The sequence below is a fragment of the Plecotus auritus genome (assembly GCF_963455305.1).
Source record: "Plecotus auritus genome assembly, chromosome: X".
Classification (NCBI taxonomy): domain Eukaryota; kingdom Metazoa; phylum Chordata; class Mammalia; order Chiroptera; family Vespertilionidae; genus Plecotus; species Plecotus auritus.
This window is the reverse complement of record NC_137784.1, coordinates 138,831,677-138,888,136: the sequence shown is the minus strand read 5'-3', so window position 1 is coordinate 138,888,136 and position 56,460 is coordinate 138,831,677. Positions and strand designations below refer to the sequence as shown.

At 49.8% G+C, this 56,460-nt stretch overlaps 5 protein-coding genes across 13 annotated transcripts in view; 4 read left to right on the top strand and 1 right to left on the bottom strand.

Moving 5' to 3' along the window:
* GLOD5 (glyoxalase domain containing 5) overlaps nt 1-867 on the top strand; it is a gene marked incomplete at both ends in the record, with an annotated part of 7,543 nt that extends 6,676 nt beyond the window's left edge. The window contains one exon of the mRNA XM_080653218.1: nt 742-867. Within this exon, the coding sequence (XP_080509344.1) occupies nt 742-867 (126 nt within the window). The remainder of the gene's footprint in view (nt 1-741) is intronic.
* A 9,946-nt stretch (nt 868-10,813) lies between these two features.
* Nucleotides 10,814-18,275, top strand: GATA1 (GATA binding protein 1). Its single transcript, XM_080652544.1, has 6 exons — nt 10,814-10,919; nt 15,314-15,552; nt 16,041-16,412; nt 16,520-16,665; nt 17,164-17,289; nt 17,755-18,275. Exons 2-6 carry the CDS (start codon nt 15,333-15,335, stop codon nt 18,124-18,126), a joined length of 1,236 nt encoding a protein of 411 aa, XP_080508670.1. The 5' UTR covers nt 10,814-10,919; nt 15,314-15,332; the 3' UTR covers nt 18,127-18,275.
* Nucleotides 18,276-24,625: 6,350 nt separating this feature from the next.
* Nucleotides 24,626-43,269, top strand: HDAC6 (histone deacetylase 6; the record flags this gene model as incomplete). 8 transcript variants are annotated; one of them, XM_080652479.1, is made up of 29 exons in its annotated part: nt 24,626-24,749; nt 25,810-25,932; nt 26,018-26,146; nt 26,281-26,369; nt 28,158-28,242; nt 28,339-28,379; nt 28,789-28,885; nt 29,031-29,128; nt 30,118-30,222; nt 30,346-30,414; nt 34,554-34,680; nt 34,792-34,857; nt 34,948-35,007; nt 35,086-35,175; nt 35,479-35,585; nt 35,675-35,742; nt 35,986-36,151; nt 36,245-36,373; nt 36,531-36,699; nt 36,991-37,124; nt 37,818-37,886; nt 37,998-38,190; nt 39,611-39,760; nt 41,132-41,306; nt 41,416-41,891; nt 41,992-42,099; nt 42,248-42,394; nt 42,490-42,618; nt 42,831-43,269. In XM_080652479.1, exons 2-29 carry the CDS (start codon nt 25,840-25,842, stop codon nt 42,897-42,899), a joined length of 3,438 nt encoding a protein of 1,145 aa, XP_080508605.1. In that variant the 5' UTR covers nt 24,626-24,749; nt 25,810-25,839. The 8 variants fall into 8 exon arrangements, 7 of the variants coding, with proteins under 7 accessions (XP_080508605.1, XP_080508606.1, XP_080508603.1 ...); XM_080652480.1 differs by lacking the exon at nt 24,626-24,749 and adding an exon at nt 25,217-25,307 and having other exon boundaries at nt 26,021-26,146; XM_080652477.1 differs by lacking the exon at nt 24,626-24,749 and adding an exon at nt 25,217-25,307.
* A 3,982-nt stretch (nt 43,270-47,251) lies between these two features.
* On the top strand, nt 47,252-47,932 carry ERAS (ES cell expressed Ras; the record flags this gene model as incomplete). Its single annotated transcript, XM_080652948.1, has 1 exon — nt 47,252-47,932. One exon carries the CDS (start codon nt 47,252-47,254, stop codon nt 47,930-47,932), a length of 681 nt encoding a protein of 226 aa, XP_080509074.1.
* Nucleotides 47,933-48,970: 1,038 nt separating this feature from the next.
* On the bottom strand, nt 48,971-55,626 carry PCSK1N (proprotein convertase subtilisin/kexin type 1 inhibitor). 2 transcript variants are annotated; one of them, XM_080653913.1, is made up of 3 exons: nt 55,239-55,626; nt 49,746-50,218; nt 48,971-49,486 (listed from the first exon to the last, which is right to left on the bottom strand). In XM_080653913.1, the coding sequence occupies exons 1-3, from the start codon at nt 55,518-55,520 to the stop codon at nt 49,291-49,293; spliced, it is 951 nt and encodes a 316-aa protein (XP_080510039.1). In that variant the 5' UTR covers nt 55,521-55,626; the 3' UTR covers nt 48,971-49,290. The 2 variants fall into 2 exon arrangements, with proteins under 2 accessions (XP_080510039.1, XP_080510040.1); XM_080653914.1 differs by having other exon boundaries at nt 55,245-55,454.
* Between the last annotated feature and the right edge of the window lie 834 nt (nt 55,627-56,460).

Genomic DNA, 56,460 nt, shown 5'->3' with positions numbered 1-56,460 from the left:
AAAATGTTTGACCAAATAAATGAAAAACTCATTATATCTTGGCACAAAAGGAAGGTAACTGTAAAAACAAATAGTTATAAAAGCATCACAATGTCATTCGATTCTATCTATTTCCATACCCTGAACGCTCCAGGCCTGACATTCCAAATGGAGATTTGGCAAGTGGCTAAGGAGGTGCTAAGGACTTGTTAGCATCCAGCAGAGTCTTTCTTCTTGCTATAATCAAAAGGATTGAAGAAGGAATAATTTATAATTTGCTATTATTTAATGTTGGTGTCCCTGTAACACTTCAAATTATTTCATGTAAAGGGGGGCATTGGTTCTGCTGTTGGGGAAAACATATCAAGGTCTTAAATGTATTCTGTGCAAATATACTGGACTCTTTTTTGGAAAATATCAGTGAAAAAGTTTTGTTTGAAAGTAAAGTAGAGAAAGCATAGGGGTAAAGAGTATGAACTTTGGCCTAGACTGCCTGGGTTTAAATTCTGACTCTACCACTTACTAAATAATACCAGACATTATTATCATCATCCCCGTTTCACAGATGAGGAAACTGAGGTACAGAGCATTTATCTGCCCAAGGCCATAGAGCTGGAAGGTGGCTGGAGCAGAGGGAGGCAGGGGAGAATGGTAGATGAGGTCAGAAAGATACAGGGGTCTTCTAGGCCACTATAAAGAATTAAATTTTGGTCTCACACATGGAATGGAATGAATGACTTTTGTCTTTTCTTCCTACTTCAGGCTTGTGATGTCCCTATTGAGGAGGGTCCAGTCCCCAGAACTGGGGCAAAAGGGCCCATTATGTCCATCTACTTCCGAGACCCTGACGGAAACCTGATTGAGGTGTCCAACTATATTTCCCCATGATTGAAGCTCGCCCTCCTCCATTTTTTTCCCTGAAGTGTTGCCCGTTTTCTTCCCCAAGACCATCACCAGACCCAGAGGCCTCCAAGAACTGATGACTTAGGCCAGTGGTAGGCAAACTGTGGCTCGCGAGCCGCGGTTTGCCGCTCTGTTGACTAATGAGTTTGCCGACCACTGGGATAGGGGCTTAATCACAAGGAACAACAACAGCCTGTAATTATTGAAATCGAGAGCCTAGGTCAGTGGTCGGCAAACTCATTAGTCAACAGAATGGCAAACCGCGAGCTGCAGTTTGCCGACCACTGACTTAGGCACTTCACACATCCTGCTGGGGGAACCTGAGATGGGTTTGGGACCAAACCTACATGACTGAATGTTCTCCTTCCAAGCTGCCCCAATAAATTAATAACCTCTCAATTAATATAAGCTCTTTGTTATTATTGTCTCGGCCTTACATATGGGTGTTTGTCTAGCGCATAAGGTCTCTGAGCTGTATGGGGATCAGAGACTAGGGTAGGACATCTCTGACAACCAAATCCAGGGTCAGGCCCTTGGGATTCAAGGTCTCCGACAGATTTCTCCTTGCCCATGGACCCATCTTTTTTCATCCTTTTAGACTCATCTCACTCCTTCCAGGTGATGCCTGATGTTTCCACCTCAGAAGTCTCACTGAACCCCAAGATCTCTATGATGGGACCTTCAAGGAGCATCCCAGATACCACCTCCTCTTGGTGTGCCTTATCTGATCTCACCCCCAGGGGATGTGGAACTTTCTTTCTTTGGATCTAGCAAGTCCGAACTCATCTCAGCTGAGGCTCAGCTCCTGACATATATTGAGCACCTGTGTGTGCTTGGCCCTGTTCCAGGCTTTGGAGAGACAGCACTGAACAGAAGAGATAAGCAAACCTTTGTTTGTAGATCTACCATTCTAGTGGGAGAGATACAAAATAAATAAAATTAAGCAAGGAAAATACTAAGTATGTTATAGGATGACAAATACTTTGGAGGAAAAGAAAACATGGAAAAAAGGGACCTTAGATAAAAATCACTGTAGCAGTTTCCAATGTGTAATAGCAGCCGACTCGTCCCGGGCCCACAGTGCGCATAGGAATTTGTTCATAGTTTTTTGTTTTTTTTTAAACTATAGTTCCGCCCTCCAACGGTCTGAGGGACAGTGAACTGGCCCCCTGTTTAAAAAGTTTGAGGACCGCCGAAACCGGTTTGGCTCAGTGGATAGAGCGTTGGCTTGCGGACTGAAAGGTCCCAGGTTCGATTCCGGTCAAGGGCACGTACCTTGGTTGCGGGCACATCCCCAGTAAGGGGTGTGCAGGAGGCAGCTGATCGATGTTTCTCTCTCATCGATGTTTCTAACTCTCTATCCCTCTCCCTTCCTCTCTGTATAAAATCAATTAAATATATTTAAAAAAAAAAAAGTTTGAGGACCCCTGCGGCCTAAAGCATGAAGGTACCCGGTGTGTTTGAGGGTAACAGCAGGAGACTAGTAAGGAGGAAGAGGGAGCAACGTGTGACAGACTGGATGAGTTCCCCAAGAGAGAAAATGTCAACTAGAGAAGAGGTCCAGAGACATTTAGAGTTCAGAAACAAGGGGAAGAACCAGCACATGAGGCAGGCATAGAGGGAAGGGAAGAGTATGGCTTCTTGAATGAACGAGTGATGGATGAAGGAGCATGTATGAGAGTCTATTTGAGGTTAGGGAGTCCCTAGTCTTGTGGACTCTGGTCTCTAAACAGTCCCCACCCAGATGAGTGAACCCTCAGGGAGCCCCAAAAATGCTGGGAAGAGAGGATGTGTAAGGATGTGTGCTTCTGCACATGAAAGACTTTGCCAAAAGCTGTAGCAGGTTTTCTGCCTTTTTTTAAAAGACAGCTTACTTTGAATCCAGATGTTATTATGCCTGGAGATAGATGATTTATGGAAGGAAGGAAGGAAGGAAGGAAGGAAGGAAGGAAGGAAGGAAGGGAGGGAGGGAAAGTGGGAAGGAGGGAGGGAGGGAAAGAAAGGAGGCAGGGAGGGAGGGAAAGGAGGGAGGGGTGGGCAGCAGATGATGGATGAATGAATGTTTAGCTGGGTGGGTGGGTGGATAGTTGGGTGGGTGGGTAGATGGATGGATAGATGGACTGATATCCCCCGCCCCTGGAGAAATTTTTTCACATGTTTGTGCTTAGAAAGAACATGATTTTGTAAATTCCAGATTTGCTGTAATAGGGAAAAAACAAGAAACAATCCAAATGTCCATTAGCAGATGAATTGTTAAACAAGCCATGGTATATCCATTCCATGAACTACTCCTCAGTAATAAAAGGGAATAATCTCATGAGGCCAGCACTGACCAGATATTAAAACCAGACAAAGACATAACAAGAAAAGAAAACTACAGACCAATATCTCATGAATATAAATGCAAAAATATACACTAATAAAAGAGAAATATGCAAATTGAACATCGCTTCACAACGCCCACCAGCCAATCAGGACTGTGTATGCAAATTAACCTCATCACCTCCGTGGAGACTAACAGCAGGGAGGAGGCAGCTCCCAGCACGGCCTGCTTGCCCATCGCCACAGCGACCCGGGAGCAGGCAAGCGCGGCCCACAGGCAGCTCCCAGCACGGCCTACTTGGCAGTCGCCATGGTGTGCAGCAGGCAGGCCCCAGAGAGAGCAGAGAACCACAGGGAGCGGGCCCAAGCCATCAGTAGAACATCCCCTGAGGGCTCCCAGGCTGGAGAGGGTGCAGGTCAGGCTGAGGGACACCCCCCGCCCCGTGCATGAATTTCGTGCACCGGGCCTCCAGTCTTCAATAAAATACTAGTAATAGAATTCAGTAACATATAAAAGGATTATACAACATAACCAGGAATGCAAGATTGGTTTAACATATAAAAATCAATCAAGGTAAATACACCAGATTAATAGATTAAGGTACAAAAACTACATAATCTTAATAGATGCAGAAAAAAATTTTGATAAAATTCAACACCCTTTCATGATAAAAACACTCAACAAACTAGAAATATAAGATAACTTCCTCAACCTGATAAAGGGCATCTACAAAAAGCCTACAGCTAACCTCATACTTAATGGTGAAAGACAGAAAGCTTTCTCCCAAAGATCAGGAACAAGTTCAGGATGCTTCCTCTCACCTGATAAATGCTCTGGGCAGATAAATGCTCTGTACCTCAGTTTCCTCATCTGTGAAATGGGGATGATGATAATAATGTCTAGTATTATTTAGTAAGTGGCAGAGTCAGAATTTAAACCCAGGCAGTCTAGGCCAAAGTTCATACTCTTTACCCCTATGCTTTCTCTCCTTTCTTTCAAACAAAACTTTTTCACTGATATTTTCCAAAAAAGAGTCCAGGATATTTGCACGGAATACATTTAAGACCTTGATCTGTTTTCCCTAACAGGAGAACCAATGCCCCCTTTACATGAAATAATTTTAAGTGTTACAGGGACACCAACGTTAAATAATAGCAAATTATAAAGGGAATCTACAAAAAGCCTAAAGCTAACCTCATACTTAATGGTGAAAGACAGAAAGCTTTCTCCCAAAGATCAGGAACAAGTCCAGGATGCTTCCTCTCACCTGATAAATGCTCTGGGCAGATAAATGCTCTGTACCTCAGTTTCCTCATCTGTGAAATGTATTTACCTGGATTGATTTTTATATGTTAAACCAATCTTGCATTCCTGGTTATGTTGTATAACCCTTTTATATGTTACTGAATTCTATTTACTAGTATTTTATTGAAGACTAGAGGGTTTTCTTATTCAATGTTGTACTGGAGGTTCTAGTCAAGGCCATTAGGTAAGAAAAAGAGAAAAGTCATTCATATTGGAAAAAAGAAGTAAAACTATCTCTATTTGCAGATGACATTTTTGTACACAGAAAATCTTAAGGAACCTACAATAAAACCATGATATATACCACATGCATATACACGTACATGTACATACATACTGTATATATACATATGAACTCAGCAAGGTTACAGGATTTAAGATCACATAAAACTTAATCATATTTCTATACATTAGCAATGAATAATCCAGAAGTGAAATTGAGAAAACAATTCCATTTACAATAGCATCAAAAACAACAGAACAATTAGTAATAAATTTAACAAAAGGTGGGCAAGAGTTATACACTGAAAACTACAAAACATTGCTGAAAGAAATTAAAGACCTAAATAAATGGAAAGACATCACGTTTACAGATAAAAGAGTTTATAAAGATGGCAATACTCCCCCAATTGATCTACAGATTTCATGCAATCCCTATCAGAATCCCATCTTGCTTCTTTGCAGAAATTGCAAAACTAATCCTAAAATTCATGTGGAAATGCTAGGGACCCAGAATAGTTACCACAATCTTATTTTTTAAAATATATTTTATTGATTTTTACAGAGAGGAAGGGAGAGGGATAGAGAGCTAGAAACATCAATGAGAGAGAAACATCGATCAGCTGCCTCATGCACACCTCCCACTGGGGATGTGCCCGCAACCAAGGTACATGCCCCTGACCGGAATCGGACCGGAGACCCTTCAGTCCGCAGGCCGACGCTCTATCCACTGAGCCAAACCGGTTTCGGCACAATCTTATTTTTTTAAATGTTTTTATTGATTTCAGAGAGAGGAAGGGAGAGAAAGAAATAGGAACATTGATGAGAAACATCAATTGGCTGCCTCCTACATGCCTCCTACTGGGGATCAAGCCCACAACCGGGGCAGGTGCCCTGATGAAATCTAACCAGCAACCTCCTGGTGCATGGGACTAAGCCCAGCCAAAGGAGCCACTGACGGGCTACAACAGTCTTGAAAAACAAAAACACAGTTGGAGGATTCACACATCCCAATTTAAAAGCTTACTACATATCTATAGTCATCAAGAGTGTGTGGTACTGGCATAAAAAAAGATATACAGATCAATAAAATAGAATCGAGAGTCAGAAATAATATATATGGGCAATTGATTTTTGACAAGTATGTCAAGACAAGCCAATGGAGAAAAAAATAGTCTTTTCAACAAATGGTGCTGAGACAGCTTATCCATAAATGAAAGAATGAATTTGGATCCCCTACTCACACCAGATACAAAAATTAACTCAAAATTAATCAAAGGCCTAGCCAGTCTGGCTCAGTGGTGAGGAGGTCATAGTTTGATTCAGGGCACAGGCCCCTCTTGTGGGCTCAGTCCCCAGCAGGAGGCATGCAGTCGATCAATGATTCTTTCTCATCATTGATGTTTCTATCTCTTTCCTCTCCCTTCCTCTCTGAGATCAATAAAAATATATTTTAAAAATTTTCAAGAAAATAAACTTATATAAAAAATAAAAATTTTAAAAATGAATCAAAGACCTAAATATAAGACCTAAAACTATATAACTTTTATAAGAAAACTTAGGCATAAATCTTTGTGACCTTGCATTAGGCAAAGGTTTCTTAAATATGACACCTGAAACATAAGCAATCAAAGAAAATGTAAATAAATTGAGGTTTGTTAAAATGAAAAACTTTTGTGCTTCAAATGTAACTCTCAAGAAAATTAAAAGGCAACCCACAAATAAGAAAAAAATACTTGCAAATCACATATCTATAGGAGTCTGGCATCCAGAATATACAAAGAACTCTTAGAACTCAACAACAGAAAAACAAATACCCCAATTAAAAATGGGCAAAGAATTTGAACAGACATTTCTCTAAAGAAGATGTGCAAATGGTGAACAACCACATGAAAAAAGAGCTCAACATCCTAAGTCATGAGGAAAATGCAAATCAAAACTATATTGAGCCCCGTTGGTGTGGCTCAGTGGTTGAGTGGTGAGCAAGTGCAGGTTGCCGACTCAATTCCCAGTAGGGGGTGTGCAGGAGGCAGCCAATTGCTGATTCTCTTTCATCATTGATGTTTCTCTCTCTCTCTCTCTCCCTTCCTCTCTGAAATCAATAAAAATATATTTTTAAAAAAGCAGGATAATATCAAGTGTTGGAAAGGATGTGGATAAATTGGAGCCCTTCCTACAGCTTCGGTGGAGAACACTTTTGTAGTTCCTCAAAAAGTTAAACAGAATTACTTGCCATTCTGTTCCTCATATTGTATGATTCCATTTATATGGAATGTCCAGAACAGGCAAACCCATGACAGAAATTAGATTAGTATTGCCAGGGACTTGGGGGAAGCAGACATGGAATGGAAAATAACTGCTAATGGGTACAGGGCTTCTTTTGGGGGTGATGAAAGTGTTCTAGAATTGATAGTGTTGATAATTGCACAACTCTATGTGAACAGACTAATCACTGATATGTATACTTTAAAAGGGTGAATTTGATGGTATATGAATTACATCTTAATAAGAAAGAATGAACTATGGATACACACAACAATCTGGATGAATGTCACAGCCATTATGCTGAGCAAAAGAAGCACATATGTATGATTCCATTTATATGAAGTTCAAAAACAAGCCCCCAGGCCCAGTATCCCATATTGTTTATACATATGTACTAATGGAATAAAAAGCATCATGAGGAAGAGAAATACCGAACTCGAGGCAGTGGAAGGAGAAAGGGAGATGGAATTGGTGCAAGGACTTCAACTGTATCTGTAATATTGTTTCTTTTTAAAGGATCTGAAGTAAATAAGGCGGGGTTCTGTCCCCAACCTGGTGGACTCCACAATCTGCAAGAGGCATGAAGAGTCCAAATGCCCTGGGCTGGCACCAAGCTCTAGAACCCCGAAAGATGCTAGGAGAGAAGGAACCAGTCACGGAAGACTTCAAGGAAGAGAGGACGTTGGGGCTGGTCTCAAATGACAAAGTGGATGCTTGGCTGGGACACTCCACCCCCACCCTCACCCCCACCTCCCGCCCTCGTGGGTCTCCCCCAAAGCCTGGCCTGGCCCCACTGATTCCCTTATCTGCCCACTCCCAGCTGCCTCCCTGCTGGCTGAACTGTAGCCGCAGACTTCTGGGCCTGTGCCCCCTCCACAGGGATGGGGGAGGGAATAGGGTGAGGCTTGGCCTCAGAGCCTTAGAGTTTCTAGCTCTTGAGGAAGGCAGGGCTCTGAGGCCCCCATTCCCCACCCTTCCCTTCCCTTCCTGAGCCCTTTCTCCCTCCAGGTGTGAATGGGCCATGAGTCTAGCGGCCAAATCCTTGTGTGAGATGTGCCTCCAGCCTGCCCTTCCCCTGGAGGACAGATTTCCCTACCTCTCCCCCTACCCTGCAACTGCTGTTTCTAATACTAACACTGAGGAGAGTTACCTTTACAGAGCTCACCGCTTATGGTGTGCCAGGCAGGCCCTCTGTTGATTGGCATCTCAACAATATTTGATGGGGATTCTATGATTGTGCCCATTTTCCAGGTGAAGGAACTGGGTTCTGAGTGTGGCTTGCCCAGGAATCATGAGCAAATCAGTGTCAGAACTGAGACAAGAACCTAGGGCTTGGAGGAACATCTTCATTTCTCTGTGCCTACTCCAGTCTGGAAGACGGGGGCAATTATATGCCCTTACACACAAGGACCTGGTGAGAATGGGATAGATAATATGATGCAGGGAAGGCACTTAGCACAGTGCCTGGGGTGGCTTGGCAAGCATTGTTGCTGTTGTTATTATTATATTAGTGCTAAGGAAAGTATCCAAGTCAGTATTATTATCATTATTGTTGTTGGTAGAATTAGGATGAATAATAATTATTAGTTTTAGAAATAGTATTAACAATAGTATTATTGCTAAATTGGAATTAGCATTAGTATTATTATATTATTAAAATTAGTATCAGTGCTAGTATCAATATTAGAATTAGTATTAGTAATTAGAATTGGTATTGGCATCAGCATATTATTAGCATCAATATTAGAATTAGTAGTAATTCTAGTAAAAAAGGTCCAAGTACTATCCCTCATATACAGTAGGTACTCGATAAATAAGAATACTTAACAGTTATTGAGATTTCAGATTCAAGTGAGTTAAAATCACTTAATGGATTCAATCTTGTTTAGTGGCCCCGTCACCCTATGGAGTAGCCACTATTATTACTCCATCTTTACAGATGAGGAACTGAGGTCCAGAGCAGATAGCAAGTCACCCAAGGCCGCACGACCAGTCGGTGGCAGGGCGGTCTATAAATGAGGGTGGGCTGGCTCCAGAGTGGATGTCCTAAAACCATCTTCACTTAGGTCATTGGGTCTTCATTCTTACCAATGAGGGCTCAACATGGGCGTGGCACATAGCAGTAGCTCAATAAATTCGAAGTTGTGGCCTTGCTCTCTTTCCTCCTTAAAACTCCCATTTTGCGTAGGAGAACACTGAGGCCAGAGGGACAAGATGAGGATGGGAAACTCCCTCTGGGGTGGGTCCATGGGTGAGCAGACCCCACTGACCCAGGGCTCCATCCTTGCCCTCTGCCCTCAGTGGGTCTCGGTCTCTCCATCTGTAGAATGAGTGGTCAGGAGAGCTCCCTGTCCCATGGAGTTCTGGGGCCATGACTGGGTAGTCTTACCCCCTTCCCTATGGGGACCCAAGTTGGACACCTACTTTGTGAACTGTGCACATGTGTCCAATGTTTTCATACAGAGAAAGTGCTCAGAACAGGCCAGGCAGGAGTCTATGATAGCATGAGACACTGGTTGCTGTCACTGCTGTTACCATTCGGGGGAAAGTAGGACAGGGCAAGAAGGTGGGGATTGAGGTGCAGAGGCCCAGCAATTCTCTGAGGGTCCCTGTCAGCAAGTGGAGGGCAGAGCCAGAGGCCACACGGGACCACATCAGTCCACATTCCCCTGTCCCACCACCTGCCCAGGGTATACCAGGCTGCCACGTGGGGTCTCATGGGCTTCTTCCCAGGCTCTGTCTGAATCTCTCTCTGTCTCTGTCCCCCTCTCTATAGCATCGACCTTGTCTCCCTTCTGTTTCTCCACCTGTTGTTGGCCTCTGTCATTTCCAGGCTTTATCTTTCCCTTCTGTCCATCTGTCTCTCGTTCTCTTTGTCTATGTTTTGAACTGTCTCTGGCTCTCTCTGTGCGTCTCTCTCCCTCTCTGTCTCTCCTTTCTTTCTGTGCCTCCTTCCAGCTCTGTTTCTTTCTTTATTTCTGAGTCTCCCAATTTCCATCTGTCTCTATCTGTGTCTCACTCTTCTTTATCCCTCCAATTTCTCCTTTCCTTCCCCCACCCCATCCCACTCCTCAAAGACCAGCAGAGGCACTAACCCCTGGTTCCACCTGTTTCCCGCCACCAGAGCAGCATGGCGGGCAAGAAGTTGAGGCCGCTGTCCCTGGGTGCCCCCCAGCTCCGCCCCCCATCCCAAGTCAGCCTGTTACCGCGGAGCCAACAGCCACCGTGGCCTCCATCTGATAAGACTTATCTGCTGCCCCAAGACAGGCCAGAGCTGGCGTAAGCCCCAGTGGGGTGCTGAGTGAGTGTGCCCCTGCCTCCCACCAGCCCTGGCCTGGCCCCTGGGCTGGGCCTGGGTCGTCAAGATGTCCCATGGGCTCTGGTTTAAATCCTACTTAACCTTTCTGAATCTCATTCTTCTTGCCTGCAAAATGGGTACAGTCACTCCCCTCCTATTCCTATGGCCAGTAGGACTCACATACATAAGTGCCCAGCCCACAACTGGCCCAGCACATAGTAGGGGCTTTACAAACACTCACTGAAAAGCCGAGCAGAGTCATGAAACCACATCTCCTATTTTCATTTTATCTTGGCTTCAGCCCATGTTGTTTGGTTGGACACTGAAGTCCATGGGAGCCCGAGTCAAACAGGATCCAAGAATCCATGGGGTGGGCAGGTGGGATGGAGGAGGGTCCCCACTGCCCAGGAGGTACCCCACCAGCAGGAGGCCCGCCCCCTCCCCTGGTTTGCCCCACCCACTGCTGCACCAGCCACTCCCTGGGGAGGAGGGAGGAGGGAGAGGGGAGGGAGGGAGAGAAGGAGGAAGGGAGCCTCAAAGGCCAAGGCCAGGCAGGACACCCCCTGGGATCACACTGAGCTCGCCACATCCCCAAAGCAGCTGAACCCTCTGCACCAACCAGCCCAGGTCAGTCTCAGCCCCCCGAGAGTCCCCAGCAAGGCAAACTCTGGGCCTGCTGCCTCTTACCTCAAGGCTATCCCCCTAGCCTGCTTCAGGTTCCCCAACCTACCCCTGGCCCCGAAAGTGTCTACCACCCCTGAATCCCTTGGTAGACCCTCCAGACCACCTCTGCCTTTCCAACCCCCATTCCTATCCCAAACCTACCCCCCGACCCCACTCTCTGCCCTGACTCCCATCTACACCTTCCAAAATATCTACGTTCCTCTGATCCCTTAATGCTCCCCATACCTCATCTCTGCCCCTAATGTTTTTATCCCCCAAATCCTACTTCTGCCCCAGATCTGATTTTCCCTCACCTGAACTTGTCTCTGTCTACAAATTCCCCCCAAAAACTCACTCTCCCACCTCAACTATTTCTGCTCCCCAAGCCCTATGTGCTCTACAATATCCTTGCCTCTGCCCTAATTTCTCCCTTTGACCCCCATACCTATCTCTGGCCTGCCAAACCCTAGCTCCATCCTCTTACTCCCATCTCTGACTCTCAAACCTTGTATTTATTCCTAGTGACTTCTCTCTGATCCCCCAAAACCATTTGTCTCCCCCCAAATCCTTGCCTGCTCATCAAAATGCCTTCGCCACCCCAAACACCAAATCTGCTTCTCCAAGTCTGCACTGTCACATTAATTCTTGTGTCTGCCTTCCCTAAACCCCATCTCAGCCCCCAAATATCTGTCCGCCAGGTCTCTCTGGCTCCAAATCTTTCTCTACTCCAATTCTATCTCAGTTCTGAAACTCCTCCTATGCTCCCATAACCCATCTCTAATCATCAGACACATTTCTGCCTGTCCAAACCCATCTTTGACCCCCTAAACTTCATCTCTGCTCCATTAAAACTCTTGGATCCCCAAACTTTTCCGTGACACTCAGAATCCATCTCTGACCCCCAAACTACATCTCTAACTTCTCAACTTTATCTCTGACTCTCAAACCTGATCCTCAACCTTCTCTCCGCTTCCCAACCTATTTATGATCCCAAAATGTAACCTTTCAAGGTTGTCTCTTCTCAAACCCCGTACCTGCTTTCCAAGGCCCCATAGCTATACCCCAAACCTCTCTGACTCCTCAACCCCTATCTGACCCTCAACCCCTCCCAAGACTCCATCTTCCCTCAGACCCCATCTCTATTCCCTTTAGTCCTGAGGGACCCTCCCTTAAGGGCTGGAATAGGGACGTTACCTGGGGTGAGGGACTGGGCGAGGGGCTGGGCCGAGGGAGAGTTGAGGGTGCCGGCCTGCTGCCTGCTGCCCGTTGGGGCAGCACTTACTCTAGTGGGGCAGCTGATAAGGAGCTTTCATATCCCCCAGCCTTGAGATAAACTTTATCTCTGTCTGGAGAGTGATAACTGGGCAGGGGGGGGGGGGGCTGGGCCCCTGCCATGAGAGGGGTGGGCAGCCCTAGACCCACCAAGGTGTCAGATGCAAGGGGGTCAGAGGGGGCTGGAGGGAGGTTATGGGAGAATAAGGTGAGGATGAGGGGATAAGGGAACAGTGGTGACAGAGGCAAAAAGCAAGACACACAGGGAGACAAAGAGAGAAGGGAGGAAGAAACAGAGAGAGATGAGAAAAATAGAGAAAAAAAGAGCAAGAGACAGATATGCAGAGAGAGAAAGGAGAAACAGAGACTCAGAAAGAATGAGATAGACAGCAGGAGAGCAGGAGACCCGGAAACAGAAATGAGAGTGAGACAAGAACGGGGTTTGGGGGATAAAGACTCACAACTAGAATCGTGGAGGGACAGAGATGAAAGAGATGGAGGATGAGATGAGGAGACAAGACCCCTTCCCTGGGGAGAGACCCTGGAGTCTAGGTTGGTTGTGGGCACATCCACAGGGCCATCTCTTTACCAGCAAAACCCCCAACCCCGGGCCCAACCCTTCACATAAGCAGGGAGGTTGAAGGGGCCTTCCATTCTATCTCCATCACTCTATCCTACAGACAGGGACACTGAGGCCTTTAGGTTCACAGGATAAGTCAGGGTCAGGGGTACGTTTCCTGGGTCTTCATCTGGAGCTGTGTGCAGTGCGGTCTGGTCCAGGATATGGGGATAATAAAACAGATATGGAAATAAGGCCAGAGGACCCAGAGAGAGAGAAGGCAGGCAGAGACAAACAAACAGAATGAGACAGAATGTGAAAGATGTAGATATGAGTAGAGAGGGAGAGAGAAGAGAAAAAGATATAAAGAAAACTAAGAAAAGGAGAAACAAAAAGAGATAAAAAGACAGAGAGATAGCCCTGGCTGGTGTGGCGCAGTTGGTAGAGTGTTGTCCCATGTACTAAGGGGTTGCCGGTTCAATTCCCTGGTCGATGGGTGTTTTTTTTCTTCACTTCTCTCTCTCTCTCTCTCTCTCTCTCTCTCTCTCTCTCTCTCTCTCTCTCTCATCAATAAAAACATACTTTTTAAAAAGACAGAGAGATACGTCAAACCTCAGAGGGAAGGCAGGGGAGGGGGCAGTAAGAGATCAACCAAAGGACTTGCATCCATGCGTATGAGCATGACCAATGGACACAGACAGTAGGGGGATGAGAGCATGTGCTGGGGGCTGGAGCGGGCGGGGAGGTCAATGGGGGGAAAAGGAGACATATGTAAAACTTTCAACAATAAAGAATTTTTTAAAAAGACAGAGATAAAGATGGAGAGAAACAATCATAGAGATAGAGACATGGAAAGACAGACAAAGCGAGGGAAAACCACTAGACATTTATAAAAGTAGAGAAAGAGAGAGCGCAATATATATCATGGTAGCATAGAAATGATATGAAATACAGAGAGCAAAGGAACAGTGTTAGAGAAAAAGACCCAGGGAGACAGCGATACACACAGAGTAGTGGCAAAGGGGCATAGACCAAGTTGCCATCTCACAGGTCTTAGCTTGGCCCTGTCACCACCTCCTATCTGGCAAATGGGGAAACTGAGGCCTGGGGATGGTGGGGGCTGAAGGAAGCAGAAAGCAGAACTATGGCCAGCCTCCCCAGGGAAGTGGGTATGGGTAAAGGGAACACCTCCCACCTGTCCCCCTTCTCAGAGGAAGCCAGTGGCCTTGGGGTGATTTCAAAAGTTGGGCGGGGATGGCAGAGATAAGCAGTGGGGGGTACTGACCCCCCCACCATGGATCAGGGAGGAACTCTGTCTGCAGACCCAACTGAGGTGGGGGAGGGGGAGTCAAGCCGGAAACCTTGGGGTTTCTGAGAAAGTCAGAAGGCAAGATGCAGCAGATAGGGATGAAACTGGGGAACATATGAGGGTGAACCCCCAGGTCCAAGGGGGTGACCAAGGGGTTCATGGGACTCTAATTCTACACTCCATCCCACCCAACCCAGACTCCTCTAGAGGGGGAGGGAAGGGAAGAAGGGGGCAGGGGAAGAAGAGGAAGAAGAGGACAGGAGGAAAAAATGAGCAGAGAGAAAGAGATGAGCAGAAAGAGAGGGAGAGAAGGATGAAGAAAAAGGAGGAGAGGAGAGAGGAGTGGAGGAGATGTAGAAAGGGGGAAAGGGATAGAAGGTAGCTTAAGGGGAGGAGAGGAGAGAAGAAGGAAGAGATAGAAGAAGAGAAGAGAGCCCTAGCTGGTTTGGCTCAGTGGATAGAGCGTTGGCCTGTGGACTGAAGGGTCCCAGGTTCGATTCCGGTCAAGGGCATGTACCTTGGTTGCGGGCACATCCCCAGTAGGGGGTGTGCAGGAGGCAGCTGATCGATGTTTCTCTCTCATCGATGTTTCTAACTCTCTCTCCCTCTCCCTTCCTCTCTGTAAAAAAATCAATAACATATATTTAAAAAAAAGAAGAAGAGAAGAGAAAGGGGACCAGGGAGAGAGGATGAGGGGGGTAAGGGAGAGGAAGAGGAGAAGGGGAAGGGTGGGGGGAGAGTGAGGAGGAAGAAGGAGGAGTGGAAAGAGAAGGAAGAGGGGAGAAAGGAGAGAAGAAAAAAGGGAAGTTGAGTGAGAGGAGGAAAAAGAAGAGATGGAGGGAGGGAGGAAGGAGAGGAAAGAGAAGAAAGGGAGGAGGAGGAGGAAGAAGAGGAGGAAGAGAGGAAGGAAGAGAAGGTGGGTGTAGGAGGGAGAGGAAGAGGGAAGAAGAAAAAACAGATGAGGCAAGAAGGGGAGGAGAATGGGAAAGGAGAGGAGGATGGGGAGTTAGAGGATAGAGTAGAAGACTAGGGAGAGATGAGGTAGGAGTGGTAAGGGAAGAAAGAGAGGAGGGGAGGGGGAGAAGGGACCTACAGAGATGGAAAAGAGGGATATAAAAATTGAGTGGATGGAGTGGAGGAGAAAGGAGGAAAGAGGGTGTGGAGAAGAGAGGGGAGGGGAATGATTTCAGTGTCTGAGGACCCGTCCTGTCCTCACAGGTCAAACCTCAGAGGACCCATGGAGTTCCCTGGCCTGGGGGCCCTGGGGACCTCTGAGCCCCTGCCTCAGTTTGTGGATCCTGCCCTGGTGTCCTCACTACCAGAGTCAGGGGTCTTCTTCCCCTCTGGGCCTGAAGGCTTGGATGCAGCAGCTTCCTCCACTGCCCCAAACACCGCCTCGGCTGCTGCTGCTGCACTGGCCTACTACAGGGATGCTGAGGCCTACAGACACTCCCCAGGTAACTCCTTTGGGTGTTTTCTCTGGCATGGGTCCCATGCTGTTGGGGTTGCCATGGAGACCCTTAGCTAGGGTAGAACCCCTCCAAGAGGCAATCTTGGAAATGGCCGGAAGCCTTCATGAGGCTATGTGGACCACATTCCCTATGTATGTGCAGGCCTGGGAATGTACATCCCCAGACTGTCTCATCGGCCATGAATGTTGTAAGTAGGTGGGGGTGGCCCTAGTTGTTGAGTGGCCCGTGGGGCTCCACAGTTATGCTCAAAGCCCATTGGGAAATGGCTGCAGGTGACTGCAGCTGCCAGGGTGACCAGTGGGGCTCAGATCCAGGAGTCCCTCAGGGCCAGCAGCTGTTCTGGCAACCTATGGGAAGGTGGGAAGGTTGGCCACCATGCTGGGGCTGTTGGGCACCACTGCACCTTGAAAGCAGGATGGCTTCAGATCGTTCTGTCCCCTTCTTTCTTCCTTCCCATACCCACCCCCTAACAGTCTTCCAGGTGTACCCATTGCTCAACTGTATGGAGGGGATCCCAGGGGGCTCACCATACACCAGCTGGGCCTATGGCAAGACTGGGCTCTACCCTCCCTCCACTGTGTGCCCCACCCGCGAGGACTCCCCACCCCAGGCCTCAGAAGATCCGGATGGAAAAGGCAGTTTCCTAGAAACGTTAAAGACAGAGCGACTGAGTCCGGACCTGTTGACACTGGGACCTGCAGTGCCTTCCTCCATCCCTGTCCCCAGCAGTGTCTACGGGGGCCCTGACTTTCCCAATAACTTCTTTTCTCCCACCGGAAGCCCCCTCAATCCAGCAGCCTATTCCTCCCCCAAGCTTCGTGGAACACTGCCCCTGGCCACCTGTGGTGAGGTTCCCCAAAGGGGACAGGGAGGTTGAGGAGGGGGATGGGGGGGGTCCAAGGCAAAGTTGGGCTGAGCCTGGCTCCCTCTTCCCCTCTCTCCACCACACCAGAGGCCAGGGAGTGTGTGAACTGTGGAGCGACAGCCACTCCGCTGTGGCGGCGAGACAGGACAGGCCACTACCTGTGCAATGCCTGTGGCCTCTATCACAAGATGAACGGGCAAAACAGGCCCCTCATCCGGCCCAAAAAGCGCCTGGTAAGACCCCAGGCCTGCTGTTCCCACTCCGTGCAGGATCTCTGTCCTCACACTCTACGAGAACCCCGATCCCCCTCCCTGCCCCATCCACTCAGGGACCCAGCTCTGCACAGGAGTGTCTACCCTCAGCCCACCCTCAGGCTGCAAGCAGGCACGCCGTCCACTCCCTGCACAGCTGTTTTCATACTTGGCTACACACTGGGATCACCGTGGGGCCCTCCCAAGATGTGTTGATTTACTTGGTCTGGGGCGCTGCCTGGGCATCAGGATTGTTTTTGACTCCCCAAGTGATTCCAATGCCCACCAATGTTGAGAACCACTGATGCAGTCCCACACCATCTGGAAAGCCCCGGGACAGGAGGCCATGTCCTCACCCCTTAGAGAACCCTCAGTCTACGCCTTGTCCAGGAAGCCCTCCTTCACCCTGACCCTCACCTCCTGTGTCCTCCACCCACCCACCCCCCAGTGCACTGACCCTCACATTCTTGCTGCCCCCAGATCGTCAGCAAGCGGGCAGGTACCCAGTGCACCAACTGCCAAACAACTACCACAACACTGTGGCGGAGGAATGCCAGTGGGGACCCTGTGTGCAATGCCTGCGGACTCTATTACAAATTACACCAGGTGTGCTCTGCCTCTTGGAGCCTCCCCCCTCCCTCATCCCACCAATCCTCCCTTTCCTTCTCCTTCTTTGCCTTTCCTGTATTCTTCCTATCCCCCTTCCTCTCTTCTCCCTGTTATTCTCCTCCCTCCTCCTTCCCCCTCATCCCTCTCTTCTCTGTACCTCCATCTTCTCCCTGACTTCCTTTTCCCTCCTGCTCCCTTCTCTCTCCTCCATTTCTCATCTCCTTCCTCCTCCCCTCCAGCCATCAGTTAGTCCTATGGCTAGAGGCTCCCCAGGCTTTCCCCAGCTTAGGGCCTCACAAGCTCATGATTCCTTAGGGCATTATCTGTGCCACAGCTGGGGCCTGCTCCCCTAGTCCTTGACCCAGTTCCCTACTCTTAAGGAGTGGAGTGGAAAGGGTGTCCCTGGTGGAGACACAGGCAAAAGTCTGAGGTTGGGACCACTCATGGCCTCTCTTTCATCAGGTGAACCGACCACTGACCATGCGGAAGGATGGTATCCAGACTAGAAACCGCAAGGCATCAGGAAAAGGAAAAAAGAAACGAGGGTCGAGTCTGGGAGGCACAGGACCAGCTGATGCACCAGCCGGTGGCTTCATGGTGGTGGCTGGGGGCAGCGATGGTGGGAATTTTGGGGAAGTGGCCTCAGGCTTGACATTGGGCCCACCTGGCACTGCCCATCTCTACCAAGGCCTGGGCCCCGTGGTGCTGTCAGGGCCTGTCAGCCACCTCATGCCTTTCCCCGGGCCCCTGTTGGGCTCACCCACAGGCTCCTTCCCCACAGGCCCCATGCCTCCCACCAGCAGCAGCACTGTGGTGGCGCCACTCAGCTCATGAGGACACAGAGCATGGCCTCAGAGCAGGGGTGGGGTCGCTCTCCGCGTGGAGCCAGCAGTCCCTCTACAACCCAACCTCTGGGCCCCCCATACCCCTTGGTCTGGACCGTCAAAGATTTATAAAATAAAGCACCAAAGTCCTGAAGTTGGAGGTGTGGCTCTGAGTGGGATGAATAAAGAGCCGTGGTAGGTGGGTGTGCAATGGTGCCTGTGGTTCTCTGGTGATGGCGTGAGGCTGTGAGAGAGAACACTTGTGACCCTTCATGATAGTGGGTTACGATGTGCAAGTATAACATGATGTGTATGTGAAACCACATGTGACAGCAACCAGGGTGTATGAAATGGCGTGTACATGCACACGTCATGGGCAGAGACCGTGTGTGGTGGCTGATTGCTCTGTGAGGTGGTGACCATGGGGGTGAGGTTGTGAGAGATGGTGTGCCTGACACCAGGCGACTGTGAGGAATGAGCACAAGTGACTGTACGAGAGGACGTGGGGGTATGTGTGTAACGGGGTGTGCTGAGGCAACATGTGAGGTTGCGCTCATGTGATTGCACACCACGCAGGGTGGTTCTGAGACGGTGTACCAGGCACAGCGTGTGTACCAGGCTCAGCATCTGATAAACAAACATTTCTGGAATGCTGACCAAGGACTGTGTAGGACGGTATGTGGAGACCTAGCAGTGTGACCTGAGGTACTGCGTGTCAGGTCTTTGTGGGTCTGGTAAGGGCGGCGCTTGTGTGTCAGCATCTGTATGTGAGCGTATCCCATATCATGTGCCCTGTCACAGTGCCTCTGAGCGGCTGACAGCGTGAGCAGCTCTGTACACGTGTTTGTGGAGGCATCAATATATATAGTTTCAGTCTGTAAGCTAGGCACCCACCTCCAAGGGACAGAAGACATGTTCAGGACAGGAATGGGAGGAAAGAGTGGGGCTGGAATGGCGGCCAGCAAGAAGGGCAGAAGGCCAGTCTTAGACCCTGGGGTTGTCCAGGGGCCCTCCAGTCACTCATCTCTTATCTCTCTCAGCCCAGCTCGGCCTGCAGCCCTGTGGGAAATGGTAGAGAAGGAGGGGGGAGATTAGGAGACAAAATAATCTCTAGGGGGGATATTTAGACCCCACAGGTGGGGAGCTCCCCAGTGCCAACTCCCTCCCCCAACATACTCACTGACCTGGGTGAACTGCTCCCCCTGAAGTGGAATCTGTTCTTCCATGGAACAGACCCTCACATGGGTGCATGCATGGAGTCAGGTGACATCCTAACCCAGACAGGTTAAGTGGCTCTCCCAAGGCCACACAGCTGGTGGCACAGGGCTGAGCCAGGCTCCGTGGCTTAGCCTCCACGCTGCCCAGAGGCTCCTAACCGCAAGCAGCACCGTTTCCTGAGTGCTCACTGTGCTCGACAGCAGCCGGGAGGCTCAGGTGCTTTCATTCATGAACACCTGAAAAAATACTCCAGTCCGGCCAGTGTGGCTCAGTGGTTGAGCGTCCACCTACGAACCAGGAGGTCACAGTTTGATTCCTGGTCAGGGCACATGCCCAAGTTGCAGGCTCAATCCTCAGTGTGGGGCATGCAGGAGGCAGATGATCAATGATTCTCATCATTGATGTTTCTATCTCTCTCTCCCTCTCCCTTCCTCTCTGAAATCAATAAAAATATGTTTGTTTGTTTTTTAAAAAAAGCAATTCCCATCTGTAAACTCTTTGGGAATCCCGATTGAGTTCAGGAGCCTTGCTTTCATTGTTGACAATGACCCCTGACATCACTCTGCACAACAATCCCTACCTCACGCCCTACCCAACAGAGTCCACAGGAACCCGTGATCCAACTCTCAACATGAGCCTCAGTCTTGAACTTACATGGAAAATCCTTCCCTGAACCTGACCCCAACCCCCTGCATTAAGTCCAGACCTCAGCCTACACAGGCACCTACAGCCTTACCTGGCACAGGAAACCCTGCCCAGATACTGTACAGCAAGCGTGTCAAACTCACAGGCCATGGGCCACATGCATCCCACAACAAGTATTTTTGCAGCCCCACCAATATAACGGTATGTAAGAAACGTTTTAATAAAAATTTCATAACTTAATTTTTAGAATATCCTGTTATGCATAACTAGAGGCCCAGTGCATGGGATTTGTGCACTGGTGGGGGGCATGGCCTGTGGGGATCAGCCCGCTCCTCCCAGTCTGCTAGTGGCTGTGGACCCGCCCTCTGAGCAGCTGCTCCCTGGTCTGGCATATTCTATGGAGCCGGAGCACTTGCCTCTCCAGGGGACCCGGTTAGGGCCGGGCTCAGGGACAACAGCACTGAGAGGCGGCAGAGTAAGCCTCAGTCCCACGGCGGCCATGAACCCACCGCCCAGCCTCCGGTCAGCCAAGCAGCACTCCCACTGTGGTAGCGCACTGACCCCCCAGGGGACAGCTCCTGCGTTGAATGTCTGCCCCCTAGGGGTTAGTGTGCATCATAGCGGCTGGTCGACCAGTCATTCTGGTCATTCCACCGTTCGGTCTCTGGGCTTTTATTATATAGGATTATTAGTAAGGAACTACAACATTCACTAATGACTGATTACTAAAATTGTGTTGCATTCATTTCCCTTACGCGCGTGCCTTCTGCTTAGGTGCACCATTTCTCTCCACTAATACTAGCAGCAAATATTTTAGCAGCCGGTTGCCACATCATTAGTCTTGTACTAACTTGTTTGGTGTGTGCAACAGGAAATATTTCGCTTTTGGAGAACAAGAAAAATAGGTTTATTTGCATTACATTTATTAATTTGTGCAGTTATTCACTGTCTGGTAAGTTAATGTTCAAGAAAAAAATATTAATTTTTATTAAAATTATTAAAATATTAATTTTTACGAAATTCTATTATTTTATAACTATGACTCATTTATTTCAGCCCTTTGTATTCAGCATGTCTCTAATGAAATAAACCTATGTTTCTATGAAAATTGAAGCTTTTGTATTTTTGCGGCCCACATAAACTTAAACCTTGTTTATTTGGCCCATGTTAGCCTTTGAGTTTGACATGCTTGCTGTACAGGGCTTGCTGACCTAACCCTGTCCTGGCTCCATGGCCCTGGCCTTCTACAGGAAGCCTTGCCTATAACAGTGCTGGAGCCTATAACCAGATTCTGCAGAAAACCTTTCTCTGACTTCCAACAGAAATCCATAACTTGACCCGTTTCAGGAATCTCTGACCTGATCTTTTATAGGAACCCCGAAACTTGGCCTCTGGAAACACTCCCCTGACCCTGTATAGGAAACCCTGATATGACTCTCTGACAGCCTTGTTCTGGAAGCCTTGTCCTCACCTTGTACAGGAGTCACTGTCCTGACTGTGGCTAGTGGCTACCACATGAAACAGCGTAGCTCTGGGGAGTCCAGAATCCTGAAGCAGACACTGCTATAGGGTTTTCAACCCTGTTCCCCTTTCTTCCTGACTCACTCACTTTCCCAGCCTCCCTTACAATGACAGGTGGACATGTGACAGTTCTGATCAATGGAGTGAGCAGAGTGACATACACAACTTCCAGGTCTGGCCCATAGGAACCTCTCATGGGCCCTGGGTGGTAGCTCAGTGGTTAGAGCATGGGCCTGTGCACCAAAGGGTCTCGGGTTCAATTCCCAGTCAAGGGCACATACCTGGGTTACAGGATTGACCCCCGGCCCCAGTTACAGGAGGCAAGGGATTGATGTGTATCTTTCACATTGATATGTATCTTTCACATTGATGTGTATCTTTCACATTGATGTGTATTTTTCACATCGATGTTTCTCTCACACACACATTGATCTTTCTCTCTCTCTCTCTCTCTCTCCCTCTCCCTCTCTCCCTCCCTTCCACTCTCTCTAAGAATCAATGGGAAAATATCCTCTGGTGAGAATTAACAAAAACAAAAAACCTCTCATGGAATCCTCCCTTTCTCATCTGAATAGCTGAAGCGCGTAACTCCAAGGACTCAAAGGAGAGCAGAGCCACAAAATGGAAGTTGCCTGGGTCCATGAATAACCAGTAGTAAATATTCACATTGGATTTTGTATGAGCAAGAAACAAACATTTACCTGTTAAGCCCCTGAGATTCTGGGTTTGTTACAACAGGTAGCCTAATTTAGCTCAATTATAATAATCTTTTTACTGAATCTGGACATGAATACCTGATCGTACGTTCTATATACGAACACAGCTCTGAAGCTGTACAGAAACACCTGTACTGAGCCTGACCTGCACCAACCAGTCACATGAACCTGTCATAATGGAGTCTAAGAAGCCCCATCCTGAATGTTTATGGGAACCCATAGTCTGGAGCTTTCTAAAAACATCCGTCTTGTCCTGTATAGAAACCCCTGCTTGGTTCAGTGGAAGAACAACATTACAGAAACTGTTGGAATCCCTAGCCTCACTCTGTACAGGGACATTTACTTGACCCAGTAGAAAAACACCAGAAGTGACGGGACCCTGTCCATGAATCTGTCCTCACACCTCACACAAAAGGAACAGCTCTCCTCAGGAAGCATGGAACTTCTGCCCTTAGTCCCTAGAAGGAAACCAAAGATGGACACTCTATTGCAGGCATCAGCAAACTAGAGCCTTCAGGCCAAAGCCAGACGGCAGCCGCTTTTTGTATTTTTAAAGGGAAAGAACGAAGAAGATACCAGAGGCTATATGTGGCCTACGAAGCCTAAAATATTTACTATCTGGTCCTTCGTAGAAAAAGTTTGCCGACCTCTGCTCTCTTTTGACTATACAGAAAAACGGGCCTTGACCCTTACAAGACTCCCTACTCTATTATTACTTTGCGGGCATCACAACCTCAGAGTGTTCTTCAGTGTGTGTTGTATCATTGTGTTTTCTTTGGTGTATGTGGGGGTTTAAAGGTCTTAGGGCTGTGGCTCTCTTCCACTGGGACAAAAGACTTGTTCAGGCAGTAAGAGAGTGGAAGGGGAAAGAAGGCTGAAACTAGGGTTTTCAAGAGGGTTAGAGGGCCCGGCTAGTGGGTGGTGGGGCTGTCAATCTGTTTGTTAGTCAGCGAAGCTGAACCCCAGACCGCTTATCTTTCCGGCCCCAGCCTACAGCCCGGTAGGAAATGGTGAAGAATGAGAAAGGGAGATTAGGAGGACAAACCCACCTCCTGTGGGGCTATTTAGACCCAGGGTGGGAGGGAATTGTCCCTCTCCCCCGCCCCCGCCCCCATCCCGCAAAGGGGCAACTAACTCCCCCTTCCCCTAGGCACACACTTGGAAGCAAGAGGTTACTGGGTGGAGGCTGACCAGGAGAGCTTCTGTTCAAGAACACGCCCCTCCCCTGGTCCATTCTGGCCCTGGGCGCTATTTTATCACAATTTTCCAGATGAGGAAACTGAAGCACGGAGATGTTCAGTAACTTGCCCAAGGTCACATGGCTAAGTCATGTAACCTCAGTTTCCTTATCTGCAAAGCGGCCTTCATACTGGGAACTACCTCACAGAATTGTGGCTTACAACAATGCCTGACACGTAATACTTGCTATCATTACAGTTATTTGCCCTATTAAGACTCCTTCCGCCCCACCATTTCTGCAGCGGAATATTAGTAACACTTTGTGAGCACTTCCTGTGCACCCCCTCGTATAGATCAAGAGCAGAACAGACTTTCTGGACACTGTTTGACAGTCCAATATGGAGTCTCCGTCAGCCATGACAGTTATGTCAAGTGGCAATAGGCCCAAGACTGAGGCAATGAGGTAACGGAATGCCCTTGGGATGGGAGCAAAACGGAAAGTCTGAACTCTCTGATAAGGACTCCATCTGGACACCGATATGAGTGGGACCGCCGCCCATTGCGGGCTATAAAAACTCAGAGCTTCGACCATTCCACGAGTCAGCTTGGCTGTACCTCATGTCAGCTCAGAGCCCAACAGGACCTTGATTGCCCCAGCCCCTGGAAGCCATTGTAGACGCCTGGTTTGGGACCAGCATGCCTCTCTAACCCTGGACGCCACGGGTGACTGGGGCGTCGTGGGGCTTGCTCTGCTGCTCTATGGCTTAAGCTCCCCCTTTCTGCATGTCACCTGCGTGTACATCTATTGGCTTGCTTATGGGGGCAGTCCCCCTTGATAAGCCTGGCATTGTGGAAGGACACAATCATGGGTGAGGGATTCCTTTCGGGGATGTTCCCTCGCTCACGACACACCTTGGTGAACATTGATTCAGAAAATCTTCACCCCGGGGCCCGACAGGTGTGGTTTCAGTGGTTGAGCATCCGTTTGATTCCCGGTCAGAGCACATCCCCAGAAGGGGGTGTGCAGGAGGCAGCTGATCAATGATTCTCTCTCATCATTGATGTTTCTGTCTCTCGCTCTCCCTTCCTCCCTGAAATCAATAAAAACATATTTTTTAAAAAGAAAAATCTTCACCACATTTAGCATCATCACCACTCCCACTTGACTGCCACCAGCCACCTTCCAGTTTCCACCAGGCCCCAGCCCGCCCGCGCCACGTCATCAGCGCGCGCAGCGCGGGAAAGCCGCGAGCAGCTGAGAAGCCGCCTTTGCCTAACTCCCTCGTTTGCTTGCCCGTTTGCTCTCTTGAGTCACCTCAAGGCACAGTTGTCGTGGGTCCGGAGGGCTCCTAAGGTGACTGGACGAGGACGGAGGGACGGCGGCCAGGGCAGCAAGGACAAAGGCGGCGGCGGTTGGGGGAGGGGCGGACGGGAGCCTAAGCGTCGTGTGGAACCGCGGGCGCGCGCTCCGCGCAGGCGCAGCACGGCCCGCGTCGCGTGATGACGTCCCCGCCGGCCGTTGGCGAAGTCGAAGGAGGTGTAGCTTTCAGGAGCGCGGCCCTGAGGCTGTGGGCGGGATCAGGGCGGTCAGTAGAGAGAACCGGCCCAATGGAGACGCGGGCCTGGGCACCCGCAGCCTCTCACAGGTGGCGGGGAAGGGGGCAGCGCTAGTCCTGGGCGGGGTTTGAGGAAAGGGCCGCCCTGTGCCTTCTGTGTGGAGCTGAAGGGATTGGTTGGCATTGACGGAGGGGGCGGGGGTTGGCGGGCGGTGGCTGGAATCTGGCTGAAGGGGTTTGGGAAAACGTCGGGGGTAGGGTTTGGGCGGGGGGTGGGGTTTGGTGGAGGAAAGGGGCCGTCCCCTGAGGAGCGGTGCTGGTTGAAACGTTAGGGACGGAATCTGGCCTAGTGGAAGGTGCCGGGCGGCGGATAAGGGGTGGAGTTAGGTGGATCGTTCAGGGTGGAGTGGGGCCGGGGCCGCGCCGGGGCTGGCTGACTGAAAGGGTGGGTGATTTTCCCGGGGGATTGGGTGGAAAGGGCAAGTCTGTGAAGAGGTGGGGTCCGGGCGAGGCTGAGAGGAAGGAAAGAATCTGGGAATGGTTTGGTAGAGCGGAAGGGGCGTGATTTGTTGGAAAGATCGGGCCCTCGAATAGACTGAATCTAGGGGGATTAATTGCTTTTTGAAAGGGCAAAACTTTGAAAGAAGAAAGAATAGTGTTAAAGGGGTGGAGTCTAGTGGAATGGGCGGGACCAGGTGGAATAGACATCCCAGTGGAGGGAGAGAGCCTTGAGAGAGAGGGAGTTTTGGAAGGCAGTGGGTGATAGGATAGCATAAGGGGCGGGGCCTGGGAAGAGGCTGGGGTGTAGGGTCTTCAGGATACCCTAGTCCCTTCAGTCACCTCCACCGCACCCCCTAGAACCGCGTCAGGGGTGAAGTCTCCCCGACCATGACCTCCACCGGCCAGGATTCCACCACAACTAGGCAGCGAAGGAGTATACACAACCCCCAGACGCCCCCCCAGGACTCCAGCATCATCTCGGTGAGGCCCCAGACCCGTCCTTGATGAGGGGGAAGGGGATCAGTGGGCCGTGCAGTGGATTCTGACCTTTCTCTCTGTTTGGCAGAAGCCAGGTGTTAAGAAGGGTACTGGACTCCGCTCCAGCCCCAGACTAGCAGAGGTGAAGAAGAAAGGCAGAATGAAGAAGCTCAGCCAGGCAGCAGAGCAAGACCTAATCGAGGGGATGCAAGGGCTGGTGAGAGAGGCCTGGCCATAATTTAGCCTTCTGTGACCATCAAAACCCTGAGGTTCTCCATCTTGGACATTACGGGATGTTACCTCGGCCTCAGACCCTAAATGGATCAGTGTCTCCCATTTTTTTCCCTGCAGGATCTGACCCATGAGGCCAAGACACTCTCTGGTACTGGCTTGGTGTTTGATGAGCAGCTAAATGACTTCCACTGCCTTTGGGATGACAGGTGAGACTTAACTCTTCCAGCTGTCCCCAAACCACACAAATATGCACACTTAGAGCCATTAGCAAGAACAGATCCTTTCTTGCACTAGCCTAGAGACTGGCAGCAGACGACTTAGGGAGGTGGGGCTCAGGTTTGAAGGGGTTCTTTTCATTTAGCCAGCAAATATTTATTAAGTGCCTGCTGTGTGCCAGGAGTTGGTGATACAAATGTGTTGGACAAGACAGAGTCCCTTCTCAAGGAGCTGATAGGTGAGTAGGAGAGCAGATCATTAAACAGCCAACAGCAGAATGAAGTGTTTAATATGGGAGGACTTAGGACCAGGGGCTTCAAAAGTGTTTAGTAAGGATTTTAGACTAGCATCCAGGGTTCCCGGAAGGTATCCTTGAAAAAGAGACATTTGGGCTGAAATGGAAGAATTACACCTCCCATTTGCTCACACATGTAATCCATCAACAAATTCTTTTGTCTCTGTGTGCAAAATGTATCCCGTATCTGACTTCTCACTGCCACCACCATCATCTTCACCTAAACTTGCAGAGGCCCCCTCACTTGTTTCCTGTTTCCACTCTCATCCATGCTGTCTGTTTTCCACACAGCAGCCTAAAAAAATATGTGCGAGATGATGTTCTCTTTCTTAAAATCGTTCAAGGACAGACCATTACCTTCAAGGTAAAGTTCAAATTCTTCATTTTGGCCTCTTAGGTTCCACGTGACCTGGCTCCACATCACCTTGGTGACTTCCCCAGCCAGTCCTTTTCCTCATTCGTTTCACTTCACTTCACTCACACTGGGCCCCTTGCTGCTCTTCCAACATGCCAGGCATTCCCTCAATTCCAGGTCTTCGCCCTGGCCAATCCCTTTTCCAGAGATTCGTTTCTGCCTTCTCTTCTTCCAGTTCACATTCACATCTCAAGGAGACTCTCAGAGAGGACTGTGCCTGACTACCCCCCCCACCCCCGCTCTTACACTTGATCTTTGAGATCTTCCTAGTTCATGTCATTGTTTGCTCATTATACTTACTATGTGTTTACCAGTTCAGTATCTATCTCCCCTATCCCAATGGAAGACTCAGAGTGGCAAAGGACTTCAGGGACATGGCAGTAGACAAAACAAAGAAACCCTAGTGTTTGTGGAGATTACAATTTTGAGGGAGAAAACAGATAGTAAAACAAAGTAAGTGATACAGTGTGTTAGAAACAAAAGTTCTGTGATGCGCAGAAACACTGAAGCAGGAGGGAGAGTAGCAGAAAGAACAATGGAGGGAACTCTTCAGGTTGGAAAAGGACGGCCAAGGAATGCCTCACTGATATCTGAAGGAGGTGAGGGAGTGAGCCATGAAGATAATGTGGGAGCAGTGTCTAGGCAGGGGGGAAAGCTAGCTGAAAAGTACGTGGCTTGATGAGATGGGAGCCATGAGAAAGTTTTGAGAATAAATATTTATCTTTAAGTTTTGAGTTTAGGTGGGACATGATCTGATTTGGATTTTAACCAGTGTCTGGCTACTCTGGGAAGAAAGGACTGTTGGGGGAGTGAGGGCAGAAGTAGGAAGGCCAATGAGGAGCTGACTGTAGTAGCCCAGGTGGGAGATTATGGTAGCAGCAGTGGGGGTGATGAGGAGAGGGGCAGGCTCTGGATATGTTGTGAGAACGGAGCCAACAGGTATCAGGGGTAACTTCGAAGTTTCTGGTGTGCAATGTTGGATGGAGAAGAATGCAGGACCAGCTGTGTTGCTCACCAGTGTCCGTGTGTATGTCTATGTGTTCATGTGACTTATCTCTGTCAACCCAGCTTCCCTGAATGCCCTGAGCGGCTCCATGCCATCAAGGAGCAGCTGATCCAGGAGGGCCTCCTGGACCGCTGTGTGTCCTTTCAGGTGGGTTCCCTGGCCAGCACCTTGGGTGGAGGGCAGGAGCTGGCAGGACCTGGTTTTGGCCTGCACCTTAGCCCTTTGTTCCTTGTGTCTCCTCAGGCCCGGTTTGCTGAAAAGGAAGAGCTGATGTTGGTTCACAGGTGAATTCTTGGTAACCTTGTAGGGACGGGGAGGAGGCTACCCTGGGCCCACCAGGGCAGACTGGATGCTTTGGGAAGGTAGCTCACGGGCTTCTGTGGCTTTGGGCAAGTTGCTGAACTTCTCTGAATCTCATTGTCATTGCCAATAACTGGGGGACTAGTAAATACAAGTTCCTCAGGAGGGTTTGATAGACGTTGGGTGCTTAGAATGGTGCCTGACATATCATCAGCCTGATGAGCTATTGTTCTTATTACAATCTGGTGTGTAAACAGCTTGTAATTGAGGAAGTCTGACTTGTCCAGGGGTCTGGTGCATAAAGGGCTTAGCTGGGGAGGAAACAGGGCCCCAGCTCAGGGCCAAGGAGGGAGGCAGGCCCTTGAATCTCATCTTCTCTGTCTGTATCCCCAGCCTAGAATATATAGATCTGATGGAGACAACCCAATACATGAATGAGGGAGAACTCCGAGGCCTAGCAGACACCTATGACTCAGTTTATCTGCATCCGGTAGGGATGAGAACTGTGAGGGCAGAGGGTGGTAGCAATCCTGGGGATGCCCATCCCCACACCTACCCCACCCTAGGGGAAGCAGCTGAGTGGACAGGGCTGATCTCTCCCTCACTCCCTCTCTGGCTCCCCACTGTCTCTCCAGAACTCATACACCTGTGCCTGCCTGGCCTCAGGCTCTGTCCTCAGGCTGGTGGATGCGGTCCTGGGGGCTGAAATCAAGAATGGCATGGCTATTGTCAGGTAGGACCTGCCAGCATTTGGGTTTCTACGTTAAAAAAAAATAAATTTCTTCCATCAAGTGTAAAATGTATTGATAATGAGTAGTATATTTGTAATGGGTAGGGTATTTATGTGCTTAAAATGCAAATGGGCGTACAAGAAAAAGTCTTCCTCCCACCCCGTCCCCCAGACACATGCTTCCTCTCCTAGAGGTAGTCACTGTAACCAGTAACTCATGTGTGCCCCAGAAATAGTCTGCGTTTTCATGGAGTAAATACCATATTTCGTTGATTCTAAGATGCATATTTTTCATATTGGTAACATCTTGAAATTCAGATGCATCTTGTAAACAGTGACATCTTAGAATTCAGTTGGCAGCATTTTCTGCTTTGTTGTTGGCATGTAAAAATCACAGTACATCTTATCATTGTTGGCATCCCAAGAACTGATGAAAGGCAGAAGATGGAGCCTTTCTCCTTCCTCCCCTATTTTAGGGGAGGGCTCCAGCATTCAAGATGCTCCCTTCCATACCATGCATTTTCCACTTAGATATTTCAAAAAGCTAGTCTCTAACTGTACAGCTTAGACCCATGTAGAACGCCACTGTGCAACAGCAAGTTAACCAGCTCCCTACTGTTGGGCATTTTGTTTCTCCCCAATCATTTACTGTTTCCAAAAAATGCTGCACAAATATTGTTGTCCATTTATAAACATGTGATTTTACCCTTTTTGCTATATAGGCTGTGGGCTAAGTCCCCAGGAGCAAAATGACTGGGTGTGAGGGTGTATACACTGATAATTTTAAGGAACATTATCAAGTTTCCTTCAAAGAGAGAGCAGTAAACTGGGGGTGAGAGTCTAAGGGCCCCAGTTACTCAGTTCCTGGCAGATTGGCAGGCATCAGCACTGGGGGAGTTGGTAGTCTTAACAGGATTAGAAAGCAAGGGAGAGTCCGTTCCTTCTCTGCAGAGGAGGAGCCCCCAATCTGTGGCTTTCCCTGTCCTGCCTAGGCCTCCTGGACACCACGCCCAGCACAGTCTTATGGATGGATATTGCATGTTCAACCATGTGGCCGTGGCTGCTCGCTATGCTCAACAGAAGCATGGCATTCAGAGGTCAGCAGCAAATAGCAGGGCAACGGTGATGGGAGTGGCACAGGTGGGGTAGCCTGGTGTGGGCATTTCCCCCAGGTGCACCTGGATTATCTTATACAGCGCCCCCCTCTCTTCCGCTCACAGGGTCCTTATCGTGGATTGGGATGTGCACCATGGTCAAGGAACACAGTTTACCTTTGACCAGGACCCCAGGTATGCCCCCACATGCCACCTCAGATGCTAGATTCCCAGCCACGCCCCACCCTTAGAGGCCCAACCAGAAGGGGCCAGGAGGGAAGGGAAGGCATTCACATTACATTGGGCCTGCCCTGGGACCAGGTTCTGTGCTGCTCTCTGCGTATCTGAGCTCTTAATTTCACTGAGGCAGGGACTGTTGAGTTCCCCATTTTACAGATGGGTGAACTGAGGCTTACAGGTTCACACAGAGAAGAATGGGAAGAGATGAGATTTGCTTCCACAAACATTTAGAGATCTTGCTTACCAATTTACCCTGGAGCTGGAGTGAACCTCAAATTACTACATCATTTTTTGGAATTATGATTACTACAAATTATTTATTTAAAAAATTAAATAAGCCCAGCTGGTGTGACTGAGTAGTTTAGCATTGACCCATGAACCAAGAGGTCACTAGTTCGATCCCCATGCCTGGGTTGCAGGAGGCAGCTGATCGATGTTTCAGTCTCTATCTCTCTCCCTTCCTCTCTCTCTAAAACCAATAAAATACAATTTTAAAAAAATTAAAGAAGCCCTGGCTGGTGTTGCTCAGTTGGTTGGAGCATCATTCCATGCACCAAAGGGTCGTGGGTTTGATTCCTGGTCAGGGCACATACCCCTGGTCAGGGTGCATGCGGGAGGCAGCCAGTTGATATTTCTCACATTGGTATTTCTCTATCTCTTCCTTTCTCTCTCTAAAATCAATTTTTTTAATTTATAAAAAATAATACAGAACTGTCTATAGCGGTGACTCTCCTATAATTCCTATCACTTCAAAAATAATTGTTGATAGTTTATGTTATATCCTTACGGAATTTTTCATATAGATGTATAAATATTCATTATCATTATTAATACACTGCCTAATGGGGTAATCCTCTGCATCAAGCGTGTCAGATTCAAAGGCTAACACGGGCCAAATAAACAAGGTTTAAGTTTACAAAACAAAAGCTTCAATTTTCATAGAAACATAGGTTTATTTCTGTAGAGACATGCTGAATACAAAGGGCTGAAATAAATGAGTCATCATTAACATAAAATAATAGAACATTTTAATAAAAATTAATATTTTTTCTTGAACATTAACTTACCAGACACTGAATAACTGCACAAATTAATAAGCGTAACGCAAATAAAACTATTTTTCTTGTTCTCCGAAAGCGAAATATTTCCTGTTGTGTACACCACACAAGTCAGTACAAAACTAATGATGTGGCAACCGGCTGCTAAAATATTTGCTTGTTAGTATTAGTGGAGAGAAATGGTGCGCCTGCACATAAGGGAAAAGAATGCAACCGATTATAGTAACCAGTCATTAGCGAACACTGTAGTTTATTATTAATAATTATGTATAACAGGATATTGTAAATAAGTTAGGAAATTTTTATTAAAACGTTTCTTACATACTGTTATATTGGCTGGGCCGCAAAAATATTCATTGTGGGCTGCATGCAGCCTGTGGGCTGCGAGTTTGACATGCTTGCTCTACATGGTCTGTGGCAATTTGCTTTTCGCACTTAACAGCATGTGGTAGACACTGCTCCATGTTAATACTTCTAAAAAGTACCTCCTTCTTTGTAAGGGCTGTACAGTGTTCTATTGTATGGCTGTACCTCTGGTCGTTTAACTCCGGGACATTTATGATGCTTCCCAGGTTTTGCTATTACAATTCTACAGTGAATAGTATGGTAAATATTTAATTTTACACTTCTCTGAGTATATCTATAGGATGAATTTCCAGTCATGGATTACTGGGTCAGAGGGTTGGCATGCTTTAAAGTCGGATCTGCTGCCGGATTTTCCTCCAGAAAGAGCAGCAGCTTACCCTTCCAGCAGAAAGTGATTGAACTAGTCCTTCTCAGTAGGAGACACTACTAAGTAATTTTTGTTTATCTAGTCTTACTGTGTAGAATCCACTTCTTCCCATAGATCCTGAGCTCCCATGCCCCATTATCTAATCTAGATTGGCTGTTCTGTAGACATTGCTTTATTATTTTCTAGCATTCGGTGTTGCTGACAGATGTCTGATGTCAGTGTGATTTTCATTCCTTTCTGAGTAATCTGGTTTGTATAAATGAACAAGAATTTATCCATGCCCTTCAATCTTCCTTCTCCCCATCTCTCTGTCTCTTAACTCCAACAGCAGGGTTTTGGGGTGGAGACAAGTTGGACAGTCCTTAAAAGACTATTATGAAGACAAGGAAAATTAAAGCAAAGTAGTTAAAAGAAAGAAGTAAACTTAGTGAATGGGCCATTGGGTGAGCTGGTTATTCAGGACTGATTTTGTGTGCAGTGACCTGGAACTGTGCTTGATTTCTCCAGAAGGGAAACCCCAGGTCATCCCCTTGGGCCCCCGGAGCCTCAAAGTACTTTCCAGGGATTTGTTGAAGTCTCTTATTGTCTGAATCCTTTCTCCCATTCTGTCTTTCTGGGTGGATACTTGTTTAACATTCCTTTAATGTCTTTTGACTGGGATGGTAGCAAAGTGGGGAGGTAAACCTGTGCTATCAGTTCATCATTCCTTCACTGGAAGTGAGACTTATTTTCTTTCTTTATTTTAATTTTTATTTATTTATTTGAAGAGAGAGAGGAGTGAGGAGGGAAAGAGAGAGACATTGATTTGTTGTTCCACTTATTTATGAATTCATTGGTTGATTCTTTTTTATTTATTGACTTTTAGAGAGAGAGGAAGGAGGGGAGAGAAAGAAATATTGATCTGTTATTCCACTTATGTATGCATTCATTAGTTGATTCTTATATGTGCACTAACTGGGGATCAAACTCGCAACCTTGGCATATCAGAATGATGCTCTAAACAACCGAGCTACCCGGCCAGGGCCAGTCAAACTTATTTTAAAACTTCCTTCTGTTTGCTTTATAAGCTTAGTTTACTGAGTGTTAGTTCTCTTAATTCTGGTGGCTCTCATGGGGTTGCCTTTCTTCGAATCTTTTCTTTCGTTATTTTCTCCCCCTGATAATAATCTTTATGTTCTATGGGGTATTTCTCTCCCTTTAATGGCTAACTTAGTACAAAAGAAGTTTAGAACTGGTATTTACCTATCAGAGTAAAAATAAAATAAAACCCAATCATTTCCCCACCTACTCAATACCAGAGCTTTCACATAAATTTCCCTAATCCCAATACATTTTTCTGAATTTCATAAATCTTTTTATGTCAATTTTATTAAATTGTACAACTACATTGTTAACATTCATTAAAATGGGACTGTCATGCATTTCCCTAAAAAGGAAAGAAAGCTGCCTTAAATCCTTCCTGGAACAAGGCAGGGAGCGATGAACCGATGGATGGATGGATGGATGGATGGATGGATGGATGGATGGATGGATGGATAAGAGATTATTCATTTGGATTGCCTCAATCAGGATTAAGCCCTCCCACGGCCCGCTGGAGGGACCATTGTGTCTTTTCAATATCTGTTCTGTGTGTCAATCCCCCTCACTGCTCTGAGTGCTCTGTTTCTCACCTACACAATAAAAGAAGTACTAGAGGTGGCCGTAAGATATTGTGAAGAAGGAATTGTCCCCTCACTGGCCTCATAGGGCCCTAGCCAGCACCCGCACTCCAGTTCCACACACAGAACCAGGTCCTAACTCCAACTTCCCAGTCTCCCATTTTATTTAGGAGAAACACCAAGCTCCCCAGCCCGGCCTGATGCTCTGGGCAGCCTTAGCTGGCTCCCACCAATTTAAAGCCCCATGTGTGCCTCCCAAAGTCACAGGGTTTGTCCTACTGTTACCACCTTGGACACAGGGACAGTTGGGTGGATGGGCATGATCTAGTGTCCCCATGGGGTAAGGAGCTCTCAGGGGCTGAGATAGATCCACTAACTCTCAGGATCTCTGAGCAAGACCTGGGTGGGCATTGAGGGGGCAGCAGTGTTTGCCGAGGGAGGAGTTCCAGTAAGAGATGAAATGAATGAGTGAGTGATGTAATAGGTGAGCATGAAAAAGTGAATGACTGTTTGAATTAAAGATTGAATAGGGAAAATAATGAGAAAATGAATGAGTGGTTGAACCAACTGTGGTAGCTGTATTTTGGGAGTGTCTGGTGCATTGACTCCTCATTCCCCCAATCTCTTTTTTCTCTCTGCCTGCAGTGTGCTCTATTTTTCCATCCACCGCTATGAGCAGGGTCGGTTCTGGCCCCACCTGAAGGCCTCTAACTGGTCCACCACCGGTTTTGGCCAAGGCCAGGGATATACCATCAATGTGCCTTGGAACCAGGTCAGTGGCTGCCCACCTGTTGCCCCCAGAGTGAAGCTCACCCCTGCCCTTCAGTGGTTCAAGGCAGAGGGCAGAACGTCCCATCTCACCATCGTGTGCCTCTGTCTGCAGGTTGGGATGCGAGATGCCGACTACATTGCTGCTTTCCTGCAAATCCTGCTGCCGGTCGCCCTTGAGGTCCGGGGGTCTGGGATGATTTGGTGCAGGGTGACAGTGAGGGGTGGGCCATGAGGACAGGTGGCCTCATGTAGTCCTTTCCCCCCTCAGTTCCAGCCCCAGCTGGTCCTGGTGGCCGCTGGATTTGATGCCCTCCAAGGGGACCCCAAGGTAAGGCGGGCTCTCTGGAATGGCAGGTAGGCAGAAGGAGGCTACTTGGAGCCAGACTGACCCTCCATGTCTCCCCAGGGTGAAATGGCCGCCACTCCAGCAGGGTTTGCCCAGCTCACCCATCTGCTCATGGGTCTGGCAGGAGGCAGGCTGATCCTGTCTCTGGAGGTGAGTGACTCACTTCATCTCTGAGCCCGTAAATCCTAGAGGACATAATAACAAAGCTTGCAAATCCAGCATGAGTTCCTGTCCCAGCATTTCCGCTTCCTAACTGGACAGCCTCGCCTAAGTCACTGGACTTGTGTGATACTAGTAGTAGTCATGTCATAGCACTGTTTAGTGAGTGAAAGGAAGTCACCTTCTAAATTCTTTGTTGCTCAACATGTAGTCAGCACCCTAGTGGTCATGTTACTACTACTCTTCTCTGGTAACATCTGGTTCTTCCCTAACCCCCTCACCCTGTTCTCCCAGGGTGGCTACAATCTTCGCTCCCTGGCTGAGGGAGTCAGCGCCTCACTCCACACCCTTCTGGGTGACCCCTGCCCCATGCTGGAGTCCCCCGGGGCCCCCTGCCGGAGGTAAGCTCAGGTGGTAGAGGGAGAAAGTGGGACCCTCACTGCCCACCTTGGGGCCATTTGGTCACTCTTTCCCTTCCCCTGCCCTCCAGTGCCCAGTCATCACTGTCCTGCACTCTGGAAGCTCTGGCGCCCTTCTGGGAGATCCTTGTGAGATCAGGTAGGAGGCAGGGAGCAGGTTTAATGGGGTGGGGGAGGGATGGAATGAGCCGTGGGGCAAGACTGTCTTCTAGAACCTACTCTGACTTTCCTGGGCTGCCTTGGTGGGAGAGGGTCAGTCCCTCTCTCTCACTGGGCCCTGGTTTCAGGCCTCCCACCCCTTTTTACATTTGAGTAAATTGAGTTACTGCGTATTACATGACCCAGAGCGGGGGAATAGGGTGAGTGTGGTCTCCCCTTGCAGGTGACTCCCTGGACGAGGACAACGAGGATGGAGACAATGAGGAGGAGGAAGAGGAGGGACCATGGCCACCCCCTGCGCTCCCAATACCAATGTGGCCAATATTTCAGGCTCGCACAGGGCTGGTCTATGACCAACGGATGATGGATCACTACAACATGTGGGACAAGTATGCGACTGGAGCACTGGGCTAAGTGTAAGTGGGCAGGGGTTTTTCCCCTCCTCAAGCATTAAGCCCTGCCTCTGTGTCCCCACCTCCCAGCCAACACCCCGAGGTGCCCCAGCGTGTCTCACGGATCATGTGCCGTCTGGAGGAACTGGGCCTTGCTGGGCGCTGTCTCACGCTGCCCGCACGTCCTGCCACAGATGCTGAGCTGCTCACCTGCCATAGGTCAGACTCTCGTGCCTGGGGGTGGGATGGGGCCTCAGTGCATACATGCCACCTGAGAGCTGGAGCCTGGGTATGAGTTGCTGCTGGGGGTCGCAAGAGGGGCTTTGGAGGGGACAGAACCACGTGACTATTCCTGATGCCCGCTCTGTGCCTCCAGTGCTGAGTACGTGGCTCGTCTACGGGCCACAGAAAAAATGAGAACCCGGGAGCTATACCGTGAGAGTGCCAGCTTTGACTCCATCTACATCTGCCCAAGCACCTTTGCCAGTGCCCAGTTGGCCACTGGTGCCACATGCTGCCTTGTGGAGGCTGTGCTGGCGGGAGAGGTATGGCTGCTTTGGGGTGGGGCTCTGGCTGGGAGAGGAGGTCCTGGGGGAGGGAGAGAGGCTACTCTGAGAAAGTTGGGCAGGGCCTGAGGATGGGGGGGGGGTGAGGAGGAAAGCCCTGCTCACCCGAGGCCTTGCTCACTGGGAAGTGCAGTCATGGGGATGTGGCTGCAGGACTGGGCCCCCCTGGCAGCTGGTAGTGGGAGGGAGGGGAGAGAACAAGCAAGGGGACAAGGAGAAGGAAAGCAGTGAGGGCAGTGGTTTGATCTTGGCTCCCTGCTCCTCCCCCAGGTTTTGAATGGTGTTGCCCTGGTGCGTCCTCCGGGTCACCACGCAGAGCAGGATGCTGCTTGCGGTTTCTGCTTTTTCAACTCTGTGGCTGTGGCTGCTCGCCATGCCCAGACCATCAGTGGGCATCCACTGCGGTGAGGGCTCCCTGACCCTCCCCCCACAGCTCAGTGCTTACTCAGCAGGCCTCCTAGTACAGCCCCCAGGACTTACCCAGAAATATCCAATGCTCTAGCCAGGGGTCCTCAAACTTTTTAAACAGGGGGCCAGTTCACTGTCCCTCAGACCGTTGGAGGGCCGGACTATAGTTTAAAAAAAAAAACTATGAACAAATTCCTATGTGCACTGCGGGCCCGGGACGCATCGGCTGCTAAGCAGGACAGGCAGCGGCACCCGGCGGGCTGGATAAATGTCCTCGGCGGGCCGCATGTGGCCCGCAGGCCGTAGTTTGAGGATGCCTGGTAGCCTCTCAGTGCTTACTTGGAGAAGACCCCAATATTGTGGTATACAGGTGATATGAAACAGGATCCAGAGTCCCTTCCCAGCATTTCTGGCCCCTGACGACTATCCCAACAGAACCCAGGGCCCAAGCCCCCAGTGCTAACCCACATAGGGCCTGGGTCTGGCCCTGAGTACTTGTTTGGGACCCAGCCTCGGCTGTCATCTTTACTTCGATAGGAACCACAAACTTGCCACCCAACACTTTCCCTAGGGACTCAGTATCTGGCCACCCACAATATATGCCCCTGCAGACAGGTCCCAGGGGTCTGGCCCCTGCCTTCTCCCAGGGGGCCAGTGTCCTGGGTAACTGACAAGCTCTCGGTCCTCAGGATCCTGATTGTAGACTGGGATGTGCATCATGGCAATGGAACTCAGCACATATTTGAGGAGGACCCCAGGTGAGGGGCTGGGCCAGGGAGTAGGTGTGGCCAGGGAGGTGGGTGTGCCATGCTTCAGGGGTGCCAGGCTGCTAACCAGGCATGGACCCCTCCCCACCCTGTCTCTGGCAGTGTGCTCTACATTTCCCTGCACCGCTATGATTATGGCACCTTCTTTCCCATGGGGGATGAGGGCGCCCCCAACCAGGTGGGCCGGGCCGCAGGCACAGGCTTCACCGTCAACGTGGCCTGGAATGGGCCTCGCATGGGGGACTCTGAGTACCTGGCTGCCTGGCATCGTCTGGTGCTGCCCATTGCCTATGAGGTACGCTTCAGGATGTATGTGACACAGCTGTGTGGGCAGCAGTGCGTGCACATGTGTCTGACTTCTGGGTGACTGATCCTGTGGGACAAACAGCAAAGGGGAGGGGGAGTGGCTGTGATGGCCTTTGCATATGTGACTGCCTTCTCTGTGTGCAACTGTGAGGGACTTCCTGGTGTGCGGGGGTGGTCTTCGTGTTCCTAGCTGTGTGTCCTGTGTGTACACCATCACCAGTGGCTGTCTGTATGTGACGGTGGCCCCAAGTGACTGCTGTCTCTGTAGAACTGCATGTGCAAACTGGGGAGGGGTTTGAGTATATGTGAGATACTGCACAAGCGGCTGTTTCTACTATTTCTGTGTCATGGGTGCTCTTTCTGTGACAGCCGGCTTGTGACTTTCTGCACATGGAAGGCTGTGTGTGACAGTCATCTTTCTGGCTGTTTGTGTGTGTCTATCTCTGACTGGAGGTGGCCTGTATATATTTGCCTGGTTCTGCATGAGTGGCTATAGGTAACCACCTTCTCCATGTGTAAACTGTGTGTCTGTCTGTGGCAGACTGTATGTGTGTGGCTAACTCAGAAGGCTGATACATGTGTCATCTCTGACCTCTGTGCAGATGCACATGTTCAGATGTGTGCATGTGTCTGATGCACAGTGGCTGTGACTACCTTCTGTGTGTGTGTGTAACTGAAATCGTGTGTGACTATGTGTGTAAGTGACCAACTGTGTGTGTGTGTGTGTGTGTGTGTGTGTGTGTGTGACTGTTATTACCATGTAGTGATGGCACATGTACGATTGTGTCTGTGCAGGGGTGACTGGATTACTGTCCCCTCTATGAGAAACTGTGTGCATGACTAGTAGGACGTGCAGTCCCATCCAAAGGTGACCATCTTCTGTGTGTGGCATTTGATTGTCATTTTCTGTGATGGAAGTATGTGTGCACTTCTCTTTGGCACCATATATATAAAACCTTGTAACTTCTGCACATGTATCACATGTTTGACCCAGGGAGAGGAGCATGTATCTCTTTCTCTCACCCTTGGGCATGTGTGTGAGGACATATCTCTGTCTCTGTGTTTCATGTTACCATCTCTTGATGGCTGAATCTTCACATCTCAGGACTCTGCCTCTAGTCCCCATCTGCCCATTTCTAGTGTTTCATGTCTCTAAATCTGTGTCTGATGTGTCCTTAACTGTCATCTTCTCCATGTCTCTCTGTCTTGTGTCTCTACATCTTCCCTTCCTGGTTTCAGGGCTCTGATCTTTTGTTTCCCAGCCTCCAAGTCCCATGTCTCCATCTCTCTGACTTGTTTCTTCATGTCTTCATTTGTCCTTGTCTCAGTGTCTCTGGATCTACCTCACCTACTATATACCCAAGCCCGCCTCCTCTCATGTCCATGCATTTCTTCTCTCCCTACCTCAGTTTAACCCCGAACTGGTGCTGGTCTCAGCTGGCTTTGATGCGGCATGGGGAGACCCGCTGGGGGGCTGCCATCTGTCACCTGAGGGCTATGCCCACCTCACTCACCTGCTGATGGGCCTTGCCAGTGGCCGAATTATCCTAATCCTAGAGGTAACTCCCTTGGCCCTTCTTTCCACTGCGGAGGGTGGTTGGGAAGACTTGGAGTCCTGCCCTTTCTGCCAGCTGACTGCAACACTGGGGGCGATTTCCTAAAATCTCCTTTGAGTGTCCCCACCTGGGATTGTTGGCACATACTGGGCATTAATAATAACACCAGCATTGACCACTTCCATTGAGCACTCACTATGTGCAAGACACTCTTCTGACACTTTACAGGCATTATTAATTCATTGACAGAGCAGCCTTCTGAGGTGAGGTCCACTGACCTCATCATTTTCCTCTCTCAAGATCAGGGAAACTGAGGCATGGAGAGATACAGTGACTAGCCAGAAGCCACACATTTAATAGTGGCAGAGCCAGGGCTTGAATCCAAGCAGCCTGACCCCAGAGCCTATCCTTTCCACCACTACTTGAACTATCTCTATCATGTTCCTGAGATAAAATAAATTCACTGACTTTTTGTAAATTATTCCATGTTCCCACGCCCTGGGCCTCAGTCTCCTCATCTGTAAGATGGGGCTGGCTAATCATGGAACAGTGCCTGGCATGCGGTAAGCACTGTAGAAGTGCTAAAGCTTCTGATTATTATGCACTGTTAATACACTAGCAATCTTATGTGCTTGTTTTCACTACTTCACTGATGAAGACAGTGAGTCCCAGAGAGATTGATCGGCTAGTAAAAAGTCTCACAGTGTGCCCAGACTGCTTGTGGCACTGCAGAGTGATGGTTAAGAACAGGGACTCTTTCATCAGACAGCATAGGTTCTGAGCCCAGCGCTGCCTCTTCTCAGCTGTTAGGACCTCAGACAAGTCATCTAACCACTCTGAGCCTCAGTTTCTTTATCTGTAATAACAGCAGAGACTGGGTTTCCTATAGAGTGTGAGAAAAGGGGGTTCCCATACCAGGTCAGGACAGGGGTTCATGTGGGGAGAAAGACCAGTTGTTCCTGTGCTAGGTTTGGGGCAGGGGCGTCTGTGGGTTCCTGTACTGTGAAGACACGTTCCTACACAGATTGAGCATGTGTGGTTTGAGGACTGAGTTAATAGCATAAGATCCTTAGAATAGGGCCTAGCATATAGCAAGTACTTAATGAACAGCAGCTATTACTGATGTTACCATCAGCATTATTGTTATGGTGGTTGTTATTATCTTGCACTTCACATCACAGTTTATCCCCCTCAACAACTACCTCACACAATGGGTACTGCCATCTGACAAATGTGGCTTCTATTCACTTGTCCCCAGTTGCCACCTTCTAGGCTTGCAGGGCCCTGAGGCAGGATTGGGAAGCAGGACATCTTGCCTCCCAAATTCCCTGAGGACACTCCATCATACCTTTCACTCTCTTTCTCCTTAAAAAGGGTGGCTATAACCTGGCATCCATCTCCGAGTCCATGGCTTCCTGTACCCGCACCCTCCTTGGGGACCCGCCACCCCTGCTGACCCTGTCTCGGCCCCCACTGTTAGGGGCCCTGGAATCAATCACTGATACCATCCAAGTCCATCGCAGATACTGGCGCAGCTTGCGGACCACGAGTGAGTGGGCATGGGGAATTGGGGACAATGGGGGGCTCGGGAGGGCAGGGATTAGAGGCAGGAGAGGGGATAACACCCATACTCAAGGATCTCCCTCCCATGGTTTCAGAGATCGAAGACAAGGAAGAACCCTTCAGTTCTAAGTCGATCACCAAGGAGGCACCCCAACCAGCCAATCCTGGGTCAGCTAAGAAGCTGACCGTGCTAGAAGAGAACATTCTGGATGAAAGCCTGGGGAAGGCCACATCAGCATCATCTGTGCAAGAGTCCACTACAGCTGCTGTGGAGCTCACTCAGGACCAGCCCTCAGAGGCAGCCACGGGGGAAGCTATGCTGGACCATACCACCTCAGAGGCAGCCACACTGAACCAGACTACCTCAGAGGCAGCCGCAGGGGGAGCCACGCTGGACCAGACCACCACAGAGGAGGCTGTGGGAGGAGCCAAGCTGATCCAAACCCCTCAAGCCTCAAGCACTGACAACCAGACTCCTCCTACCTCACCTGTGCAAGGAGCCACATCCCAGATATCCCTCAGTACGCTGATTGGGAATCTCAGGACCTTGGAACTAGACAACAAGGCTCAGGTAAGGCCCACCAGCACACCCAGGTAGGGGGAAAGAAGGGCGCAAGAATCAGGACCAGAATCAGGACTCTCAGATACATCTCTTGCCTCTGTGTATCCAGGAGGCCCCAGAGTCTGAGATCCCAGAAGAGGAGAGGCTACCAGAGGCAGCTGGGGGTCAAGACATGGATGATTCGGTGCCAATGCAGGCCTTTGGGGACATTGACCAGGTGAGCTCAGGGAGTGGATGGAACTGTGGCTTCCTTTTACCCATTTGTACCTCCAGGTAGGAGCATATGACGCAGGGACATATAATGGGGAGATAAGTCCCTACCTTACTCCGTTTTACCCACCTGAGCCATGTTCCCTCCCCCCCAGGCCATGTTTTATGCTGTGACACCACTGCTCTGGTGTCCCCATTTGGTGGCAGTACGCCCCATTCCTGAAGCAGGCTTGGATGTGACCCAACCTTGTCAGGACTGTGGAGCACTTCAGGAGAACTGGGTGTGTCTGTCTTGCTATGAGGTATGCAACAGAGAATGGGGAAGGGGCTGAGGTTGGCCCGGAACAAACCACAGGTGGGTGCTGATCCCTGCCCAACATTCACTCCCTAACCTCAGGTCTACTGCAGCCGTTACGTCAATGCCCATATGATCCGGCACCATGAAAGCTCGGAACACCCACTGGTCCTCAGCTACATTGACCTGTCTACCTGGTGTTACCCATGTCAGGCCTATGTTCACCACCAGGTGAGCCCTAGGCAGGAGCCTCTAATGTATACACACTCACTCCCGCCACACACACACCTTCTGTGATCAGATAAGGGGGAAATGGAGGCCCTTCTGCATGTGGGCTAGTCCAGGAGACAGTGTGGTTGAGGGCTGGAGTGGGGGCAGCCTCCTGGCTGAGGTAGAGGGGGTCCTCACTCTCTCTCCCCAACCCTCTCTTGCCTCCTCCTCAGACTCTCCTAGATGTGAAGAACGTCGCCCACCAGAACAAGTTTGGGGAAGACATGCCCCACTCCCACTAACTCCCAGAACCTGCTCCTCTGCTCCACCTTCTGAGGCCCAAGATAGACCAGCATTAGTTCATTCCAACTTGTACCTTGGACGAGGGGCAGCTTCATCCATCCTTCCTGAAAACCCTTTACAACCCCCCAAGGGTGCTGATTTAAGTTTAAATACCTGTAAGAGGACTATGATGATGAATTGTAGCTCCCCCCCTGCCCACTGACTGCTCTAGGAACTCCCATCTGTTCTGCCCCAGAAAGAATGGGATAGCTTAGTTGCCTCAAGAGGGGGCTGATATCAAGAAGATGATACTTTGGAGGAAGTGGGAAGCAACTGGCAGGTATAGTGGGGTTGCATATGTAATAAAGTACAAGCTGTTACAAAACCTGGAGGAAGCCTTTTTTTATTAAATATTTTTATTGATTTTTAGAGAACAAGGAAGGGAGAGAGAGAAACATCGATCGGATGCCTCCTGCATGCCCCTTATGGGGTATCAAGCGCACAACCCAGTCATATGCCCCGACCAGGAATTGAACCCGCAACCTTTCAGTGCACAGGACGATGTTCAATCAACTGAACCACACCGACCAGGGCTGGAGAAAGCCTTTTAATCATGAGTGGGAGGAGAACCCCACACTCCTGGCCAACAGGGCTGATGAGTATAGAAGAAATGAAGGCATGGGTGTTTGTCAGGTCAACCCCCTGCCCGCAGTTTGACTGGCTCCACTATAGATTAAATGGTTGAATCCGTGAGAAAACAAGTGCCTTAGAAATAGGAGCCTCACGGCCAGTCTCAACTACACCCTGGGCTGAGAAGGCAAGAAAACTATCAGGAAGTGTCCTCACCAGGCCTCAGTTTCCCCACCTGTCTTTTTGTCCAGATTTGGATGAGGGGCGTGTCCAGGTTTAACATACTTAAATTTTGTAATCATAGGTGGTAGCTTCTTGGGGGAAGGAATACCTACTATGGACCAAGGGCTGGGAATTGGAAGATAGTTTGGAGGTTTTATTTCTCCCACATGAGAATTTGGCAACTCAAGTCCAAGGCTGAGGTTTTCTGGACTTTTCTTCATGGCTACTTTATGGCCCCAAAATGATCACCAGAGCCCCACCCAGTCAAGAAGAAAGGGAATGGGGAAGGGGAAGGGAGCTGTGGCTAGCTCAGTCCTTCCTTTAAGGAACATTCTGGATGCCCCCTCCAGTAACCCCTGCTTACATCTCATTGGTCAGAACTGTGACTATGATAGCTGCAAGGGAGTCTGGGGAATGTTTTAGCCTTGGCACATGTCTACCTCATACCAGGTTCTTTATGCCCTGACGGAATAACCACTCCTCTGCCACTCTTTCCCTCCAGGAACGGACATGAAGCTCTCTGGCACCTCTTTCCCTGCAGGAACAGACAACCCTCTCCCAAGCTACCAAAAAGCCTGCTTGCGGCAGTGCAGGCTCCATGGCCTCAAAGAGGCCCTCCCAAAACATTTCCCAAAGTCTAGCCACTCAAGTCAAAAATCCGACATCCCAAATACACTAAAAACCCCAAACCGCAGCCCTCATGGGGCAAGGTAAGGGCGAGGCGCAGCCCCACGCAGAGGGCCCACGCGCGCGGTGGTCTGGCCTCGGGGCAGCGCACCCCAATCAGACTTCCTTGGCGGCACCAGCAGGCAGGGGCAAGACCTGCGCTCACCCTCTCACTCCGGGCGGGGGGCGAGGCGAGGGGAGGGGAGCTGCCGGTGGAGGGGCCTGAGGGCGGGCCAGGCGCATGCGTATCCCCCGCCCCCCGCTCTCTGCTCCGGGGTTAGTGCTGCACCTCTTCCACTGCTGGTCCTGTCAGAGCTGCAGCGAGTTCGGGTCCCAGCGCAAACTCCTCTCCCGGACTGAGGTGAGCCCAGCCCCGACCTGGGAGGGCTCTCCACCTAGGGCTGTAGGAGCGCGACCGAGGTGGTTTTTACGGGGACCCTTCCTCTTCTGCCGCTTCTCCTCAGGGGGGCAGCCACCACATCCCAGCCCCTCCGGCCTCCGGCTTTGTGGAGGCCGAGCTGGGCCGGGGACCGTGCAGGCGGGAACGGGGCTGCGAACCCGCAGACCCAGCCTCAGGGTGAGGGGTTCCTTCCCGTGCCCTACCCTGTCCCGCCTGAGGAAAAACTGGCCGAGATGGTCCAGACTGAGCACAAGGTCAGGGATTTGGGGTAAAATTTGGGAGTCACTCCTCCCTGCCCCAAACTTTCCACTGCACCTGGCTTAGTCACGGGGAAGTACGGTGGAGGTTGTCCCGGGCTAGCCCTGAAGGGGGGCTTGTAAGGGCTCACATTGGGGTGGTCCCCCTACCCCCCACTCTCCCTGAATCTGCCACCCCCAACCCACCCCCCACAGGTATTTAGGCGAACACAAAGGACACACAAAGGATGCGGTCCTGGCAGCGGGGATGGGGGTGGGGTGCGGTGGGGTGGGGGAGGGGGGTCTCCGGGTCTTAAGAACCCCATAATGACACTCCAATAGCACTTGGCGCAGCAAGTGGTTGCGAAGGTGAGACCTGTCGTCTGCTGATCTCTGATGGGCTGTGGGACCTCAGGCTTCTCCGAGCCTCCCTTGCTGCTCCTCGTTGATAGGGTGGCTGCGCTGATGGTAGCCCACGCCTCACCAGGGTGTCAGGAGGCCTGAGTGTTGGCATGGCCGGCAGGTAGATGGTTCTCCGTAAGCAATACCTAGTGCTTTTAAGATCATAGTCACAGCCATGGCGACTTGCCAAGCGGGAGGAGCCCATCTCAAATGTCCCCACCCCCAAATAATGGAACCCTCAGATTTCCATCTGCCCAGGCCCAAAACTGAGGAGTCATCCTTCACCCCCTCCCCTGCCTCTGAATTTCACCTGCCAGATAATTCCACCTTCAGAATATACCACAATCCGACCTCTCCTTTCCACATCCGCCGCCCTCACCCCCTCCTCCCAGTTTGTCCTCAGAGCTAAATCTTCTCCCTCTTTCTGTCTCCCCAACTTGGGGGACCCCCAGAACTCTGTCCTGTTTAACTCTTTCCTCACCATGCCCCCTTTCTGGGCGAGCACATCCAATAACTTTTCAGGGATCTCTGGCTGGGCTGAGGACCACACAGCTGGACCTTACTGACCTCTGGCTCTGAAACAACAGAAACCGCCCCCCCCCCCCACATCTACCCCCAAACTGCCATTGCTCCTGGGTTTCCTGGGAGAGCAGCCATTAAGATGCTTTTCCTGAGGCCACACACTGAACTAAGATCAGGATGTGTATTGAATGAGTTAACGGTGATTTGCTATTAATAGATAACACTCATTTCACTGAGTGCCTGCTGTGTGCCCATGCTCTTCTAATTGCTTGGTAATTTACTTGCTTATCTTGTTTACGGTCTCTTTCTCACTTTTAGAATCTAATCCTCCCAAGGGCAGGGACTTTATTTCATTCACTGCCCCATACCCACCCCCACACCTCCCACTACCCCCATTCCCACGTCCATCACCCTACCCGGTATGCCAGGAGCTTCTCGCAGTAATGAATGAAAATTGAATCATAACAAAAATGCTAACATTAACCAAGCACCTCTGCATGCTTATCACCTGTTGCTCAAATATCTTTCTTGTTTTCTGTCTTCCTGACTACATCGTCACATTTTTGAGGGCCAAGATTTGTTATCTATTTCCCCCCCCCCCCGCACCTTGCCACACAGTAGGTTCCTGGTAGCGGTATGTTGAATAGGTAATAAAGACTGGTGGTGGGCGAGAGTGGGGTGGGCTAACAGACCTCATAATTTGCTTATTTATTTAGTTCATTGTCCCCACCTTTTAGAACATATACTCCCTGCGGGGGGGCAGGAATATTGCTCAGCTCTTACTGTATGACAGGCATTGTGCTGGGCTGGGGTTCAACAGTCAAAAACTCAAAACCAAGCCAACGACATCCCTGACATCCCTGCCATCCCTCTGGAGTGCGGCAGGACAGCTAATGGGCGGGGGGGGGGTCCCTTTTGGGGTGAAGAAAATGTTCTAAAATTAGATTGCTGATGGTTGCACAACTCCGTGAATATACTGAGTCATTGATTGTACACTTTAACTAGGTTAACTTTATGGTATATAAACTATCTCAACAAAGCTGTTTTTAAAACCCCTGCCTTCACAGAACTTATGCAGTAGAAGGAAATGAAAGAAAATAATATAAATAATGTGTATAACATATTAGAAGGTGATTAGCACACACTGGGCACGCAGTAAATGTTGACTCAGTGACCCCAGCTGCCCCTTGCCCCCATGGTCTCCTCACCTAAACTACTACTGCCTGGCCCCCGCCCCCCTATTGTCTTTCTTTTCACAGTCGCAGGGCCTGCTGTCTGCATCTCTTCCCTGAGCATGGCGCGCCCCAAAAAGCCTAGCATGCTTGATCTGGGCCTGGGCACCTGGAGCCCTGGCGCCCAGGAGGAGAGTCGCAAGACTCCGGCACCTTCCAGGGGCAAGCAGCTGCCGGAGTACAAGGCGGTGGTGGTGGGCGCCAGTGGGGTGGGCAAGAGTGCACTGACCATCCAGCTGAACCACCAGTGCTTTGTGGAAGACCATGACCCCACGATCCAGGATTCCTACTGGAAGGAGGTGACCCTGGACCACGGCGGCTACATTCTGAATGTGCTGGATACAGCCGGGCAGCCCACTCACAAGGCCCTGCGTGACCAGTGCTTGGCTGTTGGGGATGGTGTGTTGGGTGTCTTCGCCCTGGATGACCCGTCGTCTCTAACCCAGCTGCAGCAGATGCGGGCCACCTGGGGCCCTCACTATACCCGGCCCCTCGTCCTTGTGGGCAACAAGTGCGACCTTGTGACCACCGCTGGAGATGCTCATGCTGCTGCTGTAGCTCTAGCCAAGAGCTGGGGGGCCCCCTTCGTGGAGACCTCAGCCAAAACGCGGCAAGGTGTAGAGGAGGCCTTTGCCCTGCTCATCCACGAGATCCAGAAGGTGCAGGAGGCCATGGCAAAGGAGGCTGAGAGTAAGTCCCGGCACCAGAAGACCATGTGCCACTGTGGCTGCTCTGTGGCCTGAAGGTCTTGATCAAGAAACATGGACCATCCCCCAGGCCAGGGGGATGCTTCCTTGCTATGAGAACCCCAAGACTAGCTGTGTGGGACACCGGGTGTATTTAGGATAGATGGACCCCTCTTCTGCGGAGGTTTTCGTTCGGTGGTGGGCTTTTTGGTAATGTGGAACATACTGTTGGTTATGTTTTGTCAAATTCAGAGATTTTGTGGAAAATGAAATAAATGGTGTTCTCAGGTTTCAAAGCTGCCTCCATGCCAAGCATTATGTGGGTGGGTGTGAAACTGGTTAGAATGGTAGTTGAATTGTGAGAGCTCTTTCATTCAAGAAATGTGGGAAAGCCCGCTGTGTGCCAGGCCTGGCTTTAGGTGCAAAGGATGTAGAGGCAGACACACACACACACACACACACACACACACACACACACACACACAAGCCCTGTCCTTGTATGACATAAGGCTATGTATTAAAGGCAGATGAAGGGATAAAGCATGACAGGGAGGTCAAGGAAAGCCTTATTGAGTAGGTGACATTTAAGCAAAAACTTGCAGATAACTAGGGACAGAGGAAATAGCCAATGCAAAGGCCATGACCACAGACCAGCTACCAACACCAACTCCTAGTATCTCCAGAACTAGGTAATACAGATAGAGTGGGTTCTATACAATAGAAATATTTAAACATTACAAATCAAGCTAACAAATGTAAGATATGTCCTATCATTCTACCTTGACAAATAACATTTTTTTTAAACGACCTGGAGGCCCAGATTCTCATTTCTGCTACTGCTCAGTTTCATGCCAATACGTGAATGGGTGGGGAGGGCTGAGCCCTGGCTTTGCAGTCCACTCCCTTTCTCTTATGCTGGTAGCTTGCAAGTGGCACCAAAGCCCGAGTGAGGCCTAGAAATGGGGCACAAACTAAAGAAGGGGTCTCTAAAGAGTCAGACCAAGGCGAGGGGCCGCTCTTCCTGGTTTAAGAGTGGCCATCAAAAAAAAAAAGCGGCCATCACCAGCCCCTAGAAACTGCCACTGAGACAATGCATAGCTGCTTTAGATCTTATTTATTGTGGGGCACGGGGTGGCGATCTTGGGGCGTTCTGAGGGCAGTAACTACGGCTAGGGGGGACCTGCGGGTGTCGGGGGAGGGGCGGCCATGGGTGGCGGAGGAGCAGCCCAGCCAGCAGCTGAGGAGCCATGGGGGTGGGGGGGTGGGGGAGGAGCGGGCAGCAGTCGGGGGAGTGGGAGGGGCGATCAAGGGCCCTCGCCGGCGGGGGAGCAGTCACGCCTTTGAGGAGTTGGGGTGTCGGGGGCGGGGTGAGGGGTGGCCCTGGACCCGAGGGCGAGCAGGATCCCCGGCGGTGCTCAGGGCGGCAAGAGGCGGCGCGCCAGGGGCGCGGGGGTCTCCAGGCGCTTCACGCGCAGCAGGGCCCCCAGCACCCCATCAGGTGGTGCATCAGGGCCCAGGTCCTGGTCGGCCGCAGCGCGGCGGAGGCGGCGGCGCTGGGCAGCCACAACATCGGAATCCGCGCTTCCCGTGAGGATCCGCCCCAGCAAGTACCTGCAGGGGAGCAGAACGGACGCAGTAAGGGTGTGTCGGCTTATCAACGCCCCGGCCCTAGGACCCAGACGGCCCTGCAACCCCTTACTGTCCCGTTTCCCCCTCCTCCCCCCGCCCCCCCCAAAACCAGGCTTCGAAGTCCCCCAGCCAGACATCTCTATACCCACACCCTGGGTCCAGGGCCTCACTCCCTCCTAGGGTCCCAGAATTCACGTGTTCGCCCGAGATGCAGGCGCCCGCCCATCCCCGTGACCGCTACCTCAGCAGTTCGGGGTCCACATCAGACGTGTCGTCACCGGCGTCCTCAGCCTCGGGGCCCGCGGGGCCATCATCGTAGATTGGGGGCCGGGGTCGGAGTGCCGCGGCAGGGACAGGGGCGGGGACCAGCTGGGCGGCGAGGGCGGCGGGGTCGAGGCGCGCGCGGAGCAGGGCGCGGGCCAGCTGCGCGGCGGGCGCGTCCGGATCGTCCTCCAGGCCCGGGGCCGGGTCGGTGGTGCGGGGAGAGCCCCAGACGCGCAACAGCTGCGCCAGGACGCGCGCCTGCTGGTCCTCGGCCTCCTGCGCCTCGGCCCGCGCCCGCTCCTGCCGTTCGGCCTCCAGCAGGTGCGCCAGCGCCCGTGCCAGCTCCTGCACGGCCTCTGCCGCCTCGCCCCGAGGCGCTGCCCGTCTGAAGCGCCTGGGGATCCCGGCCTCACCCAAGGGCGTCGAGGCTGCACCCAGGCCGCGGGGCTCCTGCGGAAAGACAAAGTGGAGGGAAAGAGGGCGTCCGTCAGGCCAGGGACCCCAAACCCGGGGGTCTCCAAAGGCACCGTGGCTCCTCAAATATACCCAGGCACCCCTAAGGCCACTGGAGACCCCCAAATATCTCCAGACACACTTAAGACCCCAAAAGACCCCTAGATTCCCCCCACATAGCAATTTCCTAGTGATTCAGAACTTGCTCCAGGGCTTCTGGAAATGGCAGATAAGACAGCTATAGACTTTTCTATGTTAATATTGTGGACAATGGGAACCTATGTTTGCATTTTATAGGCTCCTATTGTCCACTTGTTTTACCCAAAAGGTAGCAGACTTCACACCTTGCTTTTGGGAATCTGGATCTACATCAGTCCCTTAAAAACATCCTTTCTTTTTTCTTTTTTGTCTCCCCACCCCCACCCCCACCTTCTGCATTGAATCCATTTTGTGTGGATGTACAATATTTAACCAGTCTTCAATTGATGAACATTTGGGGTGTTCCCAATCTTTTGCTATCTTATAAATGATGCTGGAATGAATAATGATGTTCATATATCATTTGGCATGTATGCAAGTCTATCTGTAGAATAAATTATCCAGTGACTAATTTGCAGTTCAGTTTTGATATAATTTCAGTTTAAAGAAATAAAAGAGGGTATCAAGAGTATGAGCCAGGCCAAAACCGGTTTGGCTCAGTGGATAGAGCGTCGGCCTGCGGACTGAAGGGTCCCGGGTTCGATTCCGGTCAAGGGCATGTACCTTGGTTGCGGGCACATCCCCAGTGGGGAGTGTGCAGGAGGCAGCTGATCGATGTTTCTCTCTCATCGATGTTTCTAGCTCTCTATCCCTCTCCCTTCCTCTCTGTAAAAAAATCAATAAAATATATTAAAAAAAAAAAAAAAGAGTATGAGCCAGGACATAAAACTGACTATGAATGAAGATTTGAGAAATAAATATCTAGAACATCTAATAATATATTTTAAATCAAATTAAAAACTAAACAACTAAACGGGCAAGTTAAACAGAAGATTAGACACAGCACAGGAAACAACAGGATTGAAGACAGCGTAGAAACAGATGCACACATATTGACACATGCTACATGACAGAGTGGCACTGCAGGGCAGTGGGGACAGCTCAGACTTCTTCAATAAATCATGCAGGGCCAAAACCGGTTTGGCTCAGTGGATAGAGCGTCGGCCTGCGGACTGAAGGGTCCCGGGTTCAATTCCGGTCAAGGGCATGTACCTTGGTTGTGGGCACGTCCCCAGTGGGGGGTGTGCAGGAAGCAGCTGATCGATGTTTCTCTCTCATCAATGTTTCTAGCTCTCTGTCCCTCTCCCTTCCTCTCTGTAAAATATCAATAAAATATATTAAAAAAAATAAAATAAAATAAATCATGCAGGAACAACTGACCCAAATTTGAGAAAATGGAAAAGAAATAAATTTGACTACATTCAAACTGAGAATTTCTTTTTGTCTGAAGACACCGTAAAAAGAATGCAAAGTAGCCCTGGCCAGTGGCTCTGTGGTCGGAGCATCGTCCAGTACATCAAAAGGTAGCGGGTTCAATTCCCACTCTGGCACGTGCAGGAGACAACTCATCCCTGTTTCTCTCTCACGTCAACGTTCCAAATCAATACAATAAAATAAAATTAACTTTAAAAATAAGAACCAAAAGTAAGCCAGAGTGGGAGAAGATGCCTGCAACACAAACTGAATGAAGGGTTAGTATCCAGTATTCAAAGAACATTTAAGCCCTAACCGGTTTGGCTCAGTGGACAGAGCGTCGGCCTGCGGACTCAAGGGTCCCGGGTTCGATTCCAGTCAGGGGCATGTACGTTGGTTGCGGGCACATACCCCGTGGGGAGTGTGCAGGAGGCAGCTGATCGGTGTTTCTCTCTCATTGATGTTTCTAACTCTATCCCTCTCCCTTCCTCTCTGTAAAAAATCAATAAAATATATTTTTAAAAAAAGAACATTTAAAAGCAATAAGAAACAGGCAAAACTCATGGTCAACTATTTCACAAAAAGGAAACAAAAACAGTTACTAACTATATGAAACAACATAGTGAATTTAAGTAGTGATCAGGAAAATGCAAATTAAAATACCAGTGAGATACGATGCATAACACAGCCAAAAGGTTGCTAAAAAGGCAAAAAGTCTTGCCCTAACCGGTTTGGCTCAGTGGAGAGCGTCGGCCTGCGGACTGAAGGGTCCCAGGTTCAATTCCAGTCAAGGGCATGTACCTTGGTTGTGGGCACATCCCCAGTGGGGGGTGTGCAGGAGGCAGCTGATCGATGTTTCTAACTCTCTATCCCTCTCCCTTCCTCTCTGTAAAAAATCAATAAAATATATTTTTATAAAAAAGGCAAAAAGTCTAATAATGCCCAACGTTGGCATGGAAGTGCAAAAAATGGAAACTCTCATACGTTGCTGGTTGTCAATCAATTGCCAAAATAACTTTGAAGAACATTTCGGCAATGTCTAAAACAATGTACATCTCCTGTGACCCACTCCTGGGGTATTACACTCCAGCGTAGCTTTTGTTCAGCTGCTACTGGACACAAGTTCATTAAAAATTACAGCAGCACTGTTTGTAATCGTATAAAAGTGGAAGGAGCAAAAAAAGAAAGAAAGAAAAGCCTGGAAACAACCCAAATGTCTACTGACATTGAGAATGCATCCATAAACCATGGTATATTCATATGCTTTTTAAATATTTCTATTTATTGCCCTGACCGGTTTTGCTCAGTGGATAGAGCGTCGGCCTGCGGACTGAAGGGTCCCAGGTTCGATTCCGGTCAAGGGCATGTGCCTTGGTTGCGGGCACATCCCCAGTGGGGGGTGTGCAGGAGGCGGCTGATTGATGTTTCTCTCTCATCGATGTTTCTGACTATCTCTCCCTCTCCCTTCCTCTCTGTGAAAAAATCAATGAAATATATTTAAAAATTTCTATTTATTGATTTTTCAGAGAAAGAGATCTGTTGCTTCATTTATTTATGCATTTGTTGGTTAATTCTCATGTGTGCTCTGAGCAGGGATCAAACCTGAAACCTTGATGTATCAGGACAACGCTCTAACCAACTGATCTACCTGGCCAAGGCACTCATATACTAATGATATACTCATAGGATAGAATATTATGCAGCAATAAAAATGAATTATAGACCCTGGTTAGAGCATCATCCCAATATGCCAAGGTTGCGCGTTAGGGCAAATCTCTCTCTCTCTCTCTCCCTCCCTCCCTCCCTCCTTTCCTCCCTCCCTCTCTCTAAAATCAATAAATAAAAAGGTTTAAAAATGAATTATAGCCACACACTTCAATGTGGAGGTTATCTCACAACCAGTGTAGAGAGAGAAACCAAATTCCACTGGAGATACCTGAGACTAAGTCACCTAATGACTTCCTAGTGATGACCAGAGACCAGAACCGCTAGGATTCCATTTCCATGAGGAAAAACTAAACAAGATATTGCATATGTCATAAGGTACAAACAAAAGTAAGGGATCAAAAAACAGGAAATGTAGGATCATCATTATGGGAGAGGGGTTTCTTTGGTCACGTTCTGTTTCTTAAACTGAGTGGTAGATACCCATGGGGGTTATTTTCTCATTATTCTTTACATTGAACATATATGTTAATTATATTATGTCATATATACAATATTTAATAGTTTTTGAAATCACATATGCAACCCAGCACTGCCACATGCACGGGAAAAGAACTGCACACATTCACGCATGGCTGCTCATGCAGTTACAATGGCCAAGCTATCCAGATGCAAGGACACGCACCACCCCCTTAAAGACACAATGCAGCCCTAGCCAGCTTGGCTCAGTGGATAGAGCATTGGCCTGCGGACTGAAGGGTACCAGGTTCGATTTTGGCCAAGGGCACATGCCTGGGTTTCCGGCTGGATCCCCAGTGGGAGGTGTGCAGGAGGCGGCCCATCAATGTTTCTCTCTCATCATTGATGTTTCTATATCTCTCTCTCCTCCCTTCCTCTCTGAAATCAATAAAGAAATATATATATATATTTTAAAAAAAGACACAGCTCTGACCGGTTTGGCTCAGTGGATAGAGCGTCAGCCTATGGACTGAAGGGTCCCAGGTTTGATTCTGGTCAAGGGCATGTACCTTGGTTGCAGGCACATCCCCAGTAGGAAGTGTGCAGGAGGCAGCTGATCGATGTTTCTCTCTCATCGATGTTTCTAACTCTCTAACCCTCTCCCTTCCTCTCTGTAAAAAATCAATAAAATATATCTTTAAAAAAATAAAATAAATAAAAATTAAAAAAAGACACAATGCAGCAGAGACATGGCCCCTCATCCCACAATGACATAGCTGCACAAAGACACAGGGAGAAACAGCATCATGAACACACGTCCAAAATCTTACTCAGTCTAACCGAAATGGACACGGGGATGCAAAGACCACGCCCTCCCAAGCAAAACCGAAATCGCATACTCGTGTGCGCGCATAAACACGCGCGCGCATGCACGCACACACACACAAACACAGACACGCCCAAAGGTCACGTCATTGCTATAGGATTCACAAACATACACAGGGTGTTACTAAGAAAAGGCACACAGAAGCACCCCCGGCATTCACGCGCACTGCACAACCGGACCCATTAACGACACCTTTGTGTGGACCCTCAGAAGCGCTCACATCAAAGGACACACACAAGGACACCACACACAAGGACACCACACCTCACCCCCTGTCATCACATCACACGCGCACACATATGGATGCGCGCATCCCTTCCGTAATATGTGCTGGTCCCATGGACAGCGCCACGGGCGCCAGGAGGGGAGGGATGGGCAGGGCGCGGCTGCGGGCTGAGCCCAAGATACGGCCACCCGAATGCCCAGAGACCCAGCCTGGCCCTGGCGGCTGGACCCCGGGCCACCCTAACAGATGTCTCCGCACATCCCGGGAGCCAGGGCCAGCAAGGCTGGGGTAGCATCCTCCCCACCCCCATTGCCCGATCGGGGTCGCACCTTTACCGGCCGTGCGCAGAGAGCGGCGGGCGGCCGAAGTAAGCCCAGCAACAGCAGGACCAGAAGGCCGACGCCCCCGGCCCGCGGCCCGCCGAGCAGTGGCGACCCCGCCATGCTGCCCCAGCGAGCCGGGCTCCGGACGGGCGGACTGGCTGGCAAATGCGCAGCGCCTGGGCTAGCGGTCCAGGCTGCGGTGCTCTGCGACTGCGCACGCCGGGGTGGGGGGTTGGGGGGGCCTGCCATCTCCTGCCCACCCCCTCCCGCCACTAGACGCAGGCGCATCCTCCGAGTTCCCCCTGCAACCTTTCCATCCGGCCCGTCTCCATGGAGATGCCCAAGGGGCAAGGTGGAGAGCTGGAGACTGTGATGGCGGTTGCCATGGCACTTGGAGGGCAGTTGCCCAGGCAACAGACCTTGCTGTCGCCTTAACAAACAGACTGGAAAAATTGACTCAGATGAGTGGAATGGGGGTCTGGTCCCCACCTCTTCTGCCTTGAGGAGCAACTATATGGCTTTGTTTACTAGATGAACAGTTACAGAACGCCTCTATGGACCAAGCCCTTTACAGGGCATTGGGTTCAATTCGGGTGATGTGACCATGGACAAGTCAGTTCACCATTCTAAGGCTCGCCTCATCACCTGCATAAAGGGGTTACTAGTAACTGCCTCTCATAGTGACTTTGAAGTTTTAATAAGAATGACATTCAGTAGGACCTCAATACATGCTCCTTTCCATCCTTGTCCTTATTTCTTTGCTAGTGTCTTCATCTCTCTCTATGGCTCTCCGTGGTTCTCTTTGTCCTTCTGTGCTCATACTGGTAACTGTCTTCCTCTCCCATCTGTCTCTCCCTGCCTCTCTTTCTCTCTATCTTTACAACCCTCCTACTGCCTCTGTCTTTATTTTACTGTCTGGATTTATTTGTTTTCATATAAATACATAGATAGGTAGGTTTTACCCATTCATTGTTCCAGAGAGTATTTCAAGCCACTTAAAATGGCACATCAAAGGGAAAAAAATCTTTGGTAAAACTGTGTATCCATGGGAAGGAAATGTTAGTGGTGATATATGGGTGGGGAAATAACTAATGATTTGTCACTTTCTTCTTTACACTTTGTTGTCTGAAAAAAAATGTTGCAGTAAGTATGTATTACTATTATAATTGGATAAAGATATTTGCATTTTGGAGTTAAAATGAAGTATGGTAACATGGCATAAATTAAA

Bases quoted from the DNA above. Each gene is read 5' to 3' on its own strand.
- GATA1 (XM_080652544.1), top strand. From the start codon at position 15,333: ATGGAGTTCCCTGGCCTGGGGGCCCTGGGGACCTCTGAGCCCCTGCCT. The intron at 16,413-16,519 runs GTGAGGTTCCCC...CCACCACACCAG, and splicing joins ACTGCCCCTGGCCACCTGTG to AGGCCAGGGAGTGTGTGAAC. The intron at 16,666-17,163 runs GTAAGACCCCAG...TGCTGCCCCCAG, and splicing joins TCCGGCCCAAAAAGCGCCTG to ATCGTCAGCAAGCGGGCAGG.
- PCSK1N (XM_080653913.1), bottom strand. From the start codon at position 55,520: ATGCGCCTGCGTCTAGTGGCGGGAGGGGGTGGGCAGGAGATGGCAGGC. The intron at 50,219-55,238 runs GTGCGACCCCGA...GTCTTTCCGCAG, and splicing joins TCTGCGCACGGCCGGTAAAG to GAGCCCCGCGGCCTGGGTGC. The intron at 49,487-49,745 runs GTAGCGGTCACG...GCTCCCCTGCAG, and splicing joins GTGGACCCCGAACTGCTGAG to GTACTTGCTGGGGCGGATCC.